Raw genomic sequence first — 72089 nt, forward strand, 5'->3', positions numbered from 1 at the left:
CTCTAAGTTAGTAACTACCCTTTTTAATCGCTCAACTGCTTGGTGCAAGGATCGATCCTAGTGGACTACCTAGATCACCCCAAGATTTTACACTCACCATCTGTGTTCCCTTGGTTATGCTTATGGCATTTTCATGACAAAGCCAATATCTCTTATGGGAAACCACTTGGTGTGAGGCAAAGCAGCATCAACTGTGGGCCAAGTTGTTGAGTAATGAACCATGTCCTTTAGGTAGATATTGCTTGATGTGTTCTTGAATGTGCTAGACCTGTGAAAATCTTTGGAACATACACATGATGATAGTTATACGGCTTTCTTTTAAGACCTCACATATGCTTGTATCATGCAAGGTTGCTTTGTCCCTTGCTTGATTGTTTGAAGACTACTCCATGTGTCACTATCTTGCTTGGAAAGAAATTTCTTTTGAACATCAAACTTTCTATGCTATCAACTATTGTCAAACTTTGTCAACCAAGTAAAAATATCAAATGCAAATATTTTCTTGTGTTACTTACTAAGGGGAGTTTCATCATTTGGCTATGGTTTGTTATTTTTCTAGTGCTTAAACATGCTTAAAGTGGCTCTTTGGTCTTAGTGCTCTTGGTCTTTCTATCTTCATGGTCTATGTTTGCTTGCTAGTTATCTTTTTGCTAAAATGGTTGCCTTGATTTCTTGACTACACTCTTGGGTTGGAGAGTTGTTCACTTGTCACCCTGCTTGCTCTATCTATTTGGCTATTTGGGCATCTTGCCTAGCTATTGACTTGAGTCATTCATGTCCTAAGTTTCTTGGACATATTGTTTGACAAGTCACTTTAATCTCTCTCTACTATCTTGGCAAGTGAACACTCTACCTCCTATAGTTTTAACACCAAGTTATCCTCTAGGCTCTTTTATGCTTGGCTTTGCATCTAAAATTATGGGATCTAAACCTTGTGCTACCAAACTTCAACAAAATCTAGATGATCATGGTATCCTCCATGTCACTAAAGAGTTTCAAGATCTATATGCACAATACAAAGAACTAGAAGAGATAAATGATCTTTCTTACCTTCATCTCTCTAAGCGCATGACAGAAATGAAGTCTAAACTTGAGAAAAGGTTAGAGGAGAAGATTGCATCATTACATGAATCTTCCTTAAGGTCTTTACATGCATGTGAGTCACCTTCTTTGAGGTCATCCTCTTCTTCTAGGTCTACATGCTCTACTTTAAGACATCAAATGTCTTCTTCTTCTAGATCTAAAGACCTATTTAGAGAACAAGCAAGTGATACCTCCTTTGAGCCTATGCTAAAATTTCATGATGGACATATCTTTGACCAAGGTAATGATGAAGACATGGATGCATACCATTCACTTGAGAAACAAAAAAAGGACTCTAGACATAATTTTGATAGAACTTTTGCTCCCTTGGAAGATTCTTATGATGACACTTTGCAAAAACTTCTTAGCAATAAGATCATCATGTTACCTAAGTCTAGCTCATATGGAAACCCATTCTTGGATATCTATTGTGCTTATCATCAACATAATGAGCATAGTACTTCTAATTGTATAGAGCTGAAACATAAAATCCAAGATCTCATTGATGATGAGATTTTTGATCTTGGAACCTCTAGTGACTCATGTGTTGAGGATACTTCTCTTGAGCAAGATTACATTGATGAACCTATGTCTAGTAGTGGCTCCATTACATCTTCCACTTCTTCCAACACTCATGCATCTCCCAACACTTCAAATCTTTCCAACATGCCTCCATCAAATAAAGAACCTAATACTTTCCACATTGACTACATGTATCCTCAAGGGCTACCTCTAAAAGAAACTCAAGCTAACCTTCACTTGGCTGCAAACCTTTTCCATGCTACTAATCCTAAACATCCTCAACCTTCATGCACTACTATGCCTAATCCAAGAACTACTCCATTCACTCTTCATTCTCCCTTGTCCTTAGAAGTGGCTCCATGTCAAGAGGACTCTCAAAAAGAAAAAGCTATAAATGTCAAGAAAGTTCAAGATCAAGAACCCGTTCATCTCTTTCAAGATTTTTCCATTCCATATCCTATATCTTGTCCACCTCCTAAGTATGATGAAGATATCACTTCCACTATCTCCCTTGAGCTTATTGAAAATTATGAGAAAAGTTCTCTTCCTATGCTATCCAAAGCTACTTGTCAAGATCAAAGTGTCCCCTTGTGTTCTACTTCTCCATATCCACTTCAAAATTTTACTCAAGCTTTAAGTGCTCCTATTAAAAATGTTGTTCCTATCAAAGGTACTCATGAGTCTATTGATGGCTTTGACCATGTTTCTCATTCTAAAGATGTTGATATCCCTTCCCACTATCCCTTTGCATCTTCTAAATCTATACTTGGTCCTTATCCATCTAAGCTAAAGCATTCAAACCTTCCATCCATTTTGGGGCCTTATGTTCCTCCATCTCCTACATTCACTCCTAGCTCTCCCATCATACCTCAAGATCAACAAAGACACTCATCCTTGATGACTTTTCACCCATCTATACATCTAAACTAGTCATATCATCCTTATTCATCCACAAATCCCAAGTCCTTTGGAAGTGAGAATAAACATAAGAATCCATTGAAAAATGAAGATCACTATGTCCCATCTAATCGACATGTGAATGCTAAGAAGGAGAATGCACAAAAGAGACTGCAAAGGTCCAGTATTAAAAAAGTTAAATCAAAGAAAATATGGGTTCCTAAACCCATTATTGAATAAATGTGTTTTGAAGTATCCAAAGGAAAATCTAAAGCTATATGGATTCCCAAGTCTCTTTTAGAAGACTTGAATATTGAAAATACTTCAAAGTTGACATTCAAGCTTCCAAAGGCTTCTATTCCATCTTCTTCCAAAAATCTTCCTAAAAATATTCCAAAGCCTTCCACTCCACTTTTTTTCAAATCTTTTCTACCACCTCATACATCTAAATCTCAAGCCATTTCATCCATGATTCCTCCATTGTTCCAATACCCTTCAAGGTGTGTGTCAATGTTGATCTTGTCCAATATTTCAACTACCCTCATGAAATCCTCTAAAGCTTACACTTACTTTCTATACATGAACTATTATCCTCCATATACTCTTCCTACTACCATTTCTCTTTCATCACCATATCAACATCTTTGAGCATACCTTTCTATGGTCTTGGCTTATCATGACTTATCTTTTCTATAGGAGCACTATCTACATTCAAAAAACTTGAGCTCTTTCTAAAAAAAAAAAAAGAAAAAAAAAAAATTTAAAAAAAAAAAAAAAAAAATGAAAATGTGCCTTGGTGAAAACCACTTCTTGTGGCACCTTGGTAGCAAAAGTAAAGAGAAATAAATTTATCCTATGGTGAAAACTACTTTTTGTGGCACCTTGGATAAGTACCATGATGAAAACCTGGCAAACAGGCGTCATGTGTAATTCTTTCATCATCCATCTATCCCCTCTTCTCTCTTTGATCTTGACAATGTTGAGCTATCTTTGCATATTGGCTATCTTATCCAGGAGATTTTCTATTGTGCTCTCCCATTCACTGATAACTTCTATCTTGATTTTTATTCTTATTGCTCTATCCCATTGCTATACTATCTAGTTGACCCCTTGGTCTTGATCATAATAAATGAAAAATGGTTCCTAGGTCTCTTGACATGTCTACTCTTTTGGACTACACACTTCATGCTATCTCACTTGTTGGCTTCATTGCTTCTCCTACATGCTATATTTCTCATTACTTCCATTGCTTATCCAAAACATGCTTCATATGAATATTTCACCTCTTTCCCTAGCTTGGGTACTCTTGAGGAGTCAGTTCTTGAGGATCACTTTCACTTGCTTCACATTCCTTTCTTATGCATCTTTGCTTATCCATCGGCTTGTTTCTCCATCATGTCCTATACCTTGCTAGACATTGGGAGAAAATGATGTGATCTTGCTCGAGAACTAGTAATCTCTTAAAACCTTATAAAAAATCCAAAAAAATCATATATGATGCTGAAAAAATCCTAAAAAATAAAAAAATGTCCTTAAAAAAAGATCATCTTAGTGAAAACCTAGCAATAGGCACTTTGATGTATCATCAAAAAAATTCAAAAATACAAAAATACAAAAAAATTGAAAAAAGTCCTGAAAAAATCTGTCAAGTGGTGAAAACGTGGAAATAGGCGCTACTTGAAACTCTTGCACCTATGTCTATCAGTCTCAATCATCCACTTCACTACACATTTCCTAGCTTGGAATTGTTTCTTGTCCTCATCTTGGGGGCATAGCTACTTAGCCTATTGAGGTATTCTTGTGCATTAGGGTTTCTTTGACAAACTCACAAAATAGTGTTTCTCAACACTACCCCAACCCACTTAGACATCAAGTGTTTTTCAAGACTTTACAGATAGTTTACCTATGGTCTTCAATGTCGCGATATTTCTCACTATCAGAATCAAGTCTTGAAAAAATGGCCAGGTGACTTGCACACATGCACTTTAACACTTAAACGACTGAGCTATGCTGATCTTTATCTACTTTGTGTGCTGTCTATGATGATTTCTTTGCCATGTGTTCCCTCCCTAATTGTCTTTCGAGGATGTCATTGACTAGAAGACTGGGGGCATGGGGCATGTCTTCTTGATTTCTACTTGTGGGTATACTTTTGTTTTTCTATAGTGTTGTAAGCATTTATGCTGGTCCTATTCAACACGTTGACTTACAAATGTATTATCCTTGACTGTTTTGCAAGACCGCACTCAGGGTTTATCCTGGCGTTTATGCCTTGATACAGGTGTAATCTTGCTATATTAAACTTAGGGAATCTAATCGTGTAGTTATCTTGACTTACATGTCTCTGATGCTTAGATTGGATTTCCACATACCTATCTAATATCGATCATATTCATATCCTCATTGTTATACTAGTGATGGTTGTATGATCTTATGATGTCCCTAATAAATGCTCAATGATGAAATTAAGAGTCTAAATGTTATGCGCTTCTTGCTGGTAAACCACTTTGCATATTAGCTTGTATTTTAGGTTCATTTTCTAGCTTAATCTTATATTCTTGCATATGGGGAGAGCTCTCTCTTCATCTTTTTGTGGACATATTGGCTAACTCCTTTCATATATTTCTTTAATTTCTTCTTGTTCATGTCCTTTACCTTCTTAATCTTTCACTTCATCTCATTTCTATCTTATCATCACATTATATAAAGTTTTGACACCTTAAATAATTTCAATGTCCTAGATTCATTTTCGGGATCGAAATCCAAATTCAAGTTCATCTTGATGGTCAAAGTTGTCTTTTAAAATTCTACTTTCTTCTGAACAATTAGCTGACCTTTTGAGGTCTAATCTTTTAATTATCACTGGGGCATCTTCATTCCTTCATGTCTTCATCATTTCTATGCTTCATATCTACTTCTAGTCACCTTTTCACATCTAAATCATCTTTCTACTATATTTGACTAAATTTTATGCTATATCCTTTAAGGTCAACTCTAGTCAAACTGGGGCATTTTATTAGTTTCTTATAGTCATTCTTGGGTTCTAATAATTTATCTGTCATATCAGACATTGCTATATCTCAATTTTCTCATGTCTAGCTACTTTTTGCTTCCTCTTACCTCATTTCAATTTCGATCCCGAGGGGGCAAAAATACTCTATTGCTGATTACTACAACTATCTATTTCTTAGGAGCATTTGTTTGATCTTCTCACTTGTTCTCGATCTATCTACTTTGCTAAGTGTTAGAATTCTTCTTGAATTCTGACATCATCTTTTACTAATGTTCAGTACTACCACTAGCAGGCTGTACATTTAGGACTTGCTATCTTTTTCTACATCTCGTTCTTCAAAATCAGATATCTATATCTATCATTGCCTACTTGGCTTTCTATTTTCTTTGACATAATGTGTTCCTAGATCGATCACACATTAGTCAAAGAGGGGCAAATTTAATCACCTAAAAATGGTCATCTAGACTATTAGCCCCCTTTTCAACATTTTGGATAAATTAATTTAATCATTTACCTAGACCAAATTGCTAATAATCAATTTATTTGATTATAACCTATAGTTTGACTATGCTATCCTAAGTTCATTATTTGATTAAAAGAACATGTCCCCTTTTAATTAAATAAAAGGCCCCATTCTTCTAACCCACTTAAAGTGCACACATAAAGTCTTTTTTCTATTTTGCAATTAAAAGAAAAGGCTTTGTGACTTTTGTCTTATATGACAAGTCAACTTATATTCTATTGGTTGACTTGTGTGTGCACATGGATCACTCATCTTTTTGAATTCCACCATTGATCATCCACCATCTTCATCTTGATCTCTACCATGCATACATCTTTAAAAGGGAGAGAGCTTTCCCCCTCAATCAATCCTCATTTTGAATATTGTTATGCTGCAGGCTTTCTAACAGATTTCTTTGGAGCTTTGTGGAGAACTTCTCTTCCTTGTCTACATTCTCTCATCCATGGCATTTTAGCTTAGATTCATGTTGCATGTTAGTTTAGCTTCTATTTTGCAATAATCTCTCACATAGCTTAATATTTGGATTGTAACACTCTCATACATGTTTTAGCATAACTGCATTTTGCATTCTCATCTTAGCTTAATCTTCATTTGCATTGCATCCTTGAGGAACTCCTTGAAGATATTTGCACTCTTGCTCTTATCTCAAAGAACCTCCCATTGCATGATTTACTAGCAAGAAGAGTATCTCTAAGGCTCATCCAAGAGTCTTTGAACTTGAAATACACTCTCTTGCACTCCGTGGATAGGGAGCTCTAAGCCGGCATCCACGCATTTCAAACTCATGGAATCGTTTGGATAGAATGGTTTAGAGTGGAACACTTTTGATTGTACACTAATCACTTCCAAGTATTCTTGAACTCGTTCTACACTAGTGACTCAAGGAATACATTGTGAAATTCAACATATAAACTGAATCACTTGATTCACACTACATAGCTCGGTAAACACTATCACCTCAAGCTTAGTATAAATTGAGTCTCTTGATTAACACTAAATAGCTTGGTTAATAGTAGATTCACAAAACATCAAATACAAACTTGGCAAGCACTACATAACTTAGTTTTCATTGATAAACTCAGCATACTCTAAAATGCTTGGTTTAAACTACTGATCTTCAGATATGTAGTAACTACTTTGTTGAAACTGAAATCTATCCATAGGACTCAATAGCAATTGTAGGACTCAATAGGAACTAAAATTCTTGGTAAACACTATTTACTATACAATATGCTTGGTATGAACTCACAACTAGAATAAGTTTATGTCACTAATAACAAACATGACTAGAATGTAAACAATCTCCCCCATTAGCATTAGTGACAAAAACACTTATCAGTCAAAACTGAATTATTCATCACCTTATATCGTCAACTTGATAGAGCATACTATTTTTGAGATTTTTCAAAATTGGTTTTGTAAAGCATACATTTATGTACATGGTAATGCTTCTCCATAGTATAATATATAGTATACTATAAATAAAATATACATTTTCTTTACACTTTTCTTGGAATTTTCTCCCCCTATCTTTTTTTACATCTTTCTCATCATGACTTCTATAGTTTCTCCCCCTTTATATCATCTTATATCTTCTCCCCCTTTTTGAAATTAATGCCAAAGATTTATACTATATGTATTTACATGGTAATGCCAAAATGAGACAAGAAGTTTTAATGTACATTTTGTATGAGTGCTAAGATCATCATGTTACCTAAGTCTAGCTCATATGGAAACCCATTCTTGGATATCTATTGTGCTTATCATCAACATAATGAGCATAGTACTTCTGATTGTATAGAGATGAAACATAAAATCCAAGATCTCATTGATGATGAGATTGTTGATCTTGGAACCTCTAGTGACTCATGTGTTTAGGATACTTCTCTTGAGAAAGATTACATTGATGAACCTATGTCTAGTAGTGGCTCCATTACATCTTCCACTTCTTCCAACACTCATGCATCTCCCAACACTTCAAATCTTTCCAACATGCCTCCATCAAATAAAGAACCTAATGCTTTCCACATTGACTACATGTATCCTCAAGGGCTACCTCTAAAAGAAACTCAAGCTAACCTTCACTTGGCTGCAAACCTTTTCCATGCTACTAATCCTAAACATCCTCAACCTTCATGCACTACTATGCCTAATCCAAGCACTACTCCATTCACTCTTAATTCTCCCTTTTCCTTAGAATTGGCTCCATGTCAAGAGGACTCTCAAAAAGAAAAAGCTATAAATGTCAAGAAAGATCAAGATCAAGAACCCGTTCATCTCTTTCAAGATTTTTCCATTCCATATCCTATATCTTGTCCACCTCCTAAGTATGATGAAGATATCACTTCCACTATCTCCCTTGAGCTTATTGAAAATTATGAGAAAAGTTCTCTTCCTATGCTATCCAAAGCTACTTGTCAAGATCAAAGTGTCCCCTTGTGTTCTACTTCTCCATATCCACTTCAAAATTTTACTCAAGCTTTAAGTGCTCCTATTAAAAATGTTGTTCCTATCAAAGGTACTCATGAGTCTATTGATGGCTTTGACCATGTTGCTCATTCTAAAGATGTTGATATCCATTCCCACTATCCCTTTGCATCTTCTAAATCAATCCTTGGTCCTTATCCATCTAAGATAAAGCATTCAAACCTTCCATCCATTTTTGGGCCTTATGTTCCTCCATCTCCTACATTCACTCCTAGCTCTCCCATCATACCTCAAGATCAACAAAGACACTCATCCTTGATGACTTTTCACCCATCTATACATCTAAACCAGTCATATCATCCTTATTCATCCACAAATCCCAAGTCCTTTGGAAGTGAGAATAAACATAAAAATCCATTAAAAAATGAAGATCACTATGTCCCATCTAATCAACATGTGAATGCTAAGAAGGAGAATGCACAAAAGAGACTGCAAAGGTCTAGTATTAAAAAACCTAAATCAAAGAAAATATGGGTTCCTAAACCCATTATTGAAGAAATGTGTTTTGAAGTATCCAAAGGAAAATCTAAAGCTATATGGATTCCCAAGTCTCTTTTAGAAGACTTGAATATTGAAAATACTTCAAAGTTGACATTCAAGCTTCCAAAGGCTTCTATTCCATCTTCTTCCAAAATCTTCCTAAAAATATTCCAAAGCCTTCCACTCCACTTTTTTCCAAATCTTTTCTACCACCTCATACATCTAAATCTCAAGCTATTTCATCCATGATTCCTCCATCATTCCAATACTCTTCAAGGTGTGTGTCAACGTTGATCTTGTCCAATATTTCAACTACCCTCATGAAATCCTTTAAAGCTTACTCTTACTTTCTATACATGAACTCTTATCCGCCATATACTCTTCCTACTACCATTTCTCTTTCATCACCCTATCAAAATCTTTTAGCATACCTTTATATGGTCTTGGCTTATCATGAATTATCTTTCCTATAGGAGCACTATCTACATTCAAAAAGCTTGAGCTCTTTCTAAAAATGAAAAAAAAAAAATGAAAAAAAAAATGAAAATGTGCCTTGGTGAAAACCACTTCTTGTGGCACCTTGGTAGCAAAAGTAAAGAGAAATAAATCCATCCTATGGTGAAAACTGCTTCTTGTGACACCTTGGATAAGTACCATGATGAAAATCTGGCAAATAGGCATCATGTGTAATTCTTCCACCATCCATCTATCCCCTCTTCTCTCTTTGATCTTCACAATGTTAAACTATCTTTGCATATTGGCTATCTTATCCATGAGATTTTCTATTGTGCTCTCCCATTCCCTCATAGCCTCCATCTTGAGCTTTATTTTTATTGCTCTATCCCATCGCTATCCTATCTAGTTGACCCCTTGGTCTTGATCATAATAAATGAAACATGGTTCTCATAGGTCTCTTGACATTGTTACTCTTTTGGACTACACACTTCATGCTATCTTACTCATTGGATTCCATCACTTATCTTATATGCTATCACACTTGTTGGTTTCCACTGCTTATCCTACATGCTATCTTATTCATTGGCTTCCATCGCTTATGTTATATGCTATCTCACTTGTTGGCTTCACTACTTATCCTACATGCTATCTTGCTCATTACTTCCATTTCTTATACAAAACATGCTTCATATGACTATTTCACCTCTTTCCCTAGCTTGGGTACTCTTGAGGAGTCAGTTCATGAGGATCACTTTCACTTGCTTCACATTCCTTTCTTATGCATCTTTGCTTATCCATCGGCTTGTTTCTCCATCATGTCCTATACCTTGCTAGACATTGGGAGAAAATGATGTGATCTTGCTCGAGAACTAGTAATCTCTTAAAACCTTCTAAAAAATCCAAAAAAAATCATATATGATCTTGAAAAAAATCCTAAAAATCAGAAAATGTCCTGAAAAAAAGATCTTCTTACTGAAAACCTAGCAATAGGCACTTTGATGTATCACCAAAAAAATCAAAAATACAAAAATACAGAAAATTGAAAAAAGTCCTGAAAAAATCTATCAAGTGGTGAAAACTTTGAAACAAGCACTACTTGAAACCCTTGCACCTATGTCTATCAGTCTCAATCACCTACTTCGCTACACATTTCTTGGCTTGGAATTGTTTCTTGTCCTCATCTCGGGGGCATAGGTACTTAGCCTATTGAGGTATTCTTGTGCATTAGGGTTTCTTTGACAACTCACAAAATAGTGTTTCTCAACACTACCCCCACCCACTTTGACATCAAGTGTTTTTCAACACTTTACAGATAGTTTACCTACGGTCTCCGATGTCTTAATATTTCTCACTATCAGAATCAAGTCTTGAAGAAATGACCAAGTGACTTACACACACACACTTTAACACTTAAATGACTGAGCTATGCTGATCTTTATCTACTTTGTGTGCTATTTATGATTATTTCTTGCCACATGTTCCCTCCCTAATAGTCTTTCAAGGATGTCATTGACTAGAAGACTGGGGGCATGGGACATATTTTCTTGATTTCTACTTGTGGGTATACTTTGTTTGTCTATAGTGTTGTAAGCATTTATGCTGGTCCTATTCAACACGTTGACTTACAAATGTATCATCCTTGAATATTTTGCAAGATCGCACTCAGGGTTTATCCTGGCGCTTATGCCTTGATACAGGTGTAATCTTGCTAAATTAAACTTAGGGAATCTAATCGTGTAGTCATCTTGACTTACATGTCTTTGATGCTTAGATTGGATTCCCACATACCTATCTAATATCGACCATATTCATATCCTCATAGTTATACTAGTTATGGTTGTATGATCTCATGATGTCCCTAATAAATGCTCAATGATGAAATTAAGAGTCTAAATGTTATGCGCTTCTTGCTAGTAAACCACTTTGCATATTAGCTTGCATTTTAGGTTCATTTTCTAGCTTAGTCTTGCATCCTTGCATATGGGGAGAGCTCTATCTTCATCTTTTCGTAGACATATTGGCTAACTCCTTTCATATATTTCTTTACTTTCTTCTTGTTCATGTCTTTTCACCTTCTTAATCTTTCACTTCATCTCTTTTCTATCTTATCATCACATTATATAAAGTTTTGACCTCTTAAATAATTTCAATGTCCTAGATTCATTTTCGGGATCGAAATCCAAATTTGAGTTCATCTTGATGGTCAAAATCGTATTTTAAAATTTTACCTTCTTCTGAGCAGTTAGCTAACCGTTTGAGGTCTAATCTTTGAATTATCGCTGGGGCATCTTCATTTCTTCATGTCTTCATCATTTCTATGTTTCATATCTACTTCTAGCCAGCTTTTCACATCTAAATCATCTCTCTACTAGATTTGACCTAATTTTTATGCTATATCCTTCAAGGTCAACTCTAGTCAAACTGGGGCATTTTATCAATTTCTTATAGTCATTCTTGGGTTCTAATCATTAATCTGTCATATCAGACATTGCTATATCTCAATTTTCTCATATCTAGCTAGTTTCTGCTTCCTCTTACCTCATTTTGATTTCGATCCCGAGGGGGCAAAAATACTCTATTGCTGATTGTTATAGCTATCTATTTCTTAGGAGCATTTGTTTGACCTTATCACTTGCTCTCAATCTATTTGCTTTGCTAGGTGTTAGAATTATTTTTGGATCCTAACATCATCTTTCTAATGTTCAGTACTACCGCTATCAGGCTGTGCATTTAGGACTTGCTATCTATTTCTGCATTTCATTCTTTGGAATCAGACGTCTATATCTATCACTGCCTACTTGGCTTTCTATCTTCTTTGACATAATGTGTTCCCAGATCGATCACGCATTAGTCAAAGAGGGGCAAATGTAATCAGCTAAAAATGGTCATCTAGACTATTAGCCCCCATTCTTAGCATTTTGGCTAAATTAATTTAATCATTTATTTAGACCAAATTGCTAATAATCAATTTATTTTATTATAACCTATAGTTTGACTATGCTATCCTAAGTTCATTATTTGATTAAAAGAACATGTCCCCTTTTAATTAAATAAAACACCCCATTCTTCTAACCCACTTAAAGTGCACACATAAAGTCCTTTTTCTATTTTGCAATTAAAAGAAAAGACTTTGTGACTTTTGTCTTATATGACAAGTCAACTTATATTCTATTGGTTGACTTGTGTGTGCACATGGATCACTACTCTTTTTGAATTCCACCGTTGATCATCCACCATCTTCATCTTGATCTCTACCATCCATACATCTTTAAAAGGGAGAGAGATTTCCCCCTCAATCCATCCTCATTTTGAATATTGTTATGCTGCAGGTTTTCTAACCGGTTTCTTTGGAGCTTTGTGGAGGACTTCTATTTCTTGTCTACATTCTCTCATACCATAGCATTTTAGCTTAGATTCATGTTGCATGTTAGTTTAGTTTTTATTTTGCAATAATCTATCTCACATAGCTTAATATTTGGATTGTAACACTCTCATCCATGCTTAGAATAGCTGCACTTTTCATATTCATTCTAGCTTAATCTTTATTTGTATTGCAGCTTTGAGGAACTCCTTGGGACATTTGCATTCTTGCATCTTGTCTTTGGAACCTCCCATTGCATGGTTTACTAGCAAGAAGAGTATCTCTAAGGCTCATTTGAGAGCCTTCTTATTCTTGAAATATACTCTCTTGCACTCCGTGGATAGGGAGCTCTAAGCCGGCATCCAAGCATTCCAAACTCATGGAATCATTTGGATAGAATGGTTTAGAGTGGGACACTTTCGAGTGTACAGATAGAAATAGATCGATGGTGTTGGAGGAATCAAAAAATATCTAGTCTATTGAAATCTAGAATGTTATTCCTAATCCTCTTGAGACACCTTTCTGCAAAGAAATTGTTCCCTTTTGGAATGATTTTGAAATTGAGGAGAAGAACTTGGAAGGGAAGGATTTGAAATAGAAACAGAGTCAAAGGAAAAAGACAAAAAAGAAAAGTAATAAAGCTCCTAAAGAAGTAGAGACTTGTAGTAGTAAATTGGAGCAGCAATATAAGGTGAAACCAAATGTTGGAACTCTAGAGAAACATGGAAGGAAATATTCTAAGAAAACTAGAGAAATAAAAAGTTTGTAGAATATTGCTGATGGAAGATAGGCAACTATTTTGGATTTTTCCCCCAAAAAATAAACATGAAAATAATTACTTGGAATATTAGGGGATTGAATAGTAGTCATAAAATTGATGTTGTTAGGAAATTTTTTAGGGAGCATAAGCTGGATTTTGTTTTGTTACAAGAAATGAAGATGGAGAAGGAGAAAGCTGAAAAAAATTAAGTCTTTTAAAGATTGTTGTTTAAAAGCAAGTAGTTCAAAAGGAGCTTCAAGAGGAACTCTAATGTTATGGAAGAAATCACACCACTCAGAAACTATTTTCAATGCTAGTAAACATTTCATGGTGGTTAAAATTACTAGCATTGACCAGAATAATGAATGATATATTGTTAATATGTATGCACCAAATATTAAGAAATCTAGGAAAAAAGGTATGGGAAACTCTATCTTATATAAAGAGTAAAGACTACTTTAGTAGATGGATCTTAATGGGGGATTTTAATGTTCCTCTTTATGACCATGAAAAAAATGGGGGTAATGTGAGCTAGCTGGATGGGAGACTGGATCTAATGGATTTCATTAATAAGGAGGGCTTAATGGATCTTGATCTTTATGGAATAGAGTTTACCTAGAGTAATAAGAGGCCATGTGATGATTGTATTCAGGCTCAATTGGATAGAGCTCTTATTTCTCCTGATTGGACTAAAGATTTTGTATGCAAGTCAGAGGCATTACAAAAAATTGGATTAGATCATTTCCCTTTGATTTTTACTATTGAAAAGGTTAATATCAAAAAAAAATTTCCTTTTAGTTTTGAAAAAATGTGGATGCAATACCCATAGTTTGAAAGTAAATTGGTTGAATGGTGGAATATAGATGTTGATGGAACTGCTCTTTTTAGAGTGGCTTCAAAATTAAGAAATGTCAAAAAGGAGGTTAAAATCTGGAATAAAATATGTTTTGGTAATGTTTTTAAGAGTAAATCAAGTATTAAGGAAGAGTTGCAAAATATCTAGGGCAAGATACAGAAGGAAGGATACACTCTTGACCTTGTTAGAGAAGAAAGTGAAAAATTGGCGGAGTATCATAACATTGTTACTAAAGAAGAAATATATTGGAGGCAAAGATCCAGATCAATCTAACTAAATGAAGGAGATAAGAATACTAGGTTTTTCCATCTTTCTACTTTGAAGCATAGAGCTAAAACTCGTATCTCATATCTTAAGAAGGGTAATTTGAATATTACTGAGGAAAAGGACATTTTAGAAGAGATGGTCTCCTTTTTTTCTACTCTTATGACATCTAACTCTAACATTGATTCCACTCATCAAGCTAAAATTTTAAAGGTGATTCCTTGTCTAATTAAAGAGTAGAAAAATAAATTGTTAGGTGCCATTCCCAAGGAAGAAGAAATTTTAAAGGCAGTCTATTCCTTAGGAGGGGATAAGTCTCCAGGACCAAATGGTTTTCCTATGTTTTTTTTCCAAAAGGCATGGTAACTAGTTGGAAAATATGTATGTGATGTTTTTAAGAATTCTTTGGGGCTAAAAGAATGCTAAAGGAGATCAATTCCACCTTCCTATGCCTTATTCCTAAAAAGATTGGGGCTGATTCTCTAGACCAATTCAAGCCTATCAGTCTGTGTAATTCTTTCTATAAGATTATCTCAAAAGTTCTCACTTCTAGGATGCTTTTGGTGCTCTTGTCTCTTATTTCTATTCAACAAAAATGGTTTTGTTCCAGGTAGAAAAATTCTTAACTCTATTATTGTTGCTCATGAGAATATTCATTCTTTATCTTGTTCTAATAATTAGGGTTTTATCATGAAAATTGACATTATGAAAGCCTATGACAGAGTGGAATGGGATTTTCTTGTTAAAATTTTATTGGCCTTTGGCTTTAGTCATAGGATTGTGAGGGAAATTTTTAGTTGATTTCTACTACTTCAATTGTTGTTCTGGTGAATGGGTGTTCCTCTAAATTCTTTAGCCCTTTTAGGGTTTTGAGATAGGGAGACCCTTTATCCCCTAGTCTATTCACTATTATGGCTGATTTTTTGGGGAGATATAGTGGAAAATTGGTTTTTCAAGGGGATATTAAAGGTTTGTAGCCTTCTTCTTAGCCTCTTACTTGTTGTCATGGTCAATTTGTTTGTGACACCATTTTCATGGGGAAAGCTGAAGTCAGGGAAGCTAGAAATCTCAAAAAAACCCTTAGCCTATACTCTTCTGCTTTAGGTTAGTTGATAAACTAGAATAAGAGCTCTTTTTTTTTTATTAATACATTAGTTTTAAGATAGAATAAAATTTCTAAAATTCTAGGGTGCTCAATAGGATCTTTTCCTTGTATTTACTTGGGTCTCCCTTTGGGACCTAAAGCTCTAGATTCCTTTTGGGAAGATCTCATTAAGAAGTTTAATAAGAAGCTTGCTAGATGGAAGGGTAACATTTTGAGTCAAGTTGGAAAAATTACCCTCCTTAAAGCTTGTCTTCAAAGAATCCCCACTTATGCTTTGAGTTTGTTTGGAATTCTAGAAAAATTTGTAGATACTATTAATAAAATCAAAAGGAATTTTCTCTGGTCTGACACTAAGGAAAGGAAGAGAATGGCTCTAATAGCTTGGGATCAAATTTTTAAACCTATCAGGGAAGTTTTTTTGGGAATTAGGTTAGTGCAAAGTATGAATAGAGCTCTTTTAGCCAAATAGGGATGGAGAGTATATAATGATGATAAGGAATGGAGTACTATATGGCAACATAAGTATCTTTTTAATGCTCCTTCTTTATTTGATTTTTTGTCATCTCCTAATGTTCTTTTCCCTTCTGCTATCTCGAGGGCTATGTAGGGAACTAAGAATATCTTAAATAAAGGATGTTCATGGAATGTTGGAAATAGGCAAAAGGTCAAATTCTAGGAAGATGTTTCGATATTGGATCATCCTCTGATTGAGGAATTTGAGGATAGTACCCATATTGATAAATGTAAGAAATTGTATGGGACTCTTGTGGGACATTATTGGTATAATAACAATTGGGTTAGCCTTGTTGATGTTTACCAGGCTTTTCTTAATATCCAAATTATGTTGAATGCCTTTTCTTTGTATCCCCTTAAGGAGGATAAGATGATATGGAGTGCTAATGCAAGTGACCATTTCAAAGTTTTCTTTGTATTCAAATTTGAGGAGAAAGGTAACTACCCTTAATGGACAAGAGCTTGGATAAAAAGGTCTTATACCAAAAATAAATATCTTTTATTGGATCTTGCTTTAGAATAAAATTCTTACTTAGGACAATTTGCAAAAGAGAGGCATTACTATGGTTAATAGGTGCAGTCTATGTAAAGAAGGTTATGAAGATAGAGGTTACTTGTTCTTAAACTGTATTTATAGTCAACAAGTATGAAGTTCTATTCTCAACTTTTGGAATATCACTTGGGTCCACCAAAATAATATAGAACATTGTTTTAAGAGTTGGATTTTCCCATCTAAGGATAATGATGTTGATTTCCAGTGAAAAATTACTCTTCCCCATCTTTGGTGGGGTATTTGGAAAGAAAGAAATAACAAAATCTTTAGAAATAAAGAAATGCTAGAGTGGGTGCTTGGCCAAAACATTGTCAGGGAAATAAAGGAAAACTTCAATTCTTAGAGAAAGTGTAATGAAGATTTCCAAATTGACAATCTAATGTTTTATAAAGTTTCTAATATGAAGAAAGAAGATCCAAGAATGAATACTAAGTGTAAGGCTCCTCCTATGTGATGGATTAAAGGGAATTTCAATGGTGTTGCTAAAGGAAACCCTGGAAAAGTCAGTTGTGGAGGGGTTTTGAGGGATCTCATAGGTAATATCATAGATTTTATTGCTATACCTATTGGTATTTCTAATAGCCATAAAGTTGAGGCTATTGTAGCTCTATATATGATGAGGTTAGTAGTGGAAACCAGTTTCCAGTACCTCTGGATGGAAGGTGATTCCTTGAACATTGTAAATGTGCTTAATGGTAAAAGCTCGATCACTTGGTCTATCAAAGCTAGTGTAATTGAAATTAAATCTTTAATGGATAAATTTGAGAAAGTCTTTATATCTCATTCATTCCATGAATGAAATGTTGTGGCTGATTGGATTGCTAACTAGGCTATCCAATAGGAGTGTAATATGACATGGCATTATGACCTAAGTAGGAGCATGGAAATTAAAGCTCTTATTAATTATGATAGAACTCATGCAACAAAGGGAAATATTTTCTAAGATTAGTAATTTAATGATAAATGGAAGTGGGGTTACAGAAGCTAGCGTTATTTTCTTGAGAAAGTACATAAATGTGATTATTATCTTGGCTTGGCATGTATGTGTTTTAATGAGTGCCTTAGTTATTTGAATGAACACCTTGGCTTTTCTTAATACTTTACGTCTACCTGTCTGCTTGAATTTGGAATTTTGCAGAGAAACAAAGTTTTTAGAAATGGGCAGGGAACCAAGAAAATAGAAACCGAAGAACTATAAAGCATCGAAGGCCAAAGCCTCTATTTGGTAGATTTTGTAGAAGGGTAATGTCACCACTTACCTGGAGATCCTTCATGGCTATAAAAAAAATGTCATAGAGGCATTCTTCAAAAATTGGATTGAGGATAATGTTTCCATGCATGGGGTAATGGTTCATTTGTTTGAAGATTTCATAGTCGAGGTTATGGGGCTACCTAAGGAGAGCATAAAATTCAATAAGGAAACTAGTATTTCAAATGTTGTGTTTAAGACATTTCTAAAGACTGATGAGGAGGAAAAGAATCTAGAGAAGAACGATGACTTTTATGAGCTAGGGAAAATCAAGGTTATTTGGTAGGGTATTCTCTCTTGCATCTGTGAGTATTTCATTTTAGATGGTAGGGCAAAGCATGTTCATAAATTTCATTTTGTGTTCTTGAATCATTTTTAGTATAAGGATAGGATCTCATTTCCTTTTTATCTGAGATTTTTTTTGCTTCAAAGTCATCAAGCCCATAGGAAAAAAGAGTCTCATTTGATCTTACATGAAGGTCTAATCCTATTACTTTAGAATTAAGGCTATTTTTTCTTCCCCTCCCTCTGAGAAAAAGAAGGGCTCTATTAGTGAAACCTACTCTAGGAAGAGTAAGGGTGAGGAAGGGGTTAGTATGAGAAGGAGGAGTTTGAAGCAAGAAACACCTCAGAAAAATGCAAAGGAGATTATTGAGTTTGAGAATTTAGATAATAATGATGATAAGAATATGGAGGATGAGGAGAATATGGATGTGGGAGATTTTAGTTCAAATCTGGAGGGTTACCCTGGTAGCAAGGGCAAGACTGGTAAGGATGAGGTTGAGGAAAGTAATAAGAAAAATATAAGGTTAGATAATGTTGGAGAAGAGGATAAAAACTAGAGTGAGCAAACCCAAAGAGAGAGGGAGGAAAATGAAGAAATGGTGAAGGAAAAGGAGGACCTCACTAGTAAGGATGCTATGAATGTAGAGAAAGAAACAAGGAAAGAGAAGGATGAATCTACTAGTAAGGAGAAAATAGGGAAGGATGAATCTACTAGTAAGGACCCTATGCTCTCTTTCCTTCATACTGCTAAACTTAAGGTTGACTCCTCTCTCCAAGGTGACTCCTAGATGTAAAATAAGTTAATGAATTTGAAAAGAAAAGTTGGAAAGATGTAGCAGGACCAAGAAGCTGACTGAGCAAAGATCATTTAGATGGAAGTTCAAGTTGGTAATATCCTAGATAAGCTAATGGAATATGAACATAAACTTTGTCTTTTGATTAAAGAGAGTAGCAATAAGATGGAGTAGGTCACTTTTAGTAGTTGTGTAGTTGCTGCCAGCTTATGGAAGATAAATAATGAGGAAATCATGTCTCCTAGTGGACCAAGCAAAAGAACAAGACAAAGCTCAAGAAAGAAGGTAGTTGAGATAACTATGGGATCTGCTACGGATACCATCCAAAGCACTACAGAGGTAGGCAAAGAGGTGGTGAAAATGATCAAAGAGCTGCAATAGCAACTAGTGGTGTTTCTAGTAACTGGTCTTTGTTCTAGTGGTGGTTTCAGTAACTAGTCTTTGGTCTAGGTTTTTTATCTCATTTTTGTTCCTTTTGTTCAAATAATAGGTTCTAGGTCCTTGTAAAACTTGGTTTCATTTCATGGTCTTATTTTGTGGTTTTAGGTCCCTATAAAACCTAATTTTGTAACTATTATACTATAGGTTTCAAGTCCTTGTAAAACCTAGTTGTGCTAACTGGATTATCTTTTTCTTTTCTATTAAGGGTTTTGGGTCCCTTCAAAACCTATTTTTACCTTAATCTAAAAATTTTAAAAATAGTGACATTTAATCTAATCTTCTTGGCCTCCCCATCCTTTGACATCTATCCCACCTCTTAGTATAATCAGTTGCATCTTTATATAATGTTGGCTAATAATATCTACTATTAAGGATCTTTAGGGCTTTCCTCTTAGAAAAAAAGCATCCACCATAGGAATCATTGTGGCATACATGTAATAAATTATGATTTTATTCCTCTCTCACATATCCTCATTATTTGATCTAGGCCAATATAAAAAATGAAATCTCCAATCAAAGAGAAGTTACATTTTTCTCTACTAACATTGTCTTTTTTTTAGGTGAGGAGTGAAGAGGAGTTCAATTTGTAGCTAAATAGTTTTCTATGTATGAATACCATGGATGAATGTCCTTGATGGAAGAAAAATGTTCATCAGGGAAGGATTCTTGTATGAGTGAAGGATTATCTTGCCTTTGGATTGTAGAGAGGTTATGAAAAATCACACTACCTTTACGTGGTTTGTCCATAATTATGATATCAAACTCCTGCATCAGTAACAACCAAATAGATAGTCTTCCCATGTGATGGGCATCTAAAAGACCATTATTTTAAGATCTTTTAATCTTGTTTTATAGAAGTTATCTTGCAAAAATAATCTTGACTTTATGGTTTTAAGAAAATGAACTTATGTTTTCATGTATATGTTCTATATATGATGAGACATTAAGTAGAAGTATGAATATTTGAAATATGCTATAATTACTTGAATCTATGGACAAAAATATTATAATGAATTGATTTTTCAAGCTGATAAATGTTTCCTCATTTATGTTGTCTTGGGTACATTTCTCCTATAGCCATAGGATTTGCAAGAGTGGTAATTTGAATTTACACCTTTTCTAATATTGATGATAAAATAAATATATGTATGTGGAAGTGGTGTACACATCAAGTTATTTTTAGGTACTTTCTACAAATATTCCAGAGTCAACACCTCAATGTTAAAGTCAGAGCCAACTAGATTACTGAATCATTACAAGTGGAGCAAGTCATTATATGATTTCTATTGGAACAACACAAAAATGTAGCTCCTAGAACTTGCCATATTCCTGGAGGATTTATTCATGGTTAATGGAAATTTAGTTTCAAACTTTACGAGTATGTAATTGATCCTTATTACTAGAGCGATCATAGAGTTATGGAGTAGTTGTAGTTTCCTTATAAATAATGTCTGATATAGGTTTAAGAGCTATTTTTGGGAAAAAAGAAGAAGATAGGTTGATTTTCATAGCAGTCAAGTGTGATTCAGTTTGTCTTAGTCAAGTGTAATTCCTTCACCATGAATGAATAGATTGAGCAATTGAAGTCTATTTCTCTTATCTTGATTGTCTTTTTTGTTCACTCATCTAAGGGGGGGCACTTGGTTAGTGAACTATTCTATTAGAATAGATTTTATTTCCTTGTTTTTTTCCTTGCAAGATAGAATTGTGTTTCTCTTGCAAACATTGATAACATAATCAATGAATTGTTCTTGCAACATAGGTGAATAGATAGGTTTATTGTTGCAACATTACTTTCAAGATTTAATTTAAGTTATTGTTTTAGTTTCTAGCATAGAATTCCTTTAACATTTCCTTTGCATTAGTTATAATGTATTAAAGGAGAATTAGAGAATAGACTTTGCAGTCATCCTCTCAAGTTTATGCTCCTAGGTTGGAAAATTAAATGAAGTCAGTGTACTATTTTAAGTAAACACATGATGTTGTCTTACCTTGAAATTACTATGAAAGGATGCCCAATCATTTATTAATAAAGTACTAAGTTGGCCAGACATTTTTGGCACCATTTTCAAGGAGGAGTCAATCTAGTTCAACCTTGAAGTCATTATGTTAGTTTGAATTCTGCATTATTTTGCATGCATAGAAGAAGAGACCTCCTTAGGATATTTCTTCCTCGTAATATTTAGGAAGAAATTTTTAATCCTGAGCATGAAGAACCTCTAAGTGATAATGAAGAAGAAGAATTTTTTGAAAATCCATTTTCTAGTACTTAAGAATGAATAACCTCATCCTCTAACAAATCCTTGCATTTGAATGATCTTTTTTCTAAACTTGACTACCAAGATAAACCACTTGCCCTTGTTATCTATCAACCACCACCACCAGGTCCCCTCTTAGAATGGCTTAACCTTAGCCTAAATTTCCCTTTCCTATCCCTCATCAACAAGGTAATCAAAACTTGAAGAGCATACCTTCTACTAAACTTCCAAAGTTCTATGGCCTAATTACTAAAGACCCTGAAACCTTTCTCTGTGAGTTTAATATCATTTGTAGAAGTTATGACTATACAAATGATGGTCACAAGATAAAATTATTTCCATCCACCTTAAATGAACCTAATTTGAGATGGTTTATGGGGTTGGCTACCAATGCTATAGTAGATTGGCCTACAATGAGAAACTTGTTTCTAACAAAGTACAAAGAATACTATAGGGATCAATATTTCAAAGGGGATGACATTTTCAAAATGTCTGAAAAGGATGATGAAACCTTAGAAGACTATGTTTCAAAATTGATGTTCAACTTGTAGCATAATACACAACATCAATTGAATGGAGAATCAAGGAAACACCTTTTCTTGAGAGGTGTAAATGATGAGATTATTAAGGCTCTAGATTTAATGGTAGGAGGAGATATCACTTAGAAAAATTGGACTGGTATTCATAGTGTATGTCAAAATTATTCTAGAGCCATTATGAAGAAAGGTAGGGGACTTAGAGATTTGCAACATAATTTTTAATGGTAGTTCAGGAGTATCAAAGATGGAACTATCTAATTTGTTGTCAGATTTTAAGCAAGACATCAGTAATGATGTAGCCACTCAGCTAGATACAATGCAGGCTAGAAGGAGAAAAGATGAGGCTAATTCCATGTTAGTTGAATTTTGTCCACACTATAGGGAAAAGAAAAGACACTAGAGATGCAATTCTTTTGCAAGCAAAGAGACACAACCAATGGATATTGATTTTAAAGCCACTAATTAAAATGGAGAAGTTATCTATGTTACTCAATGAAGACCATGGGCTCAAAGGAAAGGTATTCCACAAGATCATCTTCAAAGTTATAATAGTAACAATCAATGAAAAAATACTAGTATTAGTGGAAATAATAATTGGCAACAACCTCAACAAGGTTGTCAACAACTTTAACAAGGTTGGTAACAACCTTAACAAGGTTGGAAACAACCTTAGTAGGGTTGGCAACAAAACCAAAGTTGGAATATCCAACTGAGTTAGCAAGCTCTAGTTCCACCACCTCAATAGTAATCTCTAATGCCTCCTCTTATAGCCATTAATTCTCCTCCCAAGAAGACTCAACCACTAGTTCAACCTAATCCTAAACTGAACAATACTAAACAACTAGCACAACAACAAAGCTATGCTATTTCCTTAAATGATATCTACTTAAGGTTAGACATTACTCTTACTTCACCCCAAAAGATTATAATAAATAAAGTTGAGGATTCCTTGACTAAAAAGGTAGATGTGTCAAATCCACAGACCTCTCTTGTAGCCAAAGAACCCCTATTTCCTCATAGGTTTTTGGAACAAGGTCAACCTATAGAAAATTGTGCAGTAATTGATTTGCTCAATCAGCTCAAGAAAATCATAATGCAAATATCATTACTTGATGCTATCAAGGAAGTACCTACCTATACTAAACCTATCAAGAAAGCATGTATTGAACAACCAAGAAGAAAGAAGTAGGATCCAAAAACTATTCATGTCTTAGGATGATTATTTGATTTGATGTTGGAAAAATTAACTATACCTAAATATTCTGACCTTGGGAGTTCTGTGGTTACTGTCACCATTCATGGGATGTAAGTCCAAAATGCTTCAGTTGAATTAGGAGCATCTATAAATACCATGACAAAGGAGACATTGTCTCGATTTCATATCACTAGTCTCAGAGTAGCACCAAACAAACTTCAGCTTGTTGATAGTTATACTATCAAACTAGATGGGATGATAGAAAATGTCATAGTCACCTTAAATTTTTGGGAGTATCTTGTAGACTTTGTTGTCATTTCCCCAAAGGCTAAAATGGGAGGGTATCCTTTAATTTTAGGATGACCATGGTTGGCCATTGCAAATGCCTATATATATTGCCATTTTGGTAAAATGAAAATATCCAATGGTATCCATACTAAGAACCTAGCCTTATACTCCCCTGCTCAGCTAATGTTGTTAGATGGCCAAGTAATTTGTCCAAAATTGGGTGATGAAGATCTAGAGATAGATTCCATCCATTAGAAAAATGATGATAGGTCAAGAGTCATTTGTAGCCTCTTGAGAAGAAGATGAGATCATTTCATCCATTATCATGAATGAATATGGAGTATAAGCTCAAGTGCTTCCTTAGGTAGAATGTATCCTAGAAACCATTCTACCCCCTTGAACACACCTCAACATTCAAAAGCATCCCAATTCCTTCACTCCTTATTACCTCATGAGATGGATTCCTCTCTTGTTGCCTAGTTATTTATGATAAATAAGGCTATTAAGATGGAAATTGGTCTAGAAAAGGAACTGAATGTAAATAATGTCTTATCACCTTACCATCAAAAAATTATGCTGTAGTAACTATGAGAAAATAAAAAAGAATTTTCTTGGGACTACATGGACATGAAAGGACTAGAACCTATGCTTTGTACTCACAAGATTTACCTCAATCCTAACACTAGTACATTTGACCTCATTTTTAGACCAAATTTTTTGACCATCTATTAATTTTTTTTAGATTGGTCAACATATGGAAGGAAAAATATCTTTTTAAAAAAAATCCATGGCTATGCTAGTCAAATTTTCAACCAACATGAGCTTAACATGTTAAAATAAAAAAGGGGCAAGTTAATGTTTATTTTTATGTTTCACAGAGTGCGCACAGGAGCTATACATGCATTCCATTTGGAGTGTGGGAGCTACAAGAGCACCTAACAACTTATATATGTTCATAAATCTAGTCCTAGAGGGTTACAGGTATCTGTGTGAGAGCATGCATGAGTGTCCCTTAGAATCTCCTCAAAAAAATCTCTCCATTGAATTCCCACTATCAAGATCATCCACATGAATATTGGTGCCCCCAAATATCTCCTGGTTTGAGAAATCCACCTCTCCATCATCCATGCCAACCATTCGTCAATCCCTCAGCCTAAAAAATAAAAACTTCCTAATAGAAGAAAGATTTAGCAAGCAAGGATTTATCAAATACTCACTTAGTAGCAAACAACTTTCTGCCCCTCAAAACCCCAATTTGAACTTTGAGGATCCAACATGATCCCATCAATGTTCACAAATTGTCCAACCCTTTACACAAGATCTTTCTAACAAAGCAACAAATAAGGAAACTCAGACCTATCAAACTCGACCATATTGGTCTCTATGTACTTTCTTTTTTCTGCTATGTTTTCACTCTTTTAATGTTTTTTCTTGCATAGCATATTAGTTGCTGATGTGAGTAATGCAAAAAACCTTGAAAATAGCTATGCCCACAAAAAAAATCTAATGTTTTCTCTTAAGATTTAAGATACCTTCCATTCCTTGTAGTCGAGACAAAATACAAACTATGAATCTTCAAAGCCTACTAATCTATCTTCAACTATTGGAGCATTCCTAGGAACTGCAAGTGTGCAAATTTATAAGGGCTATCAAGAAAGGTAACATAAGTCCAATAGAAATGTTAAAAGACCTATAAAATTTGATGCCAACTATGAGGGAACTGGTCTATGTCAATTTTATGGTAGATTAGACATATAAAATTACTATTTGTTATGAAATGTTTAACATTTGAATTTTGAAGGGAAGGAATATTGTATCTATTATCCTTTCAATAAATAAGTAGTTTTATTATGATAAGGTAGATTATTCAATTTTGTTAGGTATATAATCTTTACATTTGAATTTTGTGTGACAAGGAAAATTGTATTGAATATCCATTTGTATGAAATATAGTAAGCATGAAATTTATATCGATCATTCTAAGTTCTAACTGATTTCTAAGCGTGCCTGAGTTCAAAACACATGAAATATAAAGAAATTTCTACTCAACATTTGTATATGAATTAGCATGATAATAGAGTGCCTAAGATGTCATGTCATTTGCTTCTTATCACATTCCTTTATGTTGTAGGCTACAACTAGAAATTCTCTTTTGCAAAAGGATCCAATTTCTTCTCCTACTAATTGATTTGATGTTGTTATTGAGAAAATTGAATGATTGTATAAGGTTACCTATACCTTTGTTTTTTGCCACATCTCATTTAATAGTGAACTTCCTTTGTTTAATATATGGAAAGTGGAAAAGCACTTTCAAGGAGGTAACTACAAAATGACTAGCCCTTATTTTCTAGGTTATATTATTTGTATTGAGGAAGGGGATGATTTTATTATTGACGAGTGAAATTAGTTAGAGATCTTGTTTCATGTATTTTATGGGAGTATAGTAGGTTATAATATTAAATGAGATACTTCATCTCTTGGTTTATTCAACCATGAAGCATTAGTATTCTATTTCTCAGCTAAAGAATCCTATCATTGTGTGATAGAGTCAATAGGTTTTCATGGTAAGATGTTTATTATAAATGCAACGATTTGATGCTACCTATCCAAGCTCTAGTGAAAATCAAGTATATTTATCATTTGTAATTTTGTTGGTAGATGAGAATAGTGAGGAAGAATAGCTTGATAAGGGTCCAAATGATGACCAATATGATACAAAAGACTCGTTTATAGATGACAGAAAACTGGTATATATATTGATCATTATTCCATCTCTTAAGCATTTCTTAGATTTTTTTGGGGAAATAGCAACACTGCTATCTAGTCTTTGACTTTTATCAATATATATTCATGTCTTTCATTCATAGATCTTAGCTTACTATGTTTAGACATAATATTTGAAAGCCTTTTATTGATAGAATATTTCATCTCTTTGTAGGATGAGTAATTCTTAGTTGATAATGCAAAGACAAAGCACACCGAATTCTTTTTCAACCGAGGGAAACTAGAGCCAGTGTAAGTAAATGAAGAGAATGATTTTGAACAATGCATATCCTTTTTTTACAGTATGTCAATAAGCACTAGTGAAGAATTGCACATTTATCTCTGGTGCAGGGCATATTTTTATGTTTTAATTACTTGACATGAACTCATTTTGTGAATTGTTATTGATTGATTGACAAATGCATACATTTATTTTCTATATAAAATTTTTAGTGCTGCTCATTGTAGTTAATAGAATCTGTGAATTACCAGAAATAGTTAAATTAAATTTGAAAAGTACTCTTTTTAGGATCATGACATACACAAATTTACCTCTTAATGCTGCACAGCCACATTTGGGCAAGAAAGTATGTTACAAATATAAATTTTACTTGGAATAGGGTATTGAAAAAGGAATTCATAATCAAACAATCAAAGAACAATAATGAAATAGCTACTAAGAACTGATACTATTCACAATTCACAAGGTAGATCAAATAGAACTAGAAGTTCAAGGACCTTTGTTGATTGGAAAAAGCTAAGCAATTGCAAATCACCTCAGAATTGGGCTTCCAAAATCACAATTAATACTATTTGAAGTAGTTCTCAGTATAAATCATATGTAACCAGTCTTCAGCAAAATCTCTGTAACTTCTCCAAATCAACTCCAAAACACATGCGATGGAAAATATAGAATGCAAACACCAATCATCATCCCATAAGGTTGCCCAAGTTCAACAAATTTTGTCTTCATTGAAACTCTTTCTACACTGTTCATCAACAGGAACACTATCTAATACACTTATATGTTGACATCAATGACAAAACACTATTTCCAAACATAACTAACAAAAATTCCTAATAGGAATATCTTCTAATAACTAACACTTAATCCTCGAAACTTCATCAAATTTCCCTTATTTTCTTTTATTTTCTCACAACAATGCAAGTTATACGTGTATTGTGTACATTTTCTCAAACTAGCTATGGTGCAAGTATTTTGAATCCTTAGGGTAAGGTGGTCAAGGGCAAGTGGATTCTGCCTTTCCCTAAGGATTATTCCCCATGTAACATGCTACACCAAAACATAGTGAAATTTACATTTTCCCAAACACTTCCCAAGGTGAACCTACAAGGGATGGCATGTCTATTGGTTGGATTGGGTTTAATTAAGCTCTAACATTCTCATCTCCCCATACTAATCATGAACTTCTTAAGCTAAGCCCTAGGGACTTAAAATTGCCACTAGCTAAGATTCCCTAAGATTGTGACTCCTACAACTAAAGAAAAAAGAGGGGCTCCCCATTTGCAATGTGGAGATTCTGTGAAAACCTCACAACACTAACCCACAAAAGATTTCACACAATTTGTAGGTCATTTGGCCATAAATGCATAGGTGGACCCCTCTTAAAATGCTTTGACATGAACCCATTGCTGAGACTTTCCTTGGTTGGATTTATGATTAGTCAAACACTCTCTATAGACTTTTTGGACATGAGCAAGTTTACCACAATAATGACACGTGATAGGCTTCAGATACATTGAACAATCTTTTCTTTTTCCTTTCTATTGAGTGGACTTGTCTTTGCCTCTATCCTTGGTATTCAATGCCTATTCCATGCAAGAGATCTTGTTGCTGCTACCAAACCACTGTTTCCACTTGGTTGGCTACAAGAGCTTATTGCACGAGTTGTCAGACTTCAAAATTCACCATTAGTGGAAGTAATGTTGAGAATTTCAATGAAGTGCTCATAGGATCATGGTAAGCTTTTTAAAATGATAACCACCATTTCCTCTTCTTCCATCTTGTGATCAATGGACTTCAATAAATTTCAAATGTGTTGGATCTTGTGAGATGATCTTGTAAAGACATCTTGTGTTTCATCATAATTTAGAACAACATATTCTTAAGGAAGAAAGCTCTACATTTATTTGACATCTTGTGCATATCCTTTAGGTGACTCTAGATCTCTATAGCAGTCTTGCTTGATGGTGCTTCTAGAAGCATATTATCAACAACAAATAACTTAAGTAGCATAACCACCTGTTGGTTATGCTCATCAAACTTTTCTTGGTCTTTTCCTGTTGTAATGGGGGGAATAGTGTTACCTTGAATAATCTGATTTAGGCATTGGTACCCAAAAATAGTGAGCCTTTGTTGCTTCCAGTTATTATAGTTCTTGCTCTTGAACCTTTGAGTGTCTTCCAACATGATGTTGTTTAAGGAAGCCACCCCTTCTTCTGTCAAGAGATACAAAAACCAAGATCAACATAAAAAACTTTAGTTTATGTTGATAAAAAAATGGCAAAAAATAGAAACTACAATCTTGGCAAAAGTTCTCAAAAGAAATTAATGCAAATTAGCACTATGATTTTGTGGAATAATTGCCCAACCCTTGATGTGACATGATTTGTGAAAACATTGACAAATCTTTGTTTTGTGGGAAAACAGTAAAAATGATAGTTCCACAAAGCTTCTTGATGGGGAACATGGGGATTTGGGGATGGGTAATGTGGATTGGGGGACCATGGGCCTAAACTTGTAGATGTTGGGTGGACAGTGTGAAGCGATGTTGTTGTTGATAAACATCATTGTGGGTGCCTAATGAAAGGCCAACTTGCTTTCACAAAGTTAAAGATGTAATCAATATGTAATGGCATGTGCTATATAGCAAGCAATTCAACACCATCCCTAGTAGAGGTTGCAGAGTGGTAGTGCTATGGGGGCACATTCATTTTTTGTAGGGTGTGTGATTTGCTCCAATGGGATAGTGGTAAAAACCACAAGGCTTAGGATTTTGAAGAAAAATTGTTAAAACCCTTGATGGTTTAAAAAACCCATGATTTTTTTTGTTATCATTCAAAAGAATCAAAACATTTCAGAAAATACTTCAGGTAATAATATCACGACTCATAAAAAATTGTAGAAAACCTTCTGGAAATAAATTCTAGGTAAAGAATCTAGGAATTTTAATAAAAAAATTGTCAAAAACAACCTAAACTCTAATACCATGAAACAATTATTGTTAGAGTTGATTGTAATTAGAAAGGAGATGAAAACTCCTTAAATAGGAATTACAAGTAGAATTTTTGAAATAGAAACAAAAGACAGAAAATAAACATTCTAGATAAAAACTAACTACAAATTAAAAGATCCTAAGTGAATGACCATTATAGAAATATTACATAATTACTTATACTCTTAGGATTAGCATGAGACTCGAAATAGTTGGCATAGCCTCTGACCTAGTATCAGCCAAAGAGCCTTCAAGATTCATGTACCCTCTATTTGTCATGCCACCTAGGTACATCTATGTATGGACCTATTAACCATGCTATTGACATCTTGGTTCCATCTTTGTTCTATTCCATTGGTCAGTTGCTTCGTGTAGTACTGTATATTATTTAATTAGGTTCTTTCAACTCAATTACATTTTTTATACCAGCTTATGTTGTTGTCTAGTAAAATATGGAAAAATTTAAGTTTGACTTTATGTTTTTATTTTAGTGCTATGCTAATTGAATTCTGGAATCTTGTCAGGAATGAGCATGCCTCTTCCATTCCTGCACAAAAGAAAAGGAAAAGAAAGGACATAAAAAAGGCACCAAATGCTGAGGATATCACAAAGAAACTTAAGATGGGCAATCTTCAAATAAAAGTAGTTGCAAGAACTGCACCTTTAGTGGGCATGAATGTAAAGAATTCTGGTTAGGATAGAAATTTTCTTGCAACTAATGAATATTCATATGACAAAGCAAGCAAAAAGAAAGAATTAAAGTCTGCAAGCACTTGTCACGATTCCAGTTTGTTAAGAGTAGGAATCAAAGAAACTTTGAGTAAACTAGAGCCATCTTTTTAGCATTTGAAGGCCTATGATAAGAGTGGGGGAAGTTTAAATGGTTTTGTCACAGGATATAAAGAGAGCTCAATTAAGGGGGAAATTATCATTGAAACTTCTGATGATGACATTTTCAACTATTCAAGCAAATATACTACTCCAAGAGCTGATTGCCAGATAAGAGAATATATGAAAAGTGCAAATGATGTGTCAACTATTGATAAAAAAATATCCATAGATAGAGTTGGAGAAGAAGTTTTCTCCAGGGACATGAATGTAGTTGGAAACAAGCCATCTGTCTCCAAAGCTATAAGTTAACCTGTCTTTTGAAACTTCTAACTATGAGCAATTCATGGAGTTTTACAAGAAGAAATAAACTTAAATTGATAGAGTATTGAAACCTATTACAAAAATCATCACCATTGACTCCCAAGGAAGCTATTCTAGCAAGACCTAAATGCACTATACTAGAGAAAGCTTTTCAAGATCTGAAAAGGGGAGTTGTAGAATGTATGTCTTTGAGTATTGTGTTTTAACTTGATAGTTCTTTTTGAACTTCAACAACCTTTTTTTTAAGCAAATCAAATTCTAAAATTTTCCTACTTCTATTACTAACAATATTCCCTCCCACTATTGATGCTCGAGAATCAGAGCAATCATTTCAAGTTAAAAAGTGATTGCCTCGAGAACTCAAGTAGAAGCTTGAAAAAGTAGCTAGATTGGTAGTATACATTTCAAATATCTCAAACAAAAATAAATATATTTGAAGTTTCCTTATAGTCAACTAAGGATACTATTATTCATGGCAATGAATTGATACAAGAAAACACCATTAAGTTATTAGATACTTTTTTGCGAAAGTCTATATGTTGACTCCCTTTATAATCATTGATTCCATTGTTTATTGATGCAATAATATTTGGTGGAATATTAATTGATAGAATTTTTTTGAATATCATTTTTTTAAGAATTTAAATGTCATGCAAATTCCATAAAGTTTTTAGATGCTTTCATTGTCCTTGCTCTAAGTTATTCTCATATTGAAGTGACTTTTGAGTTTGGGGATGGTTTTTGATATGAGAACCTGGTTTGTGGATTTGTGATTTTTTTTCATTATGGTTTGTATGGGTTTGTGTGTATATACTATATATACATATATGTATTATATATTATAGATATACATTATATATACAAAACAACAAGAGAAATATACATAATTATAAAACTAAATCATTTCATAGTATTAATCTATGATGCTTGATCATTATCAATGTCAAATGTCAAAAATAAAAATTAAAAATTTAAATACTTGATAATTGATCTATATTCATGAGTCTAAAGAAAATCATCAAATTGAGTTACTGAATTACAAAATGATAGAGCAAAATGAAAAAGCAGATATGGAAAAAATTGTGTTTTGGAGGCTTCATAATGGCTTGTTTTAGGGTTCTAGCCTTAAATCATAATAAAAAATGTTTTTTATTTGACTTTGGATCCATGAGGACCCACAGGGATAGGCTTGGACCCTACCTAGACCATCTTACAAACTTGCACCCAATTTGCATCCGGACTAGGTTCAAGGGTCCAGGGTGCTAACCTAGAACTCTACATTCAAATTTGTGTTCGAAGTTGTGATTTCCTTGAAATATATTCCTCAAATTTGATGATAGTAAATACTCAGTCAATTTCAAACTTTACTAAACTATTGTACATATTAGATCATAGATCTGACATTCAAGCATAGAAGTAATTTGATATAAGAATATGGGCAGAGTGACATGTATTGAAAATTAACTTCTTTAAGAACAATATATGTGTTTATCTAAACAACAATTGTGATGTCCTCCCTTAGAAATAGATTGATAGATCAACAATTATTGAGATACATTAACTCAGATAAAGAAAGCAAACAATCAAAATTGTGAGAACCAAGATTATAGACTAAATTAATGAGAGGAGAACTTAAGTTCTATTTGGAACCTTATAATATAGTTGATCATATCCAGTACCCATATCAGATCCTTGAATCAATAAAAATTTGATGTAGCTGTGCAACCTATAGATAACCTTGCTTAGGGAAAGAACTAGTGTAACTAAATTCTACAAACCACAAAATACTTCAGACACAGTAGTCTGTCTCTTCCATGGCCAGCCATGATGCTTGGTTGCGATTAGGAATAGATAAGGTTGTGTTGGAAGGCGCAAACTTACAATTACCAATAACCATTCAAGTACCAGTTGCCAATATCCTTCTTCCACTTTAAGAGGCAATGTTTCTTTGATTCTACCAAGGATCCCTTAAAGATGCTAGCTCAATAAGTCTAGAAGTACCCTGCCCAATTTGTAACAAATGTAATGTATAGATTTTTTTGGGGGTCTTATCAGGGTTTATTTTCTGATCAATTTTGAGATATCCCCCCCCCCCAAAGCTAATGCTAAATTTCAAATTTTTATATAAGATTTGTTTCAAGTTTAGATTGATCTATTCTTTTTAATTTTTTTTTTTCTAGCATAGAAACAACCATAATTCAAACATCAATACAATGTGTACAAGGTAGATCATTGTTTATCAAAGTTTCTATTGTCATTGAGGTAGTGTTATAGTTTCAAGAGAAAATGTGCATAAGACTAGATTTATACACTACCTATAATTGTCAGATAGGAAGAATTAGCAAAGATGCATTCATAAGGAGGTTGAGAACAATTGCCACTGATAAGTTTTTTATTGAAGTTATTCGAAACTTAAAAGAGTAGATATTTTAGTTTTAAGCATAATTTGATATGGGTTTATTGATTGCATTGAGTTATTCTCCTTGAAATCTTGTGGAAGTTGATTAAAAGGGATGTTGGATTTGTTTCCTATCTGGGTTGAAGACCCTATGAAATTGTCTATATGTAAATACACTAAATAATTGGTGATTGAACATAATTGTCCATGTCTTGGCACACTGTTGGTTAAAGTTAAGATGCTTTTCATTTAGTGCTATTTGAAACTTTGTACATGATTATTGTGATTTACTTACCATCAATAATGTCTGTTTGTTTATTGCTTTCAACAAGGTTATATCAATTTTTTTTGATCTATAGGTTATAGCAAATTTTTATATACACATATACAAGTCCATAAAAATGGCTGTTGAGCATTATAATGCATAGTAGTAGTTTCTAGGTATATTTTGAATTAAACATTTCTATCAAACTATTTAGCATCTTATTTGAATAAGATTGCCACCTTTTTCTTCACTTTTGGGTACAAATCCCAAATCTCAAGAAAATCATTAAAAAAGCAAGATCTAATCCCAATTTTGTCTGCGAAATTGCTCTTTAATCCCAATTTTTCTTAAAATGACAAGAGAAATATTTTTTCTCTATTTTAATAATCAGTATATTTTTAAAGTCCCAATGTTTTCCTAATTAGTTGAATATATCTGATCTTTTGGTTTGCCAAGTCAATCTCGAGAAATTTTTTGCTACTATAGTATGAATCATTCATTTGTATGTTTGAAAGAAGTTATTTTTTATAAGAAAATGAATAATTCTTAAAAGGTTGAATGCTCTTAGGTTTGAGAAACCATTTTGCTGGTATTTGAAATAAGTTATGGCTCCATGGATAATATACTTGACTATAGCTATTTCTTTTTGGAATTATATTTGCATATGGAACATTCACTTAGGGATACTCAACTCTTTGTTAATTGGTTTTTGTGGTTGCATGCAAGTAAGTTTATTAGCTAGTGCAACCTATAACAATTGGACTCAGGACATTGAAAGTTCTGTAGTTGCAATGAGAGACAATTGGAGGGCAGAAGTCTCACTTGGGGTTCCTTTGTCTGAGAGTAATACTGTGCCTCTATTTCTTTTTCAATAATTTCCATTATTTGTTATGTGAGATACAACTCTACTCTTAAATCTTCACTCATTAGAGCAACATAGTCTTTGGCATGCTTTTGACAGGAAGGTATATACTTAACCTATCGGTAGAGTTATATTCTACCTAGAAATATGTTTGTAGACATCATTGTGGCCCTGTCATCTTTAAGTTTACTATGTTCCTTTGTCACAAAATTGATATTTTGGTCTTATGATCAATTTCATTTTAAATGAGCTTAACATTCATAATTCCAACTCAAGTGAATAGGGATTTTATCTGGCTGCAATATAGGTGTCAATGAATTAGGTTCTTGATCTTGAGTATGTGCTATGAAAAATACCAAAATAGCAATGAAAATTTTTGTAGGTTATCGACATGATTCACTTTCCCCATACCAAATTTTTGTAGCTAATCATACTAATGGGGATGATAAGCATAAATAATAAAGATTTTGTTGCATGTTGCAGCTGCCACTAGCCTAGTGGACATGTATGCAAGTTGTGGAAGAATACACATGGCATGTATGTGTGTTTGTATGTATGCATGTTTTTTTTATTTATGTACATATATAATATCTATATGTAAGTATATAGCTTTTTGTACATGGATGTTTACCATTTTTAATGGAATGCCTCAAAGAAATGTGGTTTTATAGCATTCTATAATTGTAGGATATGCACAAATTGAGATATATATGTGGATACATGCATAATCACATGTACGTATGTAGATTTATATGGGCATGTGTGTTGCATCTATGTATACATATGTGCATACATACACACATAAATATATATGTATATGTATGCACACACGCACACACACACACACACACACACACACACACACACACACACACACACACACACACATTTTTTGTGTTTATAATTATATTCAAGAAAATGCAATTGGTAGATTTGAAGCATAATTCCACAATCTCTACCAATATTCTTCCAATTTATACGAAGCTAAATTCCACAATATCTGCAAAAAATATCAACACTGCAAGCCCACATATGATCTACACTACCTGGGTAAGGATGTGTACTACTTCAAGTTTATGTGATTTGAAAATGTAATTGCTTGAAACTTGGTTTATGTGATTTGAAAATGAAATTGTTTGAAACCTGGTTTATGTGATTCGAAAATGAAATTGTTTGAAACCTGATTTTATTTGAAAATAAAATTTCTTGAAATTGTAAAAAATCTATGCAAAAACACCATCAATTACACCCTAAGAACACTGTAACCCTTTTTGCATTTGAGAAGCATAATTTGTGGTACCAATCTTTTTGGTATTGACTTCCTGTTAGCACTAAGTTGTAGCACAATTGCAATGCCCAACCCCAACTGTACAACATTCCCATGGCATTCATATATTCATTTAGGATATCTGTTGACACTGATTATGGTTTTTGTTTTCCTGGTTTATGAGGTTTTGATGTATAAAGCTAGGTGGGATTTGATGAGAAATAGTTAGGATTTTTCCAAGCTAGGTAAGAATATAAAGTCATGAATGACTAGGCACTAAATAGTGCAGTTCATTGCTGTACATGGATTTGATGTATTCTTCTAATTGTAGGATCTTCTATCTCTTCTTTTTGCATACACACAAATCAATGATAAAGAGAAACCAGGGTGCTACACAATGGAAGCTTTTATTGAGTTGGGGGAATGGAACAGGAATTAAAAGTCATTAAATTTTGATTGATTGTATTATAACTTATGCTGCCACCTAGTTTTTTCCTTCCTTCATTCATTTATGATTCAAGAGTGGATATATATTGTGTCTTTTATTGTGCCCTCATGATCTATGTTTCTACAGTGATCTTTTTTAGTGGAGAAGGAAGAAAGGGAAAAGGAAAAGGAAGGGTCTTGTATACATACTGTAGTAGAAGTGGCTTACATAAAATACTTTAGTTGCTAACATGAGCAATAGGAGGCTAGATCAGTTAGTAGTAGTGGTAGTAGTAGTAATAGTACTAACTATACTGTGCTATACTATGCAGAGGCAGAGTATGATTCTACATTTTGCATGTATGTCTACCAAGCTAATGACAACAATATCCAACAATAGTTCTCTATCATTTATGCTTTGAGAGATGTCTATAACCCATTTCAAAGTTTCCATTTTGGCATAGACAAGAGATGTTGGCAAAGCACATATATTTAACTCATTTTCTCTGATATAAATATACACATGCATATATGTGTGTGTGTGTGTCTATGTGTAGATATATTCAACAAATCAATATGCATATCTTGCAATATTGGCTTGCCATTAGATGACATTGCTTGGAGGTAGTCAATAAAATAGTTCAAATGCCTTACCTATAATCAAAGTGAATTCTATATATAGTTTATGACATTTATTTGAGGCATTCTATAAAATAGTTCACATGCCTTACCTATGATTTGACATTTTGTATGCATCTTGCACTCTCTCATCCATCTGATGATGGACTACAGAGTGTGATCTGAAATGATGATGCAAAATGTCAAATCATAGGCAAGGCACGTGAACTGTTTTATGGAATGCCTAATTTTTTTTTTGACCAATGCTTGGTAGCTTTCTACCAAGCATTGGTTGAAATTTTGACCAATTCTTGGTAGAAATTGTGTCGACAATTTTGAAAGTTTTTGACCTTCGTATTGGTCAAAATTTTGATGAGAAAAATTATGACCAATAATGGTCAAAAAAAGAGCCCAAATGTACTATTGTAATGTTAAACCTGTCCAGTAGCCTTAGAGGAGAGTTAACCCTATTTAAAGGATATAATTAAAAATGAACTACATAAATTATCGAGTGTTTGTTTTATCTACCCCATCTCTAATAGCCAATGGGTTTCACCCCTAGTTATTGTACTAAATAAGGGAGGAAAATAGAGAGTTTGTGTAGATTATAGGGAGCTCAATTTAGCCGCTAAGAAAGACCACTTTCCCTTCCCATTTATAAACCAAGTTCTTGACAACCTAGCCAGCAAGAAATATTTATCTTTTCTAGATGGTTTTAGTGGTTACAATCAAATACAACTACCTCCAAAGGATCAAGAGAAAACAACTTTCACATGCCCATGGGGCACCTTTACCTACTTAGTCTTACCTTTTGGCCTCTGTAATGCCCTAGCCACATTCCAATGAGCTATCATAAGTATCTTTTTAGATATATTTGCTAACAGTATAGAGATCTACATGGATGATTTCATTATTTATGAGACTAATTTTGAGGAAGCAAAAGCCAACTTAGAGACAGTTCCCAAGAGATGCCAATATTATAACCTTTCCCTAAATAGTGAAAAATGTTTTATGATGATGGAAGGAGTAGTGCTAGGTCATTTCATTTCATCCAAAGGCATCCAAGTAGATCCTGCCAAGATTAAAGTCATTCGTACCTTGCCTATGCTAGACAAGCAAAAGGATGTCTAAAGTTTCCTAGAACATGCTAGATATTATAGAAGATTCATCAATAATTTCAGTCAACTTGTAGCACCCCTTTATAACTTTCTCAAAAAGGATTCCAAATTTTCCTTGGACTCTACATGTGCTACTTCTTTCCTACAACTTAAAGGAGTCCTTGTAATTACCTAAAAATGGTCATCTAGACTATTAGCCCCCCTTCTAGCATTTTTGGCTAATTTAATTAATCATTTATCTAGACCATATTGCTAATAATCAATTAATTTGATTATAACCTATAATTTGACTATGCTATCCTAAGTTTATTATTTGATTAAAAAGAATATGTCCCCTTTTAATTAAATAAAAGACCCCATTCTTCTAACCCACTTAAAGTGCACACATAAAGTGCTCTCTCTATTTTTCAAATTAAAAGAAAAGGCTTTGAGACTTTTGTCTTAAATGGGAATTCAACTTATATTTTATTAGTTGACTTGTGTGCACATGGATCACTCCTCTTTTCAAACTCCACCATTGATCATCCGTCATCTTGACCTTGATCTCTATCCTCCATACAAATTTGAAAGAAAGAGCTCTCCCCTTGTCAAAGGATCTATCCATTTTTTCTAACAGGTTTCTTTGGAGCTTTTTGGTGAACTTCCATTATCTTGCCTTCATTCTCTCATCTATCACATACTAGCTCAAGGACATATGGAATTTTAGTATTGTTTCATGTTAATTTTGTTTCTCTTTTGCAATGATTTAGCTCACACAACTTAACTAAGTTGGTGGTAAAACTCTCATCCATGCTTAGTATAGCTACATTTTGCATACTCATTCTAGTTTAGTCTTCATTTGCATTACATTATTAAGGCACCCTTTGTAGACATTTGCACTCTTGCATCTTGTCTCTAAGAAAACCTCCCATTGCATGGTTTACTAGAAAGAAGAGCATTCCTATGGCTCAATTGAGAGCCCTCATATTTGCATCATACTTTCTTGCACTCCATTAGTAGGAAGCTCTAAGCTAGCATCCAAGCATTCCAAACTCATAGAATCACTTGGATAGAAGGGTTTAGAGTGTGACACAGAGAATAAAAATTTACTCTAGAAACATGCCACACTCTAAAGCCTTCTATCCAAGTGATTCCATGAGTTTGGAATGCTTGGATGCTAGCTTATAGCTCCCTATCCATGGAGTGCAAGAAAGTATGATTCGAATATGAGGGCTCTTAGCTGAGCCTTAGGAATTCTCTTCTTGCTAGTAAACCATGCAATGGGAGGTTTTCTTAGAGAGAAGATGCAAGAGTGAAAATGTCGACAAAGGGTGCCTCAATATTGAAATGTAAATGAAGACCAAACTAGAATGAGTATGCAAAATGTAGCTATACTAAGCATGGATGAGAGTGTTACCACCAACCTAGTTAAGCTATGTGAGCTAAATCATTGCAAAAGAGAAACAAAATTAACATGCAACTATACTAAAATGCCATATGATCTTAAGCTAGTATGTGATGGATGAGAGAACAAAGACAAGAAAATGGAAGTTCTCCACAAAGCTCCAAAGAAACCTATTAGAAAACCTACAACATAACAATATTCGAAAGATGGATGGATCCTTTGACAAGGGGAGAGCTATTTCTTTTAAAGTTGTAAGACCATAGAGATCAAGGTCAAGATGATGGATGATCAATGGTGGAGTTTGAAAAGAGGAGTTATCCATGTGCAGACACAAGTCAACGAATAAAATATAAGTTGACTTCCCATATAAGACAAAAGTCTCAAAGCCTTTTCTTTTAATTTGGAAAATAGAAAAAGGACTTTATGTGTGCACTTTAAGTGGGTTAGAAGAATGGGATCTTTTATTTAATTAAAAGGGGACATATTCTTTTTAATCAAATAATCAACCTAGGATAGCATAGTCAAACTATAGGTTATAATCAAATTAATTGATTATTAGCAATTTGGTCTAGGTAAATGATTAATTAAATTAGCCAAAATGATGAGAAGGGAGGCTAATGGTCTAGATGAAAATTTACATTTTCCCATTATTGACTAATGTGTGATCAATCTGGGGACACATTACGTCAAAGAAAAAAGAAGCCAAGTAGGTAGTAATAGATATAGATATTTGATTCCAAAGAATGAAATGCAGAAAGAGATAGAAAATCTTGAATGTACAACCTGATAGTAGTAGTACTTAACACTAGGAGAAAGACAATTTTAGAATTCAAGAAGAATGCTAACACCTAGCAAAACAAATAGATCAAGAGCAAATGAAAAGATCAAACAAATGCTAATGCTTTTAAATTTTTAGATTTGATTGTATATAGTTTTTTTTTATGTCAATGTTTTAGACCATACTACATGATTCATCATGCTCTTTTCTCTCTAGCATCTTGATGATGGATCATGTATTATGATCCAAAACATTGATGTAAAAAAACTATACACAATCAAATCTAGAAATCTAAAAGCATTAGCATAGATTGTGGAAATCTAATAGATCTCAAACAAATGCTCCTAAGAAATAGATAACTGTAGCAATTGATGATAGAGTACTTTCACCCCCTCAGGATCAAAATCAAAATGAGGTAAGGGGATTTAGAAACAAGTGAGATATGAGAAAATTGAGATATAGCAATGTCCAAGATGATAGGTAGATGATTAGAACCAAAGAGTGACTATTAAGGAATGACAAAATGCACCAGTTTGACCAAAGTTTGACCACGAAGAATAAAGTATGAAAAATTATGTCAAATTGAGTAGAAAAGTGATCTTACACGTGAAAAGGTGAAGAGAAGAAGATATGAAATGTAGAAGTGATGAAGACATGAAGAAATGAGGATGCGCCTATGATAATTTAGAGATTAGACCTAAGAAGGTCGGCTAATTGCTCAAAAGAAGGTAGAATATTAAAATACATTTTTTACTATCAAGATGAACTCAAATTTCAATTTTGATCCTGAAAATGTATCCAAGATGTCAAAATTAGTTGAGAGTGCAATTTTCGTAGAATTATGAGGAGTTTGAAAATTACATCAAAATGGGGTCGGAGGCTATAAAAGGGGTCCAAGTGTCATTTTCAAATTCATTTTGTCTTTTGTGAATTTGGAGAGCTTAGAGTGCTTTGGAGAGAGAAAATGGCATTAGTGGGCATTTCGACTAATCAACACCATTTTAAGCACAACCAGTTGCACAACCGACCGGCTCACTATGGGATGCTGGTAAGTTTTCACTTTGTAAACATGTTTTTGAGCTTTTTTGAGATTTTTTCACATGTTTGGGAAGTAAAATGTAGAATATCGTGCGATATTTTAAAAATTATCACACGACTACTTTATTAAATATTGTAGAATACTTCACATTAAAAAAAGTATCACACATGTAGTTTACATTATGTCATATGGGACATACCCATTTGTTGCACAAGCTGGTATGAAATGTCACACAATAGAAATGTATCACACAGGTATACAAAAAGTATAACACAATAAGTAATTTGCATTTTATATCACCTACATATAGAAGCAAATGTCGCATAGATTATTTTGAAGCATTTTTTCATGAAATTTTGCATTTTGATCATGTTTTTTTGATGTGTTATTGATGTTTGCATGTCTTGTATTGTAGAAAGTGTTCCCTACACTTCTCATTAGGGCCCCCAAAGTGGTGGGGTTGTAGGTTGTATAGTATCTGACGGATGATGAGATTACTACTATATTTAGTATGGGCTTGAGATGGGATATATGGATGCCCATATACAAGCGAATCATGGGCTACTTAATGCGCTTGCTAAGTGGTGGCATAGTGAGCATACTACATTTCATCTACCAACTAGAGAGGCTTCAATCACTTTAGAGGATGTGTATGGCATCCTTTGAGTACCTTGTTATGGTGATATGATGATTTGTATGTTTGATTGCTTTGTCATGTTTGCAAGTTCTGATATTGATGTGAGGTATACTGATGCCAAGTTTGGTTATATTTCATAGGTGTACTATGATTAGACCCTGACAGAGGGGTGAGCAATGATGTGGAAACTATTTCATGATGTCACCATCTTGGATTTTCATTTGAATTGGGAGTGACTCATTGATGAGTATGGAAGTGATTACCTCCTACCATGTTTATTATTCTTGCTAGTTGCTCAGGTGTTGGTGACTAATAGGGACCAGAAGGGCTTCCCACTAGGATGGGACTGACTAGTGGCAAACTTGATTGTATGGTGTCACAGGATGGCATGGGGGCCAACTATTCTTGTAGATATGTATCATGAGTTACATGAGATAGTGTACCTCGAGGGTCACTCCTAGGCATGCAAAGTGGTATTAGTATAGATCTGGGCATGGGAGCACATTGTTGTGATCCAACCACGAGTATAGCCAGCCTTATATTTTTGGATATATAGGATTTGTCGCATAGACTCATAGTGGGGATGTCACTTATTACTGACACATTTTTGATGAGTTGAAAACTTTTACATGGCAGCCCTATCGAGAGTGTCATAGATGGTTTGGATGCCAGGGAGCTAGAGTATATGAGATATAATAGACCATTAGTAGGTAGGCACTTAGAGATCATGAAGAGATTTGTGATCAGTTGAGTATGGATTTAGTTTGTAGAGTGTGAGGTGGTCTCAGTGGAGACTACCACCCATGCTCATTTCCACCCAAACAAGGCATAGGCATGGCTACCTATGCTAGATTATCAAACAACCATCCAAGAGATATTGACCTTAGTGTAGACTCCTTAGGAATATTGCCTAGATGTAACTAATGCAGAGGTAGATCCAACCTATCTATACAAGATGCAAAGACATCCTTTTCCTCATTTTATAGAGCTAGATGCACTACACACAGTAGGGGGACATAGAGGAGGTAGAGGTGGAGGAAGAGGTAGGAGATGGATGGAGACATGGATAGTTCCTAATCTAGGAGGAGATGGATGTGGGTGTAGGACATGAGGGAGGAGGAGGAGGAGGAGGAGGAGGAGGAGGTTCCACTGAGAAAATGAAGGGTAGTGTGGGTAGAGGCACAAGCATAGTAGCCGACTAGGGTGGGTGATGAATGAGATGGAAGGATTTGGGATTTAGAGGCTGAGTTATAGGCAGGGATTTAGAGGTTAAGTTATAGGCAGCATGAGTGACCATTTCTATGCAAGATTAGTAGCTAGTGGATGCAAAAGCATGGGCATATAGATGGTAACAAGCCTAGAGAGATGATCATCTAGCAGAGGTCTAATGAGAGATGGAGTGGTAGATAGCTAGAGCAATATATTATCATGGGGTATATGTTGCTGCAATCCTTGTGGATCAATGGGCACCTATGCACTCAGAGAGAGTTGGGAGATCAGAAGGTGTGGTGAAGGCACCGTATAGGAGATAGGCTCCACCACCAAGGCCACCACTAGCTATAGAGGGTGTGATTCAATCATAGGCTAATTTTGATAGTTTTGATTGTACTCCATATATTTTTGAGATGGATATCTAGATTTTGGATCCCACATTTGTATATGTACTATGACACATTGATATATATATATATATATATATATGAGATACTAGATTTGATCAATAGATTTGTGTACTTGTCTTATTTTGATGGATGTTTTAGCATTTTAAGTTTTCATGTGATGTTTCAGTTTCTATTTCTTGCTCATGTATGTATTTCCTTTATACTGATGTGTATATACTCATGTATGATGTTTAGGTCTCATGTGTATGATATAGACTTATGTTTTTGAAACATGTGACACTTGGATAGATCGAATGTGATTTTTTAGATTAACTCCTTGTGATGATATGATAGGAAATAGAGATGAAGCGAAAGATCAAGAAGGTGAAAAGATATGATAAAGAAGAAAGAAAAGAAATATATGAAAGAAGATAGCAAATATGTCCACAAAAAATATGAAGAGAGATCTCTCCCCATATAGAAGAATGCAAGACTATGCTAGAGAATGAACCTATAATGCAAGCTAATATGCAAAGTGGTTTACTAGCAAGAAACACATAAGACTATGCTAGAGAATGAACCTATAATGCAAGCTAATATGCGAAGTGGTTTACCAGCAAGAAACACATAACTTTTAGACTCTTATTTCATCATTGAGAATTTATTGGGGGCATCATGAGATCATACAACCATCATTAGTATAACTATGAAGATATGAATATGATCAACATCAAATAGCTATGTGAAAATCCCATCTAAGCATCAAAGACATGTAAGTCAAGATGACTACATAATTAGATTCCCTAAGTTTGATTTAGCAAGATTACACATGTATCAAGGTATTAGTGCTAGGATAACCCCCGAGTATGGTCTTGTGAAAAATAGTCAAGGATGATACATTTGTAAATCAAAGTGTCAAATAACACAAGCACAAATTCTTTAAACACTATAGACGAACAAAGTATACCCACAAGCACAAATCAAGAAAACATGCCCCATGCCCCTAGTCTTCTAGTCAATGACATCCTTGAAAGATTATTAGGGAGGGAACATATATAAATGAAATTATCATAGAAAATAGACAAAGTAGATAAAGATCAACATAGTTTGGTCATTTAAGTGTTTAAGTGCTTGTGTGAAAGTTACTTGGCCATTTCTTCAAGACTTGATTCTGATAGTGAGAAATATTGTGACATCAAAGATTGTAGGTAAACTATCTAAATTTTTTTGAGAAACCTTTGATGTCAAGTTGGGGTGTAGTGTTCAAAAAAATATTTGTGTGAGTTGTTAAAGAAACCCTAATGCACAAGGAAACCTTAATAGGCTAAGCAGCTACACCTCAGCCCTAAGATGAGGACAAGAAACAATTCCAAGCTAGGAAATGTGGTACAAAATGAGTGATTGAGACTTGTAGACATAGGTGCAAGGGTCTCAAGTAGCACTTGTTTCCAAGTTTTCACCACTTGGCAGATTTGTTTATGACTTTTTCCCTTTTTCTTTGTGTTTTTTGAATTTTGTGTTTTTTTTGGTGATATATAAAAGTACCTATTGCTAGGTTTTCATTAAGATGCTTATTTTTTTAGGACATTTTATGATTTTTATGATTTTTTTGAGATCAATAAGTATGTACAAGATAGCTAAGAAATAAGCCTCTAAGCATAAAACCAAATGTAGGATATTGATAGGCTTTACAAGTTCTTCCTCCTCAAGAGTGGATAGTTGATAAGCACTAGACCCAAATACTGTTGTGATTACATATGGGCCTAATCAATTAGGTTCAAAATTTCCTTTCTATTCTCTATGTTGCTGATTTTTTGGATTCTCTCTAAGCACAAGTTCATCGAATTGAAAGTTGTGTGGGTGAAATTTCTTGTTATACTGAGTAGAAATGCACTTCTAATAAGCTATCATGTGATTAAAAGCAGCCTTGTGGTATTCATCAAGAGTTTCTAGTTCCTATATTCACATAGCTCTATGGTCTTCATTAGTTATTAACCCATGTAAGGAGACTCACAAGGAGGGGATCTCAACTTCTAGTTGGAGAATGACCTCAGATCCATAGACTAGAGAAAAGGGCATAGCCCTATAGGAGTATGAATGGTAGTTTTGTAGGCCTAAAGTGTTGGGTTTATCTATAGGTGACAATATCTCCTATACTTGTGAATCATTTAATGTAAGATCTTCAACAATGTTTTGTTGGAGGCCTTAGCTTGGTCGTTACCTTGAGTGTAGTAGATAGAGGACCAATGCTACTTGATTCAAAATTTCTTGCTTAGTTGTTTGAGGTCCTTGTTCTTGAATTATCCTCCATTATCATTAAAAATGGAGGAAGGAATACCATAACAACAAACGATGTGGTTCAGTATAAAGAGGGAAACATGTTTGCTTGTAGTAGCAAATAGTGGTACAACCTCAACCCATTTGGTGAAATACTCAGTTGTTGTGATGATGAACTTGTGATCGCTAAATGAACTTGGATGAATTTTTCCTACCAAGTCAAAGGCCCATTATTGAAATGGCCAATATGTGATAGAGGGAATTAGCTCACATCCAGGAGCATGAATTAACTTTCCATGAAGTTGACATTTTTGAATGGACTTGGCATAACGAATGACATTAGCTTGAATGGTTGGCTAGTTATAACCCACCCTAAGAAATTTTCAAGCAAGTGCAAGGCCATTAGAATGTTCCCCACAAATGTAATCATTGACTTCAACCAATGATTTTCTAGACTCTTCTAGCTCTAAACACCTAAGCATCATTCCATCTAAACTCTTCTTATACAAGTCACCAGAGACCAAGGTGTAATGTGAAGCATTGCAGAGGAGTTGGCATTTTTGGTTGAGATTGAGGGTTTTATGAATAACTTGATCATGTAGGTAAGAAAGGATAGCTACACAATGAGAGGAATCATGACTTACAATAGTGCAGATCACCTAGTTATCTGAGGAATCATAGGTTGGATGACATAGTACTTCCACTAGGAATTCAAATCATGATTCATGTTATTGTAGTTGGAAGATAGATGCTAAAGTGGCCATAGCATTGACAACCTTTTTTTTGCTCTTAGAATTTGCTAGAATGTTCCAATAGTGAAATAGTTCCTTAGAGCATCTATCAACTTCTTGTAAGGTATCAACTTGTCATCCTTTGTTTGATATTCATTGTTTGCTTGCTTTATAAAAAGTTGAGAATCTCCATAGATGTGCAATTTAGTGATTCTCCATTTAAGATCCATTTTGATCCCATTTGTTAGTGCCTCATATTCTGGAATGTTGTTTGTGCAAGGAATTAAGACTTTGTAAGATTTTGGGATCGTATATTGATGAGGGAAAATAAACAAGATACCTGCTCTAGCCCCACTTTGTGTATGAGAACCATCAAAGAACACTTTCCAAGTTCTCTCAATGATGCATATAATTGAGGCATCTAGAAACTCAATTTGCATGGGTGTTGTATTCTCTAGTGGAAAATTAGCCAATTGGTTAGCTATGGCTTGCCCCTTGATGGCTTTACATTCAACATACTAAATGTCAAATTTTGAAAGAATAATCATCCATTTAGCTAGATGACCAGTAAGCACTTCTTTGCTCAACAAATATTCCAAAGGATCAATTTTAGGAATCAAGTTAAGTGTATGTACTAACATGTAATGTTAGAGTTTTTGAGAAGCAAAGACCACTACAAGGAAGGTTTTCTCAATATTGGTGTAGTTCATTTCATAAGCTACCAAAGTTTGACTGATGTAATATATAGCTCATTCTTTACCAGTTTCATCACTTTGGGCTAACAACACTTCTAGAGAAGAAGTTGTAGCTAAGATATACAAGATCAAAGGTTTGCCTGGAATGGGTGGTATCAAGACTGGAGGTTTAGCCAAGTATCCTTTGATTTGGTCTAGACATTGTTGACATTTGTTGTTCCAGATATGAGTAGAGTCCTTATGAAAATTCTTGTTAAAAGATTAAGCTTTATCAGCCAACTGAGAAATGAATCTTCTTATGGGTTGGAGATGTCCTTGCAAACTTCTAAGTTGACTGATATTTCTTAGAGGAGGCATTTCCATGATAGCTTAGACATTTTTAAGATCAACCTCAATACCTTTTTCTGAGATAATGTAGCCTAGAAGTTTTTTGAAAGTGACACCAAAGGAACACTTTTTTGGGTTCAACCTTAGTTGAAATTTTTCCATATGATCTAATATCAAACTAAGATCTTCAAGATCTTTGTCTCATTTTCTAGATTTAATCAGTGTGTTGTCAACATAGTCTTCCATGTTTTTATGTGTCATATCATGGAAGATGGTGGTCATTTATCTTTGATAGGTAGCACTAACATTTTTGAGCCCAAAGGGCATGACATTCCAACAAAAAGTACCCCAGGCACATGTAAAAGCTATCTTCTCTTGATCAATTGGAGCAATCTTAATTTGGTTATACCCAAAAAAAACCATCCATGAGAGAGTACATTTTGTAACCTACCATCATGTCCACTATCATGTCTATGTTTGGTAGCAAAAGGTCATCCTTGGGACATGATTTTTTAGATCTCTAAAATTAGTGCAAACTTAGATTGATTCATCATGTTGAGACATAGGTACAATGTTGGAAATCAATTCTGCAGTCAATAATTCTGATAAAGTTTGCATTGAGGAGTTTTTCCAACATTGCTTTGACCAATAGGGCTACATGTGCATTCATCTTTCTTAGTTTTTGTTTAATAAGTTTTATGCCAGGAGAGATAAATAAAGGATGCATGATAAGATCTATGTCAACCCATGACATATATGAATATGTCCATACAAAATTGATCTTCTTGTCTTGAAAGAAATCAGCCAAATTCTCCTTTTCCTCAGTTGATAGTAATTGAGCCACATGGATAATTTGAGGAGATTCCTCTATCCCCAAGTTGATAGGTTATGTAGGTTAGATGAGAACCAAAGATTTGTCCTAAAAATAGCAAGTTAGACTACCAATTATCTCATCTATAGGTGCCTCAATGAGGTTTTCACCATTAGATGAATCTTTGTTTTTACTTTTTTTTTAAAGGTTCGAATACCACCACAATGTGGTTTTTGCCATATGACCATTGGTTTTTTCTTTTAATTTTATGACTAAGGTAGTTGATATCTGATTCTATCATGTTAACCATGGGTTTGCTAGTAGAAGAATTGACAGTTTAACTGACATTTAGGTAACAAGCGATCTCAAAGTCATTTTGAAAGGATTGTATTTTAGGTCATTGATTTTCAAGTGACCAATCTATGAGATCAAGGTAAATTAATGAGAGTGAGGTGGAATCTATAAGGTTGTTAATGTGAAAGGAGTCATCTCTGGTGATATGTGAAGTCAAGCCTATAGTGAACATTGCAAAGGAGTCAAGATTAGGAGTAGACCTAGAGGGACCAACATGATCTACTCAAGCATGTTGTGAGCCAAAACTCATCTGGTCCTATACTAGACTCTTTGATTACATTCGGTTGGGTTGCATAGGCATGAATGACATCCACTCCTAGTTCAAAAGATGCATCTAATAGGCTTTCTCATTCATAGTTGTGAGAGTCTATACTCTTATCTCTATCAATTAGGTGAGCAATATTTTTTCTAATCCAACCTCTATTATTTCATGGTTGGATTCATTTTGTTCCAGCTCTTGAGAAGTGGAAGCTTTAGCATTATTATTGGTAGTTAGTGTTTCTTCTCCCCCAAGGAGATAAGTTAGAGCCATAAAATCCTCATCTTGTGAAGTGGCAGCAACAAAGGTAGGATCATCATCCTTTGATTTGCTAGACATGGGTGCACTTTGATCAAATGTTGGTATGTTATTTTCTAGCCCAAAACCAAGGCTAGTAGTATCTCGAGTATCACAACCTTGAGTATGACTTAAAGATTCAATGTTAGAGCTTTTTTTTTACCAATTAAGGACTTGTGGCCCTAATAGTCCATGTTTTCAAGCATTTAATATCCTTTTCCATCACATTTAGGAGAAATGGGGGTAGTGACCATGACTTCCTCCTCATCTTCCACTTCCCTATAAATTCAATCTTTAACTACTTTTTCTTCTTTCTCTACTTCTAAGGAACTAAGGATTGCATAAGTGTGCCAAAAAGAGTCATGGTGGAAGTAGAAGGCTTCTTTTTGGTAGAAGGTTTCCCATAAGATTGAAGGGAAATAGATAAATCAACAATAGAGTCTAGAGTGTATTTGCCCATGCTAAGGCTCATCATTTTCACATTTTGTTCACACTCTATAAAGGACAATGTCATCTCATGAGAAGAGTGATCATGTGGAACCAATGTTTCTACAATAGATAACATGTTGATAGTTATTGAGTTGTCACCTGGGACAACTATTTTAGTACCATTAAAAGGGATCTTGATGCACTGATGGTACGTAGAAGGGACTATTTTCATGTCATGAATCCATGGTCATCCCAACAAGAAATTATATGCAAGTGGTATGTCTAGGACTTGGAAAATGACATCCTTCTTGACTGCACCAACTTTGATTGAAAGTACAATGTGACATTTGGAAGGTCTTTTGACCTCATCATATTTTATAGTGATCTTACACCTATGGTCAATGGAAAATTCCAAAATTCCCAACTACTGTATCACATTGAAAGAAATGGTGCTCAACCTTGCACCATTTTCTATTAAGACTTGATAAACATAAGTATGGAAGATTTGGACTTCAACATGAGAGCGAGTATGAACGATTTGGATGTCTTTGAGCTTGAAATAGTTTTTAGTGTTATGAACATTGCTTCTGTGATAACTACAAATGTGATCCTCTCTCCATGAAGGAGGTCTAATAGGTGGTTCATAGGGATAGGAATTATTTGGTAAAGTAACTAGCTTGTTTGCAACTAAGGTTTTTAAGACCACTTTTTAAGGCTCAACCATTGGTGTATAAACACATCTTTTTTTTGTAAATGTAGAGCTCTTGTCAGATGTTTGTGGTTTCAAACCTTCTTGTTGTTTTGTACCATAGATAGCATTATAAAGGTTAAATACAAGTTCCTTGGTCTTAGGAGGGTCCATTACCCCATCATTAACAACATACTTGTTTTTATTCTAAGGTTTTCCTTTGTCTTTGCCATTTCCATTGTTATTTTTGTCTTTGTTCACAAAAATATCACCCTTCTTGATAGAAACATCCTCAATGCATTATGCACTCTCAAACATTGTGTTAAATGATGTGAACAACTATTTTCTTAATAATATTATAGCTTAGGTACAATTGTGCTGATAAAAATGTCAATTTTCTTAGCTTCAAGAACTTGCCAAGGGTGCCTAGAGTAGAGGGATCTCCATTGTTGAAGGTATGTTGCAAATAATTCTCCCTATTTTTGTTTAATTTGGCATAAGTTCAACATAGTTACATGATTTTGAATGTTATAAGAGTATTGTTGGATAAAGCATTGTGCAAGCTCATCAATTTTTTTGAGAGGGGGAATCAATTTTGTGAACCATTCCATACCTTTCCCTCTTAAAATTTTAGGAAACAAATGTATAAGATAGGAGTCTTCATGCATGAAATCCATACTGATAGCATAGAAATATCTCACATGATCATGAGGATCACCATTTCCATCGTATTCTTCATACTTAGAAACCTCTATATCCTTAGGAAATGGGGGCATGTATAAACTCCTATCAAATGGAAGAGAAAATATTGATTCAATAAATGAAGTTTTAGGTGGCTCTTTGGAAGTTTGCAATTGTGCTAGTTGTTTCATTAGTTATTGCATTTATTCTCACAAGATTTCAGCCTTAGTAAGCTCTCATTTTTGGATTATTTGTTGCACATTGAAATCTTGGGGGAGTTTCCATCCTTTTGTCACCATATACTAGAAGTATTGATCCCCATTTTTCTTTAAAGCTTTTAGCATTAGTTTTTGAGTGAGCTCATCTTGTTGAAATTCTATAACATCCTCACTAGTGATCTCCTCATCACTTTCATGATGTTATTGTCTAGGTGGTGAAGGGAATCCCCTTGCATTGAATCTTGGAGTCCTTGGAGGTGAGTGATTTCCATGATCACCACCGACAGGAAAGTATTCAAAAGAATTACACTAATAATCTCTTCTAGTTTCCTCATTGTGTGTATGATGGTTAGCTTCAACTTGTTGATCTTCTCTTTCCCTAGCAAGGATAATTTCCAAAAGTCCTTCATTCTCATGTGCTTTCTCTTCTAAGCAGCATTTTATTTCACTAGGATGCATGTTGGTCAAAGTGTTTTCACTCATGGGTGTGTTCAAGAATAATCACTTGTCAAAGTAGAATAGGTGGCTTGTTAAAGGTGCTCAAGGATTTATAGCACTTAGTGACTTGATCCAAGAAAATGGGCAAGAATCTAAATAGTGATTAGCTACAATGGTAGCCTGATTTTTGACAAGTGATCATTAATCATGTTTCAAGACTTACATATGATATACTAAACCCATCTTTTCAACTTTAGATAGCACCTAACATATAGATGTGTGACCAGGAATACAAAGGACTCAAGTGACAAGAGTCTAGATCAGATAAAGTGAAGCACAAACCCTTATTTGGTAGCAAAAAGTCTTAGAAAATATTTTTTTAGGTGCCAGGTGATAGTAGGACAACAAAATATGTTGTGCAATATAGTCTGCAATACTCAGGCAACACTTTTCCTTTGGATGATAGTTCACACAAGACAGAACAAAATATTTTTGTATAACAGGGTGATATACTTGATAACATTATGGCACAATTTGTAAAAAAAACTATTGCATGATATTTCTTTAGAGAATGGGTGATAAAATGCTAGTTTTGTGCAAAAAGAAAAGCTTCAGGCTCCAATTTTGTTGTGTTTCAGTTTAATAGTTAGATAGTTTTAGGACCAAACATTTCAGATTTCATTTCGTGTCGAGTAACAAGGTTTGAAAACATAGGGGTTTTTAACATGTCTCAAACAATTGAAAAAGGGTAAAAAAAACCTTTCCAATATGCATTTGTGATATCATAAAAACCTTCCTACCAATTTTACTAAGATGTTTGATTTGTAAGAATATTAACACATGTCAACGCATTAAAAAATAGTAGCCAATCAATCTACCTTAGAGTCATGGTTCATTACTCAACAAACTAGAACATGCTTGATGCTCCTTCACCTTGCACCAAGTGGTTGGACACAAGAGATATTGACTTTGTCATGGAAGTTCCATAATGAAAACCAAGGGAACAAATATGGTGAGTGTAAAATCTTTAGGTGATCTAGGTAGTCCACTACGATCGATCCTTGCACCAAGAAGTTGAGCGAAAAAATAGGGTAGCTACTAACATAGGGTGTTTAGAAAGGGTTTTTATTCATATTTTTTCTCTTGCATCCAATTAAGGGACACCCCACCTTGTGGTGGGTAATAGACCTTGCAGTCACAAGAGCACCTTAAGCATTCTCGCCTAGTGATCTCCTTATGGTCAAAATCTCATAAGATATCACACTAAATGATGATAAACACTATCTCTACCAAGGTTTTGTGTCCTTGATAGCCTTGAGTTTATAGTGGGTGGGAAGCACTAGGTATTATCTTGTCCTCACTTGGGTCATTCCTCTTAGGTTGTCCAAGAGCAGGCCCTCTAAAGGATTCTAACTACCATAGATTGGATCCACTCTCAAGGGTCAAGATTTCTGATTCACCACAAGGGTGAAGAGCATACTCTCCTATCTTGATTGCTTCCCACAAACATGCCAAGAAGCTTCAATTAATTCTCTTGTTCTCAAAATCTAAATGTGAGTCAAGATTTCTAGTTCACCATAAGGGTGAAGAGCATACTTTCCTATCATCGAAGGATCCCAATTACAAGTTTTATGTCCCTAGAAAATAAAACAACTAGTAAGATTCCACATATAAAATTAAAGAAATACAAGAAATTTTGGTTTTTTATGCTTTGGGCAGCCCTACAAATAATTTTTAGTAGCCTTTGTGCATTTGAAGCTTTGACATGTGTTCTTTTTAAGGCAATTAGGCAAGCATTTCAAGGTAACACCCTACAACCACAACCATTTGTCCCACAAGTTAGCTTCAAAACAACATGTAATCTACAAGTAAACCTCTGTAAATGGATTTTTATAGGTCTGTAGTGGTTTTACAGAGGTTTATTTATAAATTACATGTTTTTTTGAATCTAACTTGTGGGGCTAATGGTTGTGGTTGTAGGGTGTCACCTTGAAATGTTTGCCTAATTTTCTTAAAAAGAATGTATGTCAAAGCTTCAAATGCACAAGGGCTACTAAAAATTGTTTGTAGGGCTGACCAAAGCCTAAAAACCCAAACATTCTTGTATTTCTTTCATTTTATGTATGACATCTTACTAGTTGTTTCATTTTCTAGGCAGATAAAACTTGTAATTGGGATCCTTGGGTGATAGAAAAGTATGCTCTTCACCCTTTGCAGTGAATCAAAAATCTTTACTCACCTTTGGATTTTGAGAACAAGAAGATTGATTGAAGCTTCTTGGCATGTTTGGGTGAAGCAATCAAGATAGGAGAGTATGCCCTTCACCCTTATGGTGAATTAGAAATCTTAACCCTTGAGAGTGGATCCAATTTGTGGTAGTTAAAACCCTTTAGACCTTGATCTCTACTGAAATTACCTTCTAAACCAAGAGTGATCACGTAAGACAAGAGTGATCCCATCTTGAAAGAATTTGGAAAAATTCTCCTTTTCCTCAGTTGATAGTGATTGAGCCACATGGATAATTTTAGGAGATTCCTCTATCCCAAAGTTGATAGGTTGTATAGGTTTAATGAGAACAAAAGATCTATCTTGAAAATAGATGGACAAACTTACCAAGTACCTCATCCGTATGTACCTCAATGAGGTTTTCACCATTAGATATGTCTTTTTTTTCACTTTTTCTAGGTTTAGATACCACCATAATGTGGTTTTTTCCATCTGACCATTGATTTTTAAATTTTTTTTTAATGATTGATGTACTTGATATCTAATTTTGTCATTTTAACTATGCATTTGCTAGTGGAAGAAGTGATGGGTTCAATGAAATTTAGGTAACAAGCAATCTCATAGTCATTTTGAAAAGATGGTATTTCAGGTTGTTGATTTTGAATTGACCAATCTATGAGATCAGGGTGAATTAATGAGAGTAAGGTGGAAGCTTCAAGGGTGTTAATGTGAAAGGAGTCATCTCTGGTGACATACAAAGTTGAGTCTATAGTGAACATTGCAAAGGTTTCAAGATCAAGAATAGACCTAGAGGGACCAACATGATCCACTAAAGAATGTTGCAAGCCAAATTTATTTGACCCTATACCAAACTCTTTGACTACATTTGGTTGGGTTACATAAGCATGAATGGCATCCACTCCTAGTTCACAAGATGCATCTTCCAAGCTTTACCATTCATAGTCATGAGAGTCTGTACTCTAATCTCTAGCAATTAGGTGAGTAATATTTTATAAAATTTGGCCTCTATTCATGTCTTCATGGTTAAATTCATTTTGTGTCAGCTGTTGAGAAGTAGAAGCTTCAACATTATTATTATTGAAATTAGTGTTTCTTCTCCCAAAAGGAGAGAAGTTAGAGGCATAAAATCCTCATCTTGTGAAGTGGTAGAAATAAAGGGAGGATCATCATCCTTCAATTTGATAGACATGGGTGCACTTCGATTAAATGTTGGTATGTCATTTTCTAGCCCAAAACCTAGGCTAGCAGTATCTCGAGTATCACCACCTTGAGTATGACTTAAATGTTCAACTAGAGCTCTCTTATTACCAGTTAAAGACTCATGGCCCTCATAGCCCATTTTTGCAAGAATTTTATATCCTTTTCCATATGTTTAGGAGAAATGGGAGTAGTGACTATGAATTCCTCCTCATCTTCCTCTTCCCTATAGATCCAATCTTTAACTGCTTGTTCTTCTTTCTTTGCTTCTAGAAGAACTAAGAATTGCACAAATGTGCCAAAAAGAGTCATGGTGGAATAAAAAGGCTTCTTTTTGGTAGCAGGTTTCCCATAAGACCAAGGGGAAATATCTAAAGCAAAAATAGAGTCTAGAGTGTATTTTCCCATGCCAAGGCTCATCATTTTCAATTTTTGTTCACACTTTGTAAAGGACAATGTCAGCTCATTAGAAGAGCGACTATGTGGAACCAATGTTTCTATAGTAGATAACATGTTGATTGGCATTGAGTTTTCATTGGGCACTACTATTTTAGTACCATTAAAAGGGAACTTGATGCATTGGTGAAACATAGAAGGGATTGCTTTCATCTCATGAATCCATGGTCATCCTAACAACAAATTGTATGCAAGTGGTATGTCTAGAGCTTGGAAAGGGACATCCTTCTTGACTAGACCAACTTTGGTTGGAAGCACAATGAAACCTTTGGAAGGTCTTTCAACCTCATCATAGGATTTTATAATGATCTTGCACCTAGTGTCAATGGTGAATTCCAACATGCCCAACTATTGTATCACATTGAAGGAAATGATGTTCAACCCCGCACCATTGTCTATCAAGACTTAGCGAATGCAAGTATGAAAGATTTAGACTTTGATATGGAGAGTGAGGTTATGGGAATGATTGAGATCTTGGTGATGTTTTTTAAAAAAGGTGAGGTAGTGAGGTGAAGAGATATGGTTCACCATAGCTTAGAATTGTTTTGCATCAATATCCTTGGGAATAGTGGCAGAATGTAAAGTTTTTTCAAGGATATCCTTGTGCAAAGGGGACAATTCTAACAACTCAAAAATGGAAATTTGAGCTAGGGTACAATATAGTTAGCTAAAAAGGCCATATTTGGAGATTCTAGAAGTAGTTGGTCTTTTAGAAGATGACACATTCTTAGGATCATGAGAAACTTTTAGGATGACCTTAGATTACCCCCTAGTGGTGGTGTTAAGCAGTTCACTTTGTAAAGAGGAAGATCCGACCACTCAGAGTACCACCTTAGGTCTAGTCTCACTATGACATTTAGGAGAATTTCACATTTTTAGGGCAACTTTGGGTCTTTCATCCTCAGGTTGGGTGCCATCATTAGGACTTGCCATGCATAAATAATCAATGAGCTCAAGCATGCCTATAACATTGTCTTTGTTAACATAGAAATAATTGATCTTTGCATCATGATTATTCTTGGGAGCCTTGGAGGTTTCACCTTTCTCATATTTTGTCAAGGGTTGTTTAAAATCTTTATGGTCAAATTTTTTAACAAGGCCATCTGTGACAACTTTACCAACCTCAATGAGATCTTGAATTATGTCTTTGAGCTTGAAATAGTTTTCAGCTTTGTGACCCTTGCTTCAATGATAACTGAAAATGTGATCCTCACTCCACCAAGGAGGTCTAATAGGTGGGTCATAGGGGTGGGAATTGTTTGGTAAAGTAACTATCTTTTTTGCAATTAAGGGTTTTAAGACCACTTCATAAGGCTCAACCATTGGTGTATAAACATGTCATTTAAAAAAAATGTAGAGCTCTTGTTAGATGTTTGTGGTTTCAAACCTTCTTTTTTTTTTAAAGTGTAGATAGCATTAGAAAAGTTAAACATAGGTTCCTTGGTCTTAGGAGTGTCCATTACTCTATCATTGACAACATACTTATTTTTATTCCAAGGTTTTCCTTTATCTTTTCCATTTCCATTATTAATTTTGTCTTTGTTCACAACAATATCACCCTTCTTGATAGAAACATCCTCAATGCGATATGCACTCTCAACCATTATATTAAAGGATGTGAACAACTATTTTCTTAAATCAAAGTATAGGTCAAGTACAAGTATGTTGATAAAAATGTCAATTTTCTTAGCTTCAGGAACTTGCCAAGGGTACCTAGAGTATAGGGATCTCCATTGTTGAAGGTATGTTGCAAAGATTTATCCCTATTTTTGTTTAACTTGGTATAATTCCAACATAGTTATAGGATGTTGAATGTTATAAGAGTATTGTTGGATAAAGAATTGTACAAGCTCATCAAATGTTTTGAGATGGGGAGTCAAACTTCTAGGAAACAAACACATAAGATAGGAGTCTTCATGCATGAAATGCATACTAATAGCATAGAAAGGTCTCACATGAACATGTGGATCACCATTTCCATTGTATTTCTCATACTTAGGAACCTCTATATCTTTAGGATATTGGGGCATGTATAAAATCCTATCAAATAGAGGAGCACATATTGATTTTATAAATGAAGTTTTGGGTGGCTCTTTAAAAGTTTGCAATTGTCTTAGTTGTTTCCTTAGCTCTTGCATTTCTTCTCGCAAGATTTAAGCCTCAATAGGATCTTATTTTTGGATTATTTGTTGCAATTTGAAATATTAGGGGAGCTTCCATCCTTTTATCACCATATACTGGATGTATTGATCCCCATTTTTCTTGAAAGCTTTTAGCATCAATTTTTGAGCGAGCTCATCTTGTTGAAATTTTATAATATCCTCACCAGTGATCTCCTCATCACTTTCATGATGTGATTGTCTAGGTGGTGAAGGGAATCCCCTTGTATTGACTCTAGGATTCCTTGGAGGTGAGGGATTTCCATGATTGCCATCAATAAGAATGTGTTCAAAATGATTGCAATAATAATCTCTTCTAGTTTTTAAATTGTGTGTATGACACTTAGCTTCATCTTGTTGATCCACTCTTTCCCTAATGTAGATAATTTCCAAAAGTATTTCATTCTTAGGAACTTTATCTTGTAAGTAGAATTTTATTTCATCAAGATGCATGTTGGTTAAAGTGTTTTCACTCATGGGTGTGTCAAAGGGTGTTCCAAATGGGTTCTCAAAACTATAAAGCGGATTGTGCCATATGTTGGCTAGAACCATCATTGGATCACAACAATGTGCTCCCACTTCTAGATCTATGCTAATACTACTTTGCATGCCTAGGAGTGACCCTCATGGTACACTATCTCATGTAGCTCATGATACATAGCTGCAAGAATATCTAGTCCCCATGCCATCTTGCGAGGCCACATAATCAAGTTTGCCACCAGTCTACCCCATTTGAGTGGGAATCCCTTTTGGCCCTTGTTAGTCACCAACATTTGAGCAACTAGTGAACATAATAAACATGGTAGGGGGTAATAACTCCCATACTCATCAATGAGTCTCTCCCAACTCAAATGATGGTCTAAGATGGTGACATCACCAAATAGCTATTGCATCATTGCATGCCCCTCTATCAAGGTTTGATCATAGTACACCTATGACATATAACCTCACCTCAATATCATAACTTGAAAACATGATAGAGAAATGAAACATACAACTCATTTGATCACCATAACAAGGTACTCAGAGGATGTGATATACATCCTCTAAAGTGATTGAGGCCTCTCCATCAAGCATATTAAATGTCTTATATTCACTATACCACTGCTCAGTAAGAACAGTCAGTAACCCATGGTTTGCTCACATATGGGGCATCCATATAACCCATCGCAAGGCCATACTAGATATAGTGACAATCTCATCATCTGTCAAAGACTGTACAATTGACAACCCCATCACTTTGGGGGTCTTGATGAGAAGTGCAGGAAATAGTTCCTACAACACAAGACATGCAAACATTAGTAACACATTAAAAAAACATGATCAAAATGCAAAATTTCATGAGAAAATGCTTCAAAATGATCTGTGCAACATTTCCTTCTATATGGAGGCAATAAAAAATATTGATTACTTATTGTGCAATACTTTTTATATACTGATGTGATACATTTTTGCCATGCGACATTTCACAGTGGCTCATGCGACAAATGGGTATGTCCCATACAACATACCACCCAATAATTTTTTATACAAAGTATTGTGCGATATTTTGTAAAGTATTCATGTGATACTTTTTAAAATATCACATGATATTCCACATTTTACTTCCCAAACATGCAAAAAAAGGTAAAAAAATGCTAAAAAATGTAGTAAAAAAGTGAAAACTTACCGGTGCCCCATAGTGGGCTGGTCAGTTGTGCAACCAGCTATGCTCGAAATGGTGTTAATTGGTCATAATGTTCACTAATGCTATTTTCTCTCTTCAATGCACTCTAAGCTCTCCAAATTCACAAAAGACAAAATGAATTTGAAAATGACACTTGGACCCCTTTTATAGACTCTGACCCCATTTTGACCTAATTTTCAAACTCCTTGTAATTTTGTGAAAATTATACCCTTGGCTAATTTTGATGTCCTAGATCTATTTTTAGGATTGAAATAGAAATTTGAGTTCATGTTGATAGTCAAAATTGTATTATAAAATTCTACCTTCTTATGAGTAGTTAGCCAACCTTCTAAGCTCTAACCTTTGAATCATTGCCAGGGCATCCTCATTTCTTCATGTCTTCATCACTTCTACACTTTATATCTTCTTCTATTCACCTTTTTATGTCTAAGATTACTTTTCTACTTGATTTAACCCAATTTTTTATACTTTATTCTTCATGGTCAAACTCTAGTCAAACTAAGGCCTTTTTTCTTTCCTTAATAGTCACTCTTTGGTTCTAATCATCTACCATCATCTTGGACATTTCTATATCTCAATTTTTTGATATCTCACTCATTTTTGGATCCCCTTACCTTATTTCAATTTTGATCTTGAGGGGGTAGAAATACTCTATCATCAATTACTACAACTAACTATTTCTTAGGAGCATATTTTTGATCTTTTCATTTTCTCTTGATCTATTTTCTTTGCTAGGTGTTAGAATTCTTCTTGAATTTTAACATCATCTTCCTCCTAGTGTTCAATACTACTGCTATCAGGCTATACATTTAGGATTTGGTATCTCTTTTTGCATTTCATTCTTCAAAATCAGGTATCTATATCTAGTGCTATCTACTTGGCTTCTATTTTCTTTGACATAATGTGTTCCCAGATCAATCACACAATAGTCAAAGAGAGAAAAATGTAATCACCTAAAAATGGTCATCTAGACTATTAGCCCCTCTTCTCAACATTTTGGGTAATTTAATTAATCATTTACCTAGACCAAATTGCTAATAATCAATTAATTTGATTATAACCTATAGTTTGACTATGCTATCCTAATGTCATTATTTGATTAAAAAGAATATGTCCCCTTTTAATTAAATAAAAGACCCCATTCTTATAACCCACTTAAAGTGCACACATAAAGTTCTTTTTCTATATTTCAAATTAAAAGAAAAGGCTTTGAGACTTTTGTCTTATATGGGAAGTCAACTTATATTTTATTGGTTGACTTGTGTGTGTACATGGATCACTCCTCTCTTCAAACTCCACCATTGATCATCCATCATCTTGACCTTGATCTCTACCATCTGCATGAATTTAAAAGAAAGAGCTCTCACCTTGTCAAAGGATCCATCCATCTTTTAAATATTGTTATGCTATAGGTTTTTTAATAGTTTTCTATGGAGCTTTGTGGAGAACTTCCATTTTCTTGTCTTCATTCTCTCATCTATCACATACTAGCTTAAGATCATATGGCATTTTAGTGTAGTTGTATGTTAATTTAGTTTCTCTTTTGCAATGATTTAGCTCACATAGCTTACCTAGGTTGGTGGTAACACTCTCATCCATGCTTAGTATAGCTATATTTTGCATACTCATTCTAGTTTAGTCTTCATTTGCATTGCATTATTGAGGCACCCTTTGTAGACATTTGCACTCTTGCATCTTGTCTCTAAGAAAACCTCCCATTGCATGGTTACCTAGCAAGAAGAGCATTCCTAAGGCTTAGCTAAGAGCCCTCATATTCAAATCATAATTTCTTGCACTCCATGGATAGGGAGCTCTAAGCTAACATCCAAACACTTCTAACTCATGGAATCACTTGGATAGAAGGGTTTAGAGTGTGACAAATTTCTAGTGTATATTTTTATAGGTCTGTAGTGGTTTTATAGAGGTTTATTTGTAGATTACTTATTTTTTTGAAGCTAACTTGTGGGGCTAACATTTGTGGTTGTAGGGTGTTACCTTGAAATGTTTGTCTAATTACCTTAAAAAGAATGCATGTCAAAGCTTCAAATGCAGAAGGGATACTAAGAATTTTTTGCAAGGCCGCCCAAAGCATTAAAACAAAAACTTTCTTGTATTTCTTTAATTTTATGTGTGGCATCTTATTAGTTTTTTCATTTTCTAGGCACATAAAACTTGTAATTGGGATCCTTGGGTGATAGGAAAGTATGCTCTTTACCCTTGCAGTGAATCAAAAATCTTGAATCACCTTTGGATTTTTAGAATAAGAGGATTAATTGAAGCTTCTTGGTGTGTTTGGGGGAAGCAATCAAGATAAAAGAGTATGCTCTTCACCCTTGTGGTGAATAAAAAATCTTGACCCTTTTGAGTGGATCCAGTCTGTGATAGTAAGAATCCTTTAGAGGGTCTACACTTGGACAACCTAAGAGGAATGACCCAAGTGGGAACAAGATAATACTCGACTCTTCATACTCACTATAAAATCAAGGCTATCAAGAACACAAAACCTTGGTAGATGTAGTATTTGTCTTCACTTAGTGTGATCACTTATGAGATTTTGACCATAAGGAGATCACTAGGCAAGAACACTTAAGGTGCTCTTGTGACCACAAGGTCTATTACCCACCGCAAGGTAGGGTGTCCCTTAATTGGGTGCAAGAGGAAAATTATGAACAAAAGCCCTTTCTAAACACCTTAAGTTAGTAGCTACCCTATTTTTCCACTCAATTTCTTGGTGCAAGGATAGATCTTAGTGGACTACCCAGATCACCCAAAGGTTTTACATTGATCAAATTTGTTCCCTTGGTTGTTCTTATGGTACTTCCATGAAAAATCCAATATCTCTTGTGGGTAACCACTTGGTGTGAGATGAAGGAGCATCAAGTATGAGCCAAGTTGTTGAGTAATGAACCATGACTCTAAGGTAGATTTCTTGGCTATTGTTTCCAAATGAGTTGAATTGTGTTAACATTCTTACAAATCAAACATCTCAATAAAATTGGGAGGAAGGCTATTCTGATATCACAAATGCGTATTGACAAGGTTGTTTTTACCATTGTTCAATTGTTTGAGACATGTTAAAAATCCCTACTATTTGCAAACCTTGATGTTACTTGACATGAATTGAAATCTAAAATTTTTAGTCCTAAAACTATTTGATTGTTAAACCAAAACACAAAAAAATTGGAGACAAAATATTGTCTTTTTGCACAATATTAGCACTTTATTGTCCATTCTCTAGAGAAATATCCTGTGATATTTTTTTTACAAATTGTGTTGCCATACTGTTATCAAGTATATCACCCTACTATACAAAAATTTGTCATCATGTCTTGTGTAAATAGTCATCCAAAGGAATAGTGTTGCCCAAGTATTGCAAAATCTATCGCATGACATATTGTGTTGTCCTACTATCACTTGGTGCCTAAAAAAATCCCCTAAGACTTTTTTCTACCAAAATAGGGTATGTGTTCTACTTTATCTAATCTAGAGTCTTGTCGCTTGAGTCCTTCTTGGTCTTGGTCACACATCTGTATATTAGGTGCTGTCCAAAGTTGAAAAGATGGATTTAGTCCATCAGATGTAAGTCTTGAGATGTCATTAATGATCACTTGTCAAAAATCTAGTTACCATTCTAGCTATTCACTATTGAGTTTCTTCCTGATTTGCTCGACTGTAGTCACTGAGTGTTGTAAATGCTTGAGCACCTTTGACAAGCCATCTATTCTACCTTGAAAAATGATTATTCTTGATTGTAAGAGCTTCAAATCTAAGACACTTCTCTCATCCTATTAAGAAAAGATACATTCTTACATGTCGATCACAACTAGGTTCCAAGTTGGTAATGGTAGTCATTCCCCTTTCATTTTTACAGAGTTAGAGACTCCACCTAGAAATCCTTATAGAAAACCTTGTGTGGAAGACCCTAAAGAGACTTTTGAGTATTTTTGAGGTATACTATGGGTTATGCCCCTTCGTACATCAGAGCAGAAGATGCAAGAATGTATCAGTCTAGTGTAACAGAACATTATTATTTGTCTGGATTGAATGTTAATGCTTCCTATATGGGGGAGTATCTATGATGGATAGGGTCATCTAGGACTCTTGTTGGATGTTGTTTTTGAACACTATCTTTGGACACTTGCTCTAGTTAGAAATAGTTATTGCAAAGATTGTTGGTTGCTAAAACCTTTGACATTGATGTCAATGGGGGGAGAAGTTTAGCATGAAAAATAGTTCAGAAATAGTAAAACAGTTTGAAAATAGTTGAAAAGAAGTATAGAAGGAAAAATTATACCATGGAAAGATATTTTTATGTAAAGTAAATTGACTTATATCTAATTCAGGAGCATCCTGGGTTGCACTACTATCCTCCATGTTTTTAGTTTTTATCTTACTACTGTAACTATGTTTTTCTAGTTTCTAGGTGGCTTTTGCAGACCATGTAACTAATTTTACACAATGAATGAGAGGATTATATTTTTAATTATTGAAGAGGTCCTATATTAATTCCTTTTATCAAAGTCATAAGTTCTAATTCTTCATAAGTTGGGAGATACGGCTATTCCCCCAGAGTATCGATTTCTAGTAGTTCTACGCAATAGTTTTCTAGTGCTTGATTTTCATGATGGGCGGACACTTATCCTTGGTGAATCAGCCTTTACACACTTAAGGGGTTGTAGAGGACCTAAATTAATACCCATAGTTTGAAGTACAACTTCTAATTTAGTCAAAGGCAGGAGATATTGTGATTTTTCTTAGACATTGATTTCTGGACATTTAATTGTTGTTGTAGGCTGACTTGTGGCTTAGATTAGTATAAGTAGGGGTCTTGGGTAGAGTCTTAATCATAATTTATGGTAGATAATTAATGGAAGTCCAAACTTGAAGCTAGATCTTGGATTTGAATGTATTTATATCTGACTATAACCTAGAAGGCCTTATAGCTAGGCATGTATGATGATATTTTTATGAATCAATAAAGGATATTGTACTCTCTCTCTCTCTATGGTGTTGTTCTCTTTTGTTTTTTCTTCTACTATGTTAACTCTTGCATGGTGGTTTGGGTAGTTAAGTGTGCCTATTGGCCTTATTTACTCACAAACTCACTGTGTCAAGTGGTATTAGAGCTTGAGGTTCATCCTTGTGGTGATTGGATTGTGTAGAACCCTATTTTGGATATTGGTTGTAGGGTTGCAGATCTCTATATTTGACCTATAACTTGTAGAGGGTTACTATCTTATAGGAACCTAATTTGTAAAGAAGGTTCGTGGTAGAGGAAATGTTGATAATGCTATATTAGATCAATTGAGAAAAATTGTAGTAGATTAGGTACTATGGAGATAACCTAGAGGAGAGAAGAGCACATCTTGATGATGTAAGTTGTTGGTAAATAATTTTTGTCCTTCCAAAATTAAATACAAAGAATCACTCAAAATGCCTGAATAGAAGAACAACTGCCACTAATAGTTGGAAATACTATCATGAGATTGATAGTCTTCCTCTAAATTGAGAGGTACAATGCCCTCTCAGAAAGATATTCAAAGAATTTAAATAGTTGGTTATCTCTTTTACTAGAAGACACAAAGGCTTTCTAGTATTTACCCATCACTATGGGAGAAATAAAATTATAAAATTTATAAATTGGACAATGAGGGAAGAAAATTGAACAAATAGCCATATAACCATCTATCCATTCTTTCATATCACAAGGGAAGTGCAAAGAAACATTATTTTATTATGCTAGCTATGAATAACAATGCAAAACTATGCGAGAAAATCCAGAGAGACTTCCTTTGGAATGGTAATGAAGGGAAGAAAAGATACCCTCTTGTTGCTTGGGAGAAGGTTTGCCTCCCTAAGAGGTACGGAGGTCTGGGCATTAGAAAGATCACCCACCTCAATAAGGCTCTCCTAGCTAAACAAATATGGCGGATCTTCAGTAGCACCGGTGAATGTAGGGACACCCTGGTAAACAAGTACCTCAGAAGACCCACTCTTCTTTTCACCCTTTTTAATGAAGATATCCCAAAAGGATCAAACATTTGGAATGGGATCATGAAAGCCAGGGACCTGGCTAAGGCCAGGATATCATGGAAATTGGGAAATGGGAAGGACATCCAGTTCTGGTCGGATAGATGGCTTTCCCAAGATCCACTTACCAATAACCCTATTTTTGAGAGATGGATGCAAGCTTGTACTATTCAAATTGGGTCCAAAGTTTGTGATTATTGGAATGGCCAGGAATGGAGTGACCTATCCCTCATCTCTGAGGACTTGACTCGTATAATGCTTATTCTCAATTCCATGATTCCTATCAATTTGGGGGATGAGCTGGTCTGGAGGGATAATCCCAATGGAAGATACTCTGTTGCCTCAGGCTATAAGTCCCTTTGGAGCTTAAAAGAGAAGGCCCCTTGGGTGGAGGCTTGGATTCCAGGTCTCACTCCAAAGATCAACATTTTTTACTGGCTGGCTCTTCAGAACAAAATCCTTACTCATGACAATCTCATGAAGTGAGGACATGTTATGCCCAGTAGATGTCCCTTGTGTAAGAATCAGGCTGAGACTGGAAATCACATTTTCATCTTATGTGACTATGCCAGGGAGGTGTGGAATGTCATCACACATGATAATGAAACCCTCTGGTGCAAACCGGATAATCTCATGGATTTTTTCCATCAGTGGAAAGGTCTTTGTAAGATTGCTGGTCGGCAGGATCACTCGGACTGGATTTTACCCCATTTTTGCTGGGGAATTTGGAAGGAAAGGAATAATAGAATATTTAGAGACAGAGAGGAGCCGGCTATAATCCTTGGCAGGAAGGTCTCGAAGAATATAAAGGAAAATCTCCAAGTGCAGAAGGAGGAAGAAGAAGAAGAAGGGGACAGAAAGATAGCTAAAGAAAAAGACAGGAACCTCAAAAGGCAGGATGCTAACTGGCTTCTCCCCCCAGATGGTTGGTCAAAAGCCAACTTTGATGGGGCTTCTAAGGGTAACCCAGGCCCTTCAGGTTGTGGTGGAATCATAAGAAATAGCTATGGGGAGGGAATAGCTACCTTTGCTTCCCCGCTGGGAATCCAGACTATTCATCTGGCTGAAGCAAGAGCTGTGAGTAAGGTGGTCAAGTTGGCTTTTGAAGCCGGGATTACTAAACTCTGGCTTGAGGGGGACTCCAAAAACATTATTAATACCATTAATGGTATTTCCCCTCCCTCGTGGACGATTGCAAACATAATTGCTGAGACGTGCGCCACTCTCACAAAGTTCGATAAGGTCCACGTCACTCATGTTTACAGAGAGGCAAACCTATTCGCTGATTGGTTTGCTAATAAAGGGGTTAACGCCACCAATAATCTGACCTGGCATGCCGGAAAAGATTTTCCAACGGAGGCCAAGTTGCTTATTGACCAAGATAAAATCTTGGGAAGAACGGCTCAAATCCAATGCAATTATGGATAATAAAGATTGCTTAATAAATGGTAAGTGCCATTATTGGCATCATGATTTTCACCAGCAAAAGGGGTTTCCTCTGACATTTTGACACATTCGAAAGGACGATACCATTATTTTCAGAAAGGGGTATATTCACGGGTATCATAAAAGAAACATCACCATTTTTTTGAATGCAAATAACTTGCACAGTTCAGAGTTCATGAGAATTGTGGAAGTTGATCAGGTAAACATGACGGGTGAGAGGAGCAGAAAGGAGCTGGTGGGGGAAGTTCAGAAGTGGAAGAACAAGGCCAAAGTTTGGAGAGAGCTGGAAAAGGGTGGGGTTACTAATTTCTTCGAGAAACTTCATGGCTCGGATCTTGAGATCACTAACAGCATGGTGAATTCGTGGAATAATGGTAAGGTTAAGGTGAACGGGGTCTACTTTCAAATTACTGAGGATGTGGTTGCTGAAGTCACGGGGATTCCGATGGAGGGGCATAAATTCTTCAGAGACAAGAAGATGTCTTCTAATGCAATCAAGGATTTTGTGAAAAACACTGAAGAGCTGAACAAGCTGGGAAAGAAAGAGACGTTTTTTGTAACAGATACTATAAAGAAGCTCTGGAGGTATGTTCTCTACACTGTCATTGAATATATAACCCTAGACCCCAGGTTTGATAGGGTTAGGACTCACCATTTTGTGATTCTGAATCATTTTCGCCATGGTAGTAAGATCTCCTTCCCGTATTATCTTTTTAACTCGATGAACAAGGCCATTTCTAGTTTTAAAAAGAAAGCTACCGTCAACCCGGCACTGCATGAGGGTCTTCTGCTTCTGATTCATGAGCATTTCCATGCTCAAACCATTAGAAAAAACCCTATCCAGGGGGCGGATGTTGATAAGAGCAGCTCCAGTTTTTCCTCAGATTCTGACGATGTCGAGAGCATCAGCTCTGATGAGGTTTTTGAGCATTCAGGTAAGAAGAATAAAAGCCATAAGAAGGATTACCCCTCTATCAAATTACCCAGCAGAAAGAGCCCTAGAGGTCATACCCTAGCTAAAACTGGCTCTGCTGAGGTGGAGGAGGAAATGGATACTGATGATTCTGACAAGGTTTCGAAGGAGGAGCTGGATGAGGAGAAATTGAGAAAAAGACAGAAGAGGGAGGGAGAGAGCATGGAGCACTCCAGTAGTCAGGGAAAGGATTCTCTGCCCATTCCCCTCTCCCCTATACATCCTCAGCCTCCTTTGGAGGAAAATGACAACTCTGGATAGATTGAGGGGGAAGTGCAAGTTAATAATAGAAGGAAGGCTTGGAAGAACTTCAATGTGAGAACGACCACTATGGGAATCTACAGAGAGGCGATGAACCCCCAACTCCTGGTGGACAACCTCGAGAAGCCTAGACTCAATGAGCTAATTGACCCAGCTATGGTGGCTATTTCTGATAATGCAAGAGAAACGGGCATGAATCTATTGAACAATTCCCACAATAGCATGATCGACAACTTTAGATCAATTAAATGGCTTTTCCATGAGCTTGAGGATGTCAGAGATAGGGTTTCCCAAATGGAAAAAATTAAGAGCAAGACAGGTGCAGAAAGCCAAGGCGACCGGAATAGCTGGGAGACTCTGATGGAGAGGAGAGTAAAAAATATTGAGAACTACAATCACAACCTGGCAAGTCAAATGATCTCCCTCCTCGCTTTGATCAACGACAACATCCTCTCTCTCTTGGAAAATCTCAAAGACAGGAACCAGATGGAGGAAGATGATAAACAGAACAGAGACAAAGATAGGCTGGATGTGGATAAAGCCAAGGACAGCACTATGGAGCACGATTTGACGAACGCCCAGGTCATAAGGCAGAAGAGCAACAAGAGTGCGCCGAAGCTGCCCAGACCACGCTCGAGATGGAGAAGTAGTCTGCTAGGTTGGGTCTCTGTCCTTTGGTTTTTGTTTCTCCTGGCTTTGGCTTTTTGTCTGGTCTCTGTTTTTCTGGTTGGTTCTCTGGCCTTTTTAGTGGGCAGTTGTTTCAGGCTGGGCCTTTGGGCTTATTTTCAGCCGTAAGGCTTATGTTTTGGCTGGGCATTTTTTTCGCTTATTTTCAGCCTTTCTTGTTGTTAAACTTATGGGTTTTAGGACCCCTTAAAACCTGTTTACCTTATCAAAAACAATGCAAAACTATGCCTAAAACATGAAAGAAATGACTATATAACCATTTCAATCCAAGAAAATCATATTCAAATTTTAGAATCTGATCTATGAAACTCTCTTTTATTTTAGATGTATAACAAAATAATAAAAATATTATTTTATCCCTCTCATTACATTCAAGTTGTAGAAAAAATAATATAAAACTTCTATTCCTCCTCCCTTTACAATCACTACACAAAAATGTATTCTCTCCTTCTTGTAGCTACAGGACTATTGGTGAAGAGAAGAACCCTTTACAAATGTTTTTCCCCTATTAAATAAAATTTTCAAGAAGTTGGACATCCACCACAACTTCTTACCGAACTTCTATTGTCTTCTCTAAAACTTTACTATGGTAATCAATTTTTATAAAAGAATTAATTATTTGACATCTTTTCTCAATTTTAATCAATTGCCCATGAGCTTTTACAATTTCATTTCACAAGAATAATTGATTCTTTTTAAAGAATTAATTATTTCAAATTCTTTTTTTACATTTACCTTACCCCACCAACTTCATTTATCATTTGACCTTCAATATCACATTATAATAGAAATAATTAATTATTTTGGAATTAAAGAATTAATTATTTAAAAGAACATATTAAAAGTGTGATTTTTAATTATTTTGAAAAAAAAAAAAATTATTATTTAAATAATAAAATATAATGCCTTTTGCTTTGAAGGTTTTTTTTAAATTGTTTGGGAGGGGTAATACTTAGAGTTTCAAAACCCTAGGTAACATAAGTGATGATGAAGTAGCAACATCCAACCATAATTCAAAACCTAAAGAAGACCAAGATGAGGAGAGATTATTGAGAGTATTATCTAGGACACATTCAAAGCCTGCTATAGAAGTGGTTCCTTATGATGGAAAATTGGATACCAATGCTGTATTAGATTAGATTTTAGATATGGAGAAGTTCTTTGAGTATGAAAACACTCTTGATAATAAGAAGGTGAAGATTGCAATTACTAGGTTGGCAAGTCATGCTTCACTAGGTGGGAGCATTTGCAAACTGATAGAAAAAGGAGAGGAAAGGAGAAGATCAAAACTTGCTCAGAGATGGTGAACAAGGTAAAGAACAAATTCCTTCCTACTAATTATCAAGTTACATAATTGAGAAAGATGCAAAATTTGAGAGAAAAGGACATGACTATGAAAGAGTATATTGAGGGATTTTATAGATTGGACATTAGATATAGACAAGTGGATGATGATGTTGAGAAAATTGCAAGGTACATAAATGGATTGAAATCTAGAATGGAGAATGGAAAATGTGTATTGATTCTAGAGCTATTAATAAGATCATAGTGAAATATAGGTTTCCTATGCCGAGGATGGATGACATAAGGGATTGTTTGAGTGGAGCAAAGTATTTTACTAAGATTGATTTGAAGAGTGACTATCATCAGATCAAAATTAGAGAAGATGATGAATGGAAGACTGCTTTAAAGACAAAAGATGGTTTGTATGAATGGTTGGTTATGCTTTTTGGTTTAACTAATGCACCTAGTACTTTCATGGTGTTAATGAATGAAGTTTCAAAAAGATTCCTGGTTAAGTTTGTGATTGTTTATTTGGATGATATTATGATATTTAACAAGGATAAGGAAGAACATCTTAAGCATATTAGACAAGTATTGTAGAGGTTGAAAGAGGAAAAGTTGTTGATTACTCTAAAAAGTGTTCTTTTATGCAAGAGGAGATTGTGTATTTGGGATTTGTGATTTCAACTGATGGATTGAATATGGATCCTGAGAAGGTTAAAGTAATTTTGGAGGGGCCTACAATTGAGAATGTGCATGAGGTAAGATCATTTCATGGTTTGGTTAGTTTTTACAGAAAGTTTATAGAGAATTTTAGTCCTTTTTGTAATGCTATGACTGAGGCAATGAGGGGAGATAAAAAGGAATTCAAGTGGACACATAGAGCTGATAAGATTTTGAGACTTTGAAACAAAATGTTGCTAAATTACCTGTACTAGCTTTGCCTGATTTCAATAAGGTATTTCAAGTTGAATGTGTTGCAAGTGGTAGTGCAATAGGAGCTATATTAAGTCAAGAAGGTAAAACTATTTCTTTCTTTAGTGAAAAGTTGAATGATGCTAAAAGGAAGTATTTTGTGTATGATCAAGAATTTTATGCTATTGTACACACATTGTAGAAGTGGAGACATTGTTTTATTCCTAAGGAGTTGGAGTTGTATACTGATCATAAGACTTTAGAGTACTTGGGAAGTCAACATAAATTGAATCAGAGACATATGAAGTGGGTTGATTATTTGAAAGGTTTTACATTTGTGATTAAGTACAAGAGTGGAGTTACTAGCAAAATTGTTGATGCATTGAATAGAAGACATTCTTTATTGATTGAAATGAAGGTTGACGTTCTTGGTTTTGATGAAATGAAAAAATTGTATGATATCGATCCTGATTTTTTTGAGGCATGGAGATAGTGTAGAGCACCAAATCTGACAAATCACATAAGTAAGTATGATGAGTATTTCATTCAAGAAGGTATTTTGTTCAAAGGTATTTAGTTGTGTATTCCTAGAAGTTATATGAGTTGAATATGATTAAGAAAAAGCATAGTGGTGGATTGGATGGACCTTCTGGAGTTGATAAGACATTGAGTTCGCTAAAAGAGAACTATTATTGGCAAAAAATGTCTAAGGATGTTTACAAATTTGTAAAGAGTTATGGATTTTGTCAAGTTGCAAAAGGAGTAAGTCAAAATATTGGTTTGTATACACCTATTACTATTCTTGAGAAACCTTGGAGTGACATTAGTATTGATTTTGTTCTTGGATTACCTAAGATAGTGAAGTGCTATGATTTCATATTTGTTGTAGTGGACAGATTTTCTAAGATGGCTCATTTCATACCATGTAAGAAGTCATTAGATGTTGAGCATGTTGTTGAAATTTTCTTTAAAGAGATTGTGAGATTGCATGGATTACCAAGAAGTATTATTTCTGACAAAGACAATAAATTTGTTAGTTATTTTTGGAAGACTTTGTAGGAGAAGATGGGTACTAA

The 72089-nt window shown here is 34.8% G+C and overlaps 1 pseudogene; it reads left to right on the forward strand.

Annotated features, from left to right (window-relative positions):
* Positions 1–18718: 18718 nt before the first annotated feature.
* On the forward strand, positions 18719–31510 carry LOC149567523 (ubinuclein-1-like; annotated as a pseudogene).
* Positions 31511–72089: the final 40579 nt, after the last annotated feature.

Source organism: Cupressus sempervirens, chromosome 3, assembly GCF_028749045.1.
Source record: "Cupressus sempervirens isolate cs-2001-9-10 chromosome 3, ASM2874904v1, whole genome shotgun sequence".
Taxonomy (NCBI): domain Eukaryota; kingdom Viridiplantae; phylum Streptophyta; class Pinopsida; order Cupressales; family Cupressaceae; genus Cupressus; species Cupressus sempervirens.